Source organism: Numida meleagris, chromosome 19 (genome assembly GCF_002078875.1).
Source record: "Numida meleagris isolate 19003 breed g44 Domestic line chromosome 19, NumMel1.0, whole genome shotgun sequence".
Classification (NCBI taxonomy): Eukaryota; Metazoa; Chordata; class Aves; order Galliformes; family Numididae; genus Numida; species Numida meleagris.
In genome coordinates this window covers 11847534-11918728 of record NC_034427.1, presented here as the reverse complement: position 1 = coordinate 11918728, position 71195 = coordinate 11847534, and the positions used below count along the sequence as shown (strand labels likewise).

The 71195-nt window shown below is 45.8% G+C and overlaps 1 protein-coding gene and 1 long non-coding RNA gene across 2 annotated transcripts; both read left to right on the top strand.

The window, feature by feature from the left end:
• On the top strand, positions 13228-22213 carry TFAP2C (transcription factor AP-2 gamma). The gene is made up of 7 exons (XM_021416999.1): positions 13228-13457; positions 14566-15042; positions 15255-15306; positions 16602-16824; positions 17503-17621; positions 18960-19101; positions 20566-22213. Exons 1-7 carry the CDS (start codon positions 13410-13412, stop codon positions 20849-20851), a joined length of 1347 nt encoding a protein of 448 aa, XP_021272674.1. The 5' UTR covers positions 13228-13409; the 3' UTR covers positions 20852-22213.
• LOC110408415 lies at positions 26054-42134 on the top strand. The gene is made up of 3 exons (XR_002444316.1): positions 26054-26519; positions 34304-34379; positions 41382-42134. It is a non-coding gene; the product is annotated as an uncharacterized LOC110408415 (long non-coding RNA).

The following is a 71195-nucleotide window of genomic DNA, read 5'->3' as shown; positions in this document are numbered from 1 at the left end:
CTCGAGACTGCAGGCAAATAACGCCTCGCTGGTGTAGTTAAATTTCCCAAAGCAAGCCCGGATGATGCACCGAGCCGCAGTGGATTGTTATTAAGCTTCTCTGAAATGGTTTTCAAAGGACAAAAACCTCAGCTCAGTGCGGAGCTGCGTGGAGCCAAACTCTCACCTATGGACTCTAAGAACGTGCTGCAACCCCTTTGCTAAACCATCTGCCCTGCTGTTACCGAGTTTTACCCAATATTCAAATGAAACTTATTCCTTTTCAACCTTTGCCAAGCTGAGGTTATTAAGAAAGAGATACAAATTAAAAGGATTAAAAACGCAGCTCTAATTAAACACATATGAGCAGTTAAGAGTCGGCTCTGCCCTGGTTATCTGCGCGCACAGAAGTATCACACACAACTTACAAAACAGCCATAGACTCCATTAAGTGCTTGCTGAAGGCACCACCAAACGCCGTAATAACACGCTGTGTCTTTCTCTAGAGCTTTTCCTACCCAGCTCCTGAGATGTTCTGAAAAGCGAGGTGCCCCATGGCAGCCCCTGCACCCTGGGGAGGCCACGGTGGGGCCGGGAGAGGACACTTCGCTGACAGACCAGGCCAGAGCTGACCCACGGCTCTGGGCCTCCAACTTCCTTCCTTTCCGAAGGACGTCCCGCTGTCTCAGTTCTGGAGCTGTGCTGCCCAGAAGCTTTTTGCCCCTGCTCAGACCTGCGGCGTGCGGCCTGCTCCGCCGTGTGCTGCTGCTGCCCGTCCCCAGAGCCGCTGCGGGGGCATGGGACAGCACGGCCCCACAGTTGCCCTCCAGGAGAACGCAAAGTGCGACCAAAACGCATGGAGCCACGCTGCCTTTCTGTGACAAAAGCGACTCGGTGTCTCTTCATACGTATCCGAGCAAGACTGGAAGAGGCACGATCACAAAGCGGCATGTGCGATCACAGCTCGGTATTTTAAAGGATTAGAGGGGGATTAGGGCGTTTGTAAATTCCTCACCAACCTTTTGCAGAGACAGGACAGAATTTTTTTTTTTCAAGAATTCACAAGCAGGAGCTGTCTGCTAAAAGCCTTTATTCCCCTCTGATTTGCGCTGGGTGTGGATCGCTTTGTGATTCTTCTCTAAAAGGCGGCATAGCTCAGCTCATCAATCCGGGCTGCAGATAAACCCTGCTCCGTAGATTCCTAATGTGTTTCAAGGGCTTTATGCTCCTCACCAAGAATGGGAAAGCTTCCTGGCGACGGAGCATAACAGGTCCTTTCATTCCCCCGCTGGTGTTGCTGCTCTAACACACCCACCAGGGGGAACGATATCACCTGGGGGAAAAAGGGAGTGAATTCTGGTCCTTGGGAAGTGTTCAAGAACAGTCACTCATGTTCCAGTATTTCTGGGGCAAACAGCATGACTGGCTTCAAAAATCACAGTGAAGAACCAGGGCTCACCAGACAGGCTAACAGGACTTACCTGCTTTTTGTGGGAATGGGAGATGAAGCTGGACAGGAAAGGAGAGGAGCAGCCCGCCTCGCGCCTGCAGCCAGGTGCACCGATCTGACAGAACATTTGGATGCAGCGCGTATTAAACAGCGCTGCTCAGAGCATCCCTCGGGCGAAGACGAATAGGAAATGCTATGTAAAAGAATGCTCTTTGCTTGAATGGGTCCATTTTTCAATATTCTATCTCGCTACCGGTTGAACTTTGTAGGGAGAATTGTCCCACGGGCAGGGAGCTGCTGCAGCAGCCGGTGCCAACCCGCTTGCTTTGTAATGAAGGCGAGACTTCCCCCACGCTCATCTCTGTTTCTTTGTCCAAGATCATCACCTGGTTTGAGAGCATGGATTCAGCTCAGGACGCTGCAGGTGGTGCTCGAGGCCGAAGCTGACATGCTGCAGGATCTGGGGGTGTCATCTTCTCCCCACGGTGCTGGGAGGGCTGTTCCCATCTGCATGCAGCCCTGCCAGGGATGGGCAACCAAAGGCTGCGAGCGCTGGGCAGGAGTCTGCGGTTAATGGCTTCTCCCAGCAGAAGGAACATTCAAAGCTCCGAGCCTAACAATTCCCTCTCTACATATCTCATCGCTGTTTCTTTAGCCAAAAGCTAGTCTTGACCATGAAAATCACTTTGGGTTAATGTGAATTTAAAACACTCAGGACTCGTTACCGGCCTGTGTATGACCACTTCCTGCACTGTGACTTCCAGGGTTTGCCTGAAAAAACTCGAAGAAACATATCTGGAGGAGGGAGGCCCTGGGTCAGCAGCCCTAGCATTGGGCCTCCGGGCTGGTGGGGCCATGACTCAGTGACAGTAAAAGTGGCAGTGCCACCACGCGGGCAGCAGCAGGAGCCCCGTCGGGTGGGCAGCTTCCTCGCTCCCTTTTTGTTCTCTTTTAAAGCACGTTTGGAGTGGTGTTTATTTGCCAAATTCCACGCGGATAAGTAGGGCACAGGGATGTTAATTTTTGTTCCTGCTTGCCCTCTGGACGTGGCCTGCGAGCTGCAGCCCCAGGCAGGCATGGGGAGGACACCGGGCTGGAGCCGGGGGCAGCCAGTCATCCCTTGGGAAATACAGCAACTCATCTGCGTTTAATTAACCCGGGGAAGGCTCGTAGTGACACAGCCACCTGTAAGGGAGAGCAGGGCAAGCGAATGGGAGAGGGGCCCCGGATTTAAGGCACAGAGCAGGAGAATTACACCCTTCAGAAGCAGGGAGCAGTCGGTGCGTACAGGCCCGGCAGCTGCCCAGCTCATCGCTAATTGCGCGCTCGCATTTTAACCGTATAAAAGATAATACATAATCCTGAATATGTAATGGACTGCTGCTTCGTGAAACGAAAGTCAGTGGGGGGGCTGGAGGGGTGATCTCCAAAGGTGCGAGGTTGGCTCTTCTCGGGCTGCTCCGCTCCTCCGCCGTGTTTTAATAAATCCTGGGTGACTGAAACTGACCTTGAGGTCAGGAGCCTGCGGTTAACAGCCAGGAAATGCCCTTCCCATTGGTCATTATTGCCTAATTAACAACTTGAAATATTTCACAATAAATCTCAACGACACAAGATGGCCATTTCGAGGGTGGGGGCTGCAGAGCACTTGGCGACATTTGCATTTAAAAGCCCCCAGTGAGATGCAGAGGGCCGGTGCATGCCTCAGCTCTTGCTCACGTCTCCCTCCCCGTCTCGGCTCCAGACTCCCCGGCCCTCAGCACAAGGGTTTGGCGGAGACAATGGCGAGAAATGGCCGGCTGTAACGCCAGGTATTAGCGGCCATCGCCGCGACGTCGGAAAGGGCTTATGAAAGAAAGCCGGGAATGGCAAAGCAGGCTCAGGTCGGCCCGTTCCCTGCCTCAGACAGTGAATCCTTGCCTTGAATCCACACCTTGGGCTGGGCGAGCGCTCCGGGTGGCCTCGCAGGGCTGCGACACCTGGAGCAATTCCTGCTCCCCGGATCGCCTTCAGCCACCAGCCAGCACGGTCTGCCCAGCTGTAGGGGTCCCTAAATATCACGCTGAGCTTTCATGAGGGATGCTCGCAGCCCACGGTGTTGGTGGCACGGTGAGAGGTCCGCTGGAAGAGCAGCAGCCTCACTCTTGCTGAAGAGGCGGTGGCGGAGGGCATGCCCTGGGAGGCTGGCACAGAGAGCGATGCTGTGGGTGAGGGGCATAGAGGCAGGAGCTGGCTGCTGCGTGTCGGGGTGTCCTTTGTGCACCTTGAACCCCTAAACTGGCTGAAAAGCTGCAAGTATTGCATAGAGTGATCCAGCAAGTGCCAGGCACTGGGTGCTGCTGCTGCAGGCCTACAAAGGGAGGAGGAGGAGATAAAAAATCCCTTGGTCTTTTGGTGCTGATGGGCAGCATTGGTTTCAGCTCCCTGCAGAAGAGCAGCCTGAAGCCCGGTTTGCCATAAGCGACCCCAGCCATGATGACCAGCAGCACACATCTGATGAGCATCAGCAGTGCAAGGACACATCTCTGCTGAGATGGAGCATGTGGCGTAGCATGAACACAGCACGCTGCTTTCTCTGCTCTAGCATGAGTTTGGCCAACACCCCAGCTAATTCACCCTTAAAAAATGTACTAAAATTGAACCAACAGAGGGAATTTGCTTGTGAACATGTAATTGCTCATCTGGCACCTAGAAGCCTTCAGATTGTATTTGGCATCTTCTGGCAGCACACCTTTACACAGAGGATTAATGTGGAGCAGTTGACTCCATACATTAGCATTCCATCTGAATGTTGTGGTGACGTACGTCCAGCAGGAACAATGGATATCGTGTCAGTGTGGTGAACGCAGCTCATAGAGCTGCTCCTGGTGAAGCTGTGGTGGAGGGAGCCGAGCAGAGGAGCACACTGTAACCAACCCGTCCCTTTGGGAGAGGATCATGATGTGAGTAAATATTCTCCCATGTTACACTTCCAGATTAAATGGGTCGAGCCAAACACAAATGCAGCTGAAAGAGCATTTGCTGTTATAACGAATGCTGAAATGTATACGGATGGAAGGCAGGTGAATACCATTTTAATGCATTTTGTGACTTTATTTTGTTCTTGTGCATACTTGGGCAGCAGTCAGTGCTCTGCCCTGTCCATCCCTGTGCTAAGCCCTGAACAAAAATGCCTGGGTATTCCTGGGTCATGTTTGCTTTTTCTCAGACTAGTTTTCCAGCTAATGCTTTTCGAAACAGGTTTGGAATTAAGATTTCCATATTTATGTTCCTATTAACATAGATGCATTATAAAACCTAATGAGCTTATGTAACAAATTGCTACATTACGTTGTTAACAATTCAAGAGAGGATCTGTACTTAGGTAGATAAGGATGACATTTGCAATGGCACCAGCCCCAGTAAAATTACAAGGAGCATCAATTGCATGCTTCAGGTCGGAGACTGGAGCCAGGAGGTCTCCGGCAAGGTCCGATCCTGCCGACAGGTGTGTGCGTGCTGTGTGCCACACCAGAGCCTCAGCAGTGCCGTGCAGCCTGCACCTTGGCCTCGCTGTGCTGGGGCCATGCGGCCTGCAGCCGGTGGCCAGGCCTCGCCGTCAGGCGGCCGATGCTGACAGGGCCGAGGCGAGGAGGTGGCAGCAGACCCAGCATCACCTCTGCGCCATCACAGACTTCCTGTGTTGAGCAAGACCCTTTGGGCACGTCTGCAGAGAGCAGAGCTTTCTCTTTTCCTGCTCTGAGCTGGATGGATGTGTCAGAGGGTTTGGGAGGCCGCCAGCCACTGCTCTGCCGGAGCCGGTCAGCCTGCTCCAGTCAGGAATTGGTGTTTCGGGCACTGTGAGGGCTCCTGGAGCTGCCAGATCCCATCTGGCCAGCTCGGGGTAGGGGCAGGGCGAGCTGGAGGTGTTCGTAGCTTGTAGATATGCTTTACATTTCCGTGTTTCCTGCTGCCTGACTGTAAACAAGGAAATACTGCATCCCCAAACTTCGGGGACAGGAGCACAGCATGCTGCTGGCGTGCATGGGGTAGTGCAGATGTGGCGAAGACCACAGAGCGTGGCAGCCGTTCAGCCACTCTGAGCCTGCACCAGGACACGTGTGTTCTCTGCCTGCTGAAGGCATCCCCACTACTGACCACGTTTATGGGCACAGTACGTGCTCCGGAGAAAGTGGGTATGGCTTTTAGGAAGGGAAACCTCAGGGTTTGAACAAGTGACTCTTCCTCCCCAGTCAGCGCATGCAGTTTGGTATGGACAAACCCCTGCACTGCTGCTCTTTCACCGGGTCTGCAGGCAGCTGTGCAGCAGCAGGGAACTCACTGCTGCCTGCTATGGCCTGCAAGGACTCCCTGTCACCATTTACATGCCACCATAGCAGGGCCAGGTTTGGGCTCCAGAAGGCACTGCAGGGCTGGGAGGTTCAATTCTCCTCACTAGAAGAAGCCACAGGCATAACTGTCAGCTTGTCAGGTGCACTGGGCATGGACAGGTGCTGGGGACTCCGGCCTCATGGCTGTGTTTTGCTGGGTGCCGTGGTGGCTCTGCTGGCATTATGGGCTGGCTGGGAAAGGACAGATGACACCTGCCCTGCCAGAATGACACTTTCTTGGAAACCTGGGAGCAAAGTTGAACTGGTGCAGAGATCTGCACTGCTTGTGATGTTGCTCCGAGCTGCTCTTAACCACACTGCAATAGATTTACAGTCTGGCTGAAACACAAGCAAGAATTCCTTTGGCAAAACTGCGCTGGGATAAGCTATGCTGACAGAAGAGCACTTAGCTGGTGTATTCTGTGTTTACACAAGAGGAGTGCTTTATCGGTCTAGCTATACTGGCAAATCTCCCCTCGGGCTAGCTTGTCTTCTCTCTGCAGTTTTGCTGTGGAGCTGCACGGGCAGAGTCCCCGAGGAGCGGTGGGTTGGCGAGGGGCTGCGGGATCCCGGCGGTGCCTGGCGGGCGTTTTGCCAGCCCTGATGCACGGGCTGTGGCACAGCCAGCCTGGCAGCCCCTCGCCGTGGACACGGCGTGCTCCGGGAGAAGCCATCATTTGCGTGGGTGCAGCTTGACGTGGTTGGAGCCCGTGTCTGCCACTGGATTTGCATCCGTTCAGCTGAGCTGGTTTTGTTTTCCAGCCATTATTGTTTTCAATTCTAATGCAGCTGAGCACAAGGAAGTGGCGGCCCTGCTCTTCTCTCAACACTGGAGCTGGCTTTCCAGGGCAACCCGCTGTGCTGCGCCCATACGACCTGCAACTGCAAAAACTCTTCCTCGCCCTCAAAGTTTCCTCCCATTCCTCAACAGGCTCTTATCCCACAGCTCCCCACAGCAAAATTCCCTGTGCCCAGAGGGAGGAAGCAGCTCTCCTCACATCCCTTCCTCGCCTTCCTGTGGTCATATTCCAAGGCTGTGCTCCCTGGAGCTGATATCCCAGTGCTGGTCCACCACATCATCTCACAGGACATATTCAATCTGGACCAGGCGTGGGCCCAGGGCTGCCTTCCTGCTGTTAGTCAATGCACGTGCTTACGGGCAGCTTTGGTGTCACTGCTTTTGTAAGTTAGTTTTGGTGACAGCGTGATGGACCACATCTGAATGCAGTGATGTGGGCAAAAGTCATCTCATGCAGCATAAAGCTGCTGGTACCAAGTTAACATCAGCTTCTTTTTTAATTGTATTGGTAGAGTGAATTTGTACTGGCTCAGCGCCTTCCAGTGACAGATTTTTGTACTAGTGGTAAAAGATTTCAAGCTGGTTGAACTATTGCTCAGAGGCATCTGGACGCTGGCTCCTAAATCATCTGGGACAGGAACAAGCAGCTCTACCCCGAAACAATTATGGTACAGATTGGAAATCCAGCAAATACTTTCCTTACAGCATTGAAGCTTCTCAGGACTAATATGTGCCGGGCACCTTTCTCTATTCCAGCAAGCAGAAATTGAGCACAGGTGGAGAGAGCTGGGAATCAAACAGGAGAGCCACAGCTGCCTGACCACAGCACTACTCCTGTGTAAAACTCTAACGACAGCAGGCACGGGAAATCTTGGAGCAAGGCTGCAGGTAGATGGGAAAAGGGATGACAGAAAAAAAATTGCATTTCCAAAATGAAAGATGCCTGAAATGCTGCCTGAATTCAGACTTGAACAGAAGAACCTGCATAGTATTGGCTCCATTTTATTACTGAATAGTGAAGGCTTTTAATGCAAATGCAATCATTCAGGCACCCCAAATCTGTGTCCTTTTGTAATCTTACCTGTATTCAGTTAGGGAAACACAATTAAATGGTCCTAAGTGGTGTGAATTCTTACACCTTGGAGTATCTCCCTTGCCTCTTCGCAAGCAATAGTGCTGCATGAAGTTTTGCAAATCATTTTGCATAGAAAAAAAATAGAGCTACTAAAAAACAACAACAACAAAACAAACAAAACCCAACAAAACCCGGCATAGGTTTCCTGCAGGAACTGTGCAGTGTCATCCCAGAGCCCTGACTTTGCAGGTACATCAGCAACATCAGGTCCTTGAGAACGCAGCTCGGAGCAGGTTTGGAAGAGTTTGGAGCTCTTTTGCTGGCACCTGATGTTTTGTAATGCTGAGAGCCCCTCACTGCTGCCTTGTTAGTGTGATTATAAATGACGGAGTGCATTAGGGGTCGAGTTTTTGCCGGCAGATCAATGCTTTCTGCCCAGAGCTCTGCTCCCTTCACCGCGTGGCAGTGCTGCAGCTCACCCAGCAGCTGCCAGCACACCACCAAGGAGGAGACGTGGTGCCAGCAAAACCTCTGTATTTTTCAGTGCATCGCAATTAAGAAAACACCTGTGGTAATCTCTGAGCAGGGACGTGTAAGGGAAAAGAGTGGCCTTGTGCTATTCTTTGCTTTTCAGTGGTAAAAAAAAAAAAGAAAAAAAAAAAAGAAAAAAAGCCAAAGGGCCTGGGGGGGGGTTGTATTCGTCACTACATTATTTTTGTGTTGCTTTTCCCCTGAATGTGTTATCAGATATGTGTGTGATATCAGTGTACGTGATTTCAGATTTCCTCCACCCCAGTGCCAGTGGAAGACTCAGAGGAAGACTATTGAGAGGGATTACAGGTTTTCACAAATCTGGACTACAGAAGTAAAAGAGAAAGCAATTTTGTTTTCTTCTTTAAATTGCCCACGGGGAAAATCTTCAGCTTCAGCACACGTGACACACTGTCTCAACACAGAGGTCGTTCCTCCGATCTCATCGTTCCTTTAGGATGACTGAAGAGAGAAAGGTAAGTAGAAAAAAGGTAAATAGCTCCGTAAATTCCTTTTGTACCATGCTGGTACTGCCTGCATCTCTTCTAAACTCCCTTGGTTTGTGTTCTGAAGCACCTTTGAAAGCAAAAGTTTAATAAATGTATCTATTTGGATTTTAAACCTCATGTGTGTGTACGCACATATATGGAGAAGGGGGTATTTGGTGCATGCCCTGAAGGAACACAGCCTGCAGGACCCCCAGGGCTGGAGAAGAGCCCTTGTGCCCCATGCCCATTCTGTCAGAGGAGGGACTGTCCCCAGCCCATCCCCACGCTGCCTCAGCAGTTGGCTTCTGAAAGCGTGGAGCATCCTTTAAGGCATCAGACCGTCTGCACTGTGCCCTGAAAGCAGGGGAAAGGACAAGGAGAGCATCCAGTGCCACGTTTGACAGTGTAAGTACTGCACAGTGACGATGCCTGCTCCTTTTTCTGAAAGGCCAAAAGGAATGGAAGGCTCGCATTTTCACACTGAAGGATTTGTATTAGCTGCAGCCTGAATTGAGCTGAGCAATGTTTTTTCAGCTCATTTCTATGTCTGCATTTGAAATATTTGCTTTTCTGCTCTTTTGGCCTATGGGATTCTTTCTTTTTGTGGCACTGGCGCTTTTATTCCTATTGTAGTATAGGCAATTAGCTGCAGGAATGTATGACCCATCAAGGCTTTATTCTTTAAAGTATGAATTACACATATCATGCCAAAAGCTGTTTCTCTTTTTGCTTTCAGAAAGGAGCTAAATATACGTATTCTGATTTCCCGTTTAGCATTGTGGTGGTTTGAGTTGTATTTTTCTGATGTGGAGCCTGCTTGCTGCACTGACACGCGCAGCCTCCTCCTTCCTTTGGAGCAGTGCTGGCTCATGGCACCGAGGCTGATGCCATTGCTGCTGTCACCGGACATAAAACAGAGGGAATAAAAAAGAAAAACGAGAGCAGCTCTCCAGCATGGACAGACATGGGCAAAACGTCACAGCCCTGAGGAGGTACCTCAGGATCAAGGGGTAGTGGTGCAGGGGTCCTGGGGAGCATAACTCCCTTCTCCCTTGGTCCCACCTGCTGGAGCCCAGCGCTGCAACTGTTGCTTTCACTGAAAGGACGAGGAGAAATTAATGCAGCTGCAGTGACACTCATGGTCATCCCCTGCCCCTGAGGAAGGGCCAGGCTGGGAGCTGGGCTCTTGCTTGCCCTGCCGTGCCGTGGCTCAGCCCCATCTCCCACCACACACAAAACTTTGTGAGCGCAGCAGCTCAGTGCGGGAGCCCCAGGCAGCTGTGCCTCACTGCTGAGCCTCTGTGTCTCACTGCTGAGCCTCTGCCACATGCCATGCCACGTCTAACCTAGGGCCCCGAAGTGCCGGGTGTCAAAGTCTGTCACTTCTGCCCATGCATTGCTAAGCACAGCCTCCTGGCGGGCAGCACGCTATGGCTGGGGGACTCTGCTCCTCGGGGAGGGAGCGGGGAGGAAGCAGAGCTGGCTTCGCGTTTATTAAGCAAATTAATAGGTCGGGAAAAAAAGCAGCTGCGATCCGGGCACGCTTTTCTCTCGCCTCCTGCATTAGTGAGGGCTGGCAGAGAGGCAGGAAAAGGGCACCGATCACACGTCCTCAGCCCACAGCTCTGCGCTGGGGGCAAAGGATGCTCCCAGTTGCCTGTTCCGCCGCACCTCCGGCGCCGCAGCGGTGCTGGTAGCTGGGGGGTAAACCCTCTGCCACCTCCCGGGCTGCAGGAGGGATCCCGGAGCGCCGCTGGGGCCGTGCGCCAGAGCCAAACCTCCCGGGCCGCCGCTGCCCCCGCGGGCGCGGAGAGAGGCTCCTGGCGGTCAGGGATGCTCCCGGTGCCGGCAGCCACGGGGAAATCCCCCCCCACGCCTCCAGGGCGAGTGGTTTTGTTTGTTTGGTATTTTTTTCTTTTGGGGGGTGGGGGGGGTGGGATGCGCAGGCGCGTTGCCCCGCGTCCAGGTGCCCGTGACTCCGCAGCTCCATAGCCCTGCAGGACAGGACCGAGCGGCAACGACGTGCCCGGAGCTTATCCGGACCCCCAGCCTGGGAAGCCTCCCAGGAGCCCGGCCGGGCTGGGGTTCTGCTCCCCACACGCGGAACGGCTGCGCGGCCGCGGAGCTGAGGGGCCCTTTGTGAGGCTCTGCGGGAGCCGAGGCGAAAAGCCGGACAGGTTTCTGTGGCGTTAACGACAGAGATACGTTTGTGCGCAGTGTGCGTTTAAATATTTTTTTTTTTTTGAGAAAGAGGGATGTAACCAATTAGCATCCCCACGCTCTCCTGTAATTGCTGCCAAATAGGAAAACTACCGAGTGGGACAGCGGCACGGCAGCGGGCTCTGCTCCCCTCCCGAGAGTGCGGGCACCTGGGGGTGCTTTACGGCTCCCTCGGGAAGCTGCAGCCTCATAAAAAGAGCGGAGCGGGGAAGCCGAGCCCGCAGGCAGCCAGCAGCCCGTCCTCCTTTGCAGCCCGTCCTCCCCGCAAATAGGCGACGTCGGCAAAGGAGGGCACTTTTTTTTTTTAATAAGTCAGGAAAGCTGCCACCTGCCAAGAGCCACCTCCCCGCTGCTCCATCGACTCCCGCGCAGTCCGCTTCTCTCCGGGTTAAGTGTGAACGTGGGGGGGGGGGGCTGCAGAAAGCCGCACTTCGCAGCGTTCCCTCCCGCAACCTTCGGAAGAGGCCCGAGGTGCCTCGATAGCAGCAGCCGGGCCGGGCTCGGCAGCGCCGCGGGGGGGCCGGGGATCCCCCCGGGTGGGGGGCGGCCGCGAGGGCTGCGCTCCGCACTCCGTGCTCAGCCTCCTCTGCTTTCTTGGTTGGTTTTCTAGGAAGCCAAGGAGTTCTTTTGTTTTGGTAATTTCTTCTAAATCCCTCTTCCACGCCTCTATTTATCTGTATTTATATATATATATATATATATGTGTGAACAAACAGTGAGCTGAATTCGTCTGCGTTCTTTGGTCCACCGAAGTAAACAAAACGAAGGTGTTCAAATCTTGAAAACACCAAAAAAAAAAAAAAAGAAGAAGAAAGAAAGAAAAGAAAAAGTGCGTCGCCCCTCAGTGTGACGTTTGTGAGCAGAAGGGAAATTGTGGTAAAAACGCCCACGTTGCGGCACCGCAGGATGCCCTCGGGAGGAAGGAGGGCGATCTTCCCAAACCTGGGGAGCTCGGCGGTTCCCCTCCTCGTTTCTCTTTAAATCCATCTTGTCCCTTTAATACAAATGAACTTTAAGCTCCCCCTGCCTTTTATTATTTAGATTCCTAGTCTTAATGACGCCAGGAGCCGCGCGAGCACACTCGCTAATAATCGTCGCGAACTGCATTTCAAAGAAACATCCTTGGAAGAAAAACACCGTCGTTAAAAAAATAAATAGAGACTCCACCAAAAATGATAATGCGGAGTCCCGGCTGCTGCTGGGCTTAGCGCGACGCTGCAAATCAGCACCTGCGTGCCAGGTCGGGCTGATAACGCCGCCGACGTTTACCTGCAGCAGCCCCGTCCTCCTCGGATTTATTTTTGGATCGTTCATTTAATCAGAGCGAGGTGCTGAGGGTTTTTGGTTTTCGTTGTTATTGGTGGCGGTGGTGGTTTTTTTTTTTTTTTTTTTTTTCATCCCCGATCTTCAGGAAAAAAAAGCGGCGAAGGTGCGATGAGGTCGGAATCTCGGCGTGGCTCCGCCGCGGCCTTTGGGAGCAGCTCCCGGGCCGAGAGCTCCGCGCTGCCCGGGCTCGGCTTTGTCCCGAGCTCGGCAAACCCGCACCCGCCGCTCTCGTGTAAACGAGCGCCGATCCGGATGCGCCTTCTAACACTGCGAGATTCGCTGCTTTTGAGCACGATGTTCGTTTTGTCCGAGGCGCGGCACCGCGCGGATGGGACGGCTGCGGGGCCAGCGCTCTGTGCCCTCGGATGGAAACGCGCTCGGTGCGGGCTGCGTAAAATCCGCGGCACCGCCCGCACCGCCGCGCATCGGGGACGCTCCATCAGCGCTGCTTTACCTAGGAGGGATTGAGCCCGGCTGCAATAACCTTGTCGGATAATTAAGCAAATTATACCTTAACCATCGGTAGCTTACAAGTTGTAATCAGTAATTCAAACTCCCGACAATTATGCAAATCGCGCTCGGGCTCCTCTCGGACTTTTTCTCACTTTCGCGGCGAGGGCTTTGCCGGCATTCCGCGCGGCAGCCGCCGTGTTTGGGAGTCCGGGCGCACTTCCACGCGGGGGGCGGCCGAGCAAACAGCACACCACCCCCCAAAAAAAACACAGCCACGGAGGGGGAACACGGCACCTCGGGGTCTGCCCTCCTCGCAGCGCGCCCGCGGGCAGTGCCCACGCGTGACCCCTTCCCGCGGGCCGGGGCCGTTCCGAGGGTGGGTGGGGGAGTCCGGCCCCGCGCAGCCTCCGCGGGCGCGCAAGGAGTGGCTTAGGGCCACGCTGCCTCCTGAGTGGCTGCCGGCCGCGGCTCCCGAGCCATCCCTGGGGAGGAGTTATGATAATCCTATTGCCATTAAGGGCGTCTGGGCAGGGAAAAAAACCCGAGTGACCATTAGCGCGGGGGTTTAGTCCGCCAGCAGCCTTCATGCCTGCCAACTGAGCTCCGTCCGGGGGGCAGCTCCTCTTCCCCAGCGCCGACGTGGATTTACCGCCCGTGGGGGGGGGCTGAGCTCTCGTCTGCTTTCGGTACCGCACACCTGGGTTGGACGCTGGACGCCATGTTGTGGAAACTGGCAGATAACGTCAAGTACGAGGAGGACTGCGAGGTGAGAGGCGCGGGGAGGGGGCGGCGTGGGGCAGCGCCGCGTGGTGCGGCCGCGGGGCTCTCCCCGGCGGTGGCGGCTGCACGCGTTTCTCCGCCGGACAGGGTCCCTCCGTTCCCCGAACCCGCTCCTTTCGCTTTTTGCTTGGGTTAGGATTTCTGATTTTATTTGTATTTTTTTTCCTCCACCAAAACTTCTGGACCTTAAAATTAAAAAGGGGCATCCGCAGTTGTAAGGAGCCGGAGGCAGCGCCTTATGGCACAGGGTTTTGCCCCGTATAGCGAATCGGAGCAGTAAAAGTGGAGAGGACGGAACGCGCAGCCCCGAGCGCCCCAGCTGTGGGAGCGCTCCGGGGAAACGGCCGCGGGGAGAGCCGCACTGCGCCCTTCCCGCACCCCCGCGGGGTGCTCCCGGGCTGGGGTCTCAGTCCGTCTTTTCCCGGTTCTGCTGGTCGCCGTCTGCCTGCTCGACTGCGGCAGATTTGCTGCAGCCTCCGCTTCACGCTCCACTGGGACCCTATTCACTTCCCATTAACCGGTGCTGTTATTTTAACGACCGTGAAGCCTGAAACTGCTAAATCTCAGGATCAGCTTCATGTAGACGTTTAGGCTTTGACTGCTGAGATTTGAAGTGGGGGGGAGAACCGCGTCCCATCCCGACCGCGCGTTGCGGAGCCGTCGGGGAGCGCCGTGCGGTGCCGCCTATGGGGCCCTTCCCGCGGGGCGCGGAGCCGCCTCTGGTGCGGACACCGCGGGTCTGGGTGGAAGCGGGCCGCTGCCTTTCAGTTTTATTATTTTTTTTTGTGTGTGTGGTTGTTCTAAGGTGTTAATAGCTTCTTGGACGTGTAGGGGTTAGTGCATTGTATTTGTGATGAAACTGGTGGGAGTTGGTTCTTGAGGTCTTCCCTCCAAGCTGGGCTGATTTCCTACGAAATGCCCGAAAATAGAGAAGGGTGGCTTTTGCCTCCCCCTCTCCTCGCCGCCGCCACCACCCTCCTCCCAGATTGTCCCCTATTGCTGTGCCCTGAGTGTCCGGCGCCTGTTGCCAGCGGCCCGGCAGCCCCTGATCGCCGCCTCCCTTCTCCTCCCTCTCCCTTCCGTGTGATTTCCAGGACCGCCACGATGGGAGCAGCAACGGGAACCCGCGGCTCCCGCACCTCTCGGCGGTCAGTCAGCACCTGTACAGCCCGGCCCCGCCGCTCTCCCACTCCGGAGCCTCCGACTTCCAGCCTCCTTACTTCCCCCCCCCTTACCAGCCGCTGCCTTACTCCCAATCCAGCGACCCCTACTCGCACCTCGGGGACCCGTTCTCCATCAACCCGCTGCACCAGCCGCCGCCGCCGCCCCCCAGCCAGCAGCAGAGCGCTTGGCCCAACCGCCAGAGCCAGGAGCCCGCCGGCCTCCCCCCGCACGGCCGCCCCGGCCTCGTCCCGCACCTCTCGGCGCTGGAGAGCGGCTCGGCCGGCGGCCGTCGGGAAACGTTCCGGCGCTCCGACCTCTTGTTGCCCCACGGGCACGGCCTGGATGCCTCGGCGCTGGCCGACAACCTGGGGCTCCACGACATGGCCCATCAGATAGAGGATGTACAGGTAACCACCCCCGGACCCCGCGGCTTGCGGATGTCCGAGCGCTCAGCCCAGCTTCACCGCCCCGCTCTCGGACCAAAAGTCGTTTTTTCTGTCCTCCCAGCTCTAAATGGCTGCACGGGGCGGGGTGGGCTTCGCGACCCCCCCCCCTTCCCCCTCAGTTCATTCCTCCTCCCATCTCGAGATGCAAAACTTTCTCCCGTTTCTCTTTGCAGAACGTGGAAGACCAACATTTGTTAATGCACGACCAGACGGTCATTAGAAAAGGTCAGTACGGAGGCATGCCACTCACTTTCCCGTGTCAATAGAGCTGAGTGATGCAGCAGGGCACGGACGCCCCATTATCTCCTGCTGGGGGTGGTTCTCTGTGCGCTGCGTTCGCCGCTGTCCCCGGAGCGGAGGTGGCGATGGGGACAGACCCGGGACTGCCCGTCCCCTCCTATCGGTGATCGTGCCTCGGCCGTGATCCCCCAAAGCCCCCTCCCCCCCCACCCTGTGTGCGCAGTGGGACCGTGCGTGGTGCTGCCGGTGCGGGGCTGCCTTAGTCCTGCAGCCGCCACCAGAGAGCCCAACTCGGTGGCGGCCCTTTTTTTTTTCTTTACCTTTTCTTTTTTAATACATAAATTTCCTCCTTTTTCTTACTCGCAATCAGCTCGGTGCCATGAGCCTCCTCAGGTTTGCCTTAATCGAAGTGGTTTTGCAGCTGGGGAGTGAAAGCAGCAGTGACTCAGTGCAGGAGTTTGGTGTAGGGCTTTGCGCAGTTTTTTTGTTTTTTTTTTTCCTCCTTTTGTTTTTAAACAAATTCGTGTTCAAAAAAAAAAAATTTCGGTGGAGGTTTTGCTTTGAAGACTTCAAACAAACAGCGAACTGAGGAAAAGCAGAAGTGCTGGGCAGGGCGCTGATTGCTGCCTTCAGCTCATGCGAGAGCGATTTCGCTGTCAGATGGAGCGCGGCCGAATCCTTCCCATCGGGAACCGCGGCCCTTTAACCCGTTCTGTGCGGCAGTGGGGCAGCATGGGGCGGCGGGGCAGCACGGGAGCATTGAGCTGCGTTGTGTTGGCCCCGTTCACTGGAACGTTTCAGCCACGCACACAGCAGTGTCTTGCATTCAGTTCTCCTTCAGGCTTGATCCTTTCAGTGCTCCCCGCTGTGAATTTGGGGGGGGGGTTCAATTCCAGAGGCGTTTTCTCGTGCGTGTGGGGTGGAGGATGAGCCCGGCTGGAGTTTTCTCCCTGCCCAGGCTGCAGCTGAAGGACGCTGGCACAGCCTGCAGCCAGATCGGCTTCTTGGAAGAAAGGATTTGCTAACTCACACGCTGCTGCATAGATTTTTGGGATAGGACCGGGGGATGACTTCACGTGCCTTTTATTTATTTCACTTTTTGAAGACGTATTCTCTCAGCAGCTCCTTGCAGCGGAGCGTGGCAGACCACAGCTCTGTTCAGCAGTTTAATGCAAAACGAAATCGCTCTCCCGCCCTTCCCCTGCACAAAGCAGACCCGCTTGCCGCTTCTCGCTTCTTTCTCCGGTTCTAAAATACCTGCTGCCCTCCTCCTCCCGCAGGTCCCATTTCCTTAACGAAGAACAGCGCTCTGAGCCTCCCCTGCCAGAAGGACGGGCTAATCGGGGTGGTCATAAACCCCAACGAAGTGTTCTGCTCCGTCCCGGGGCGCCTGTCCCTCCTCAGCTCCACGTCCAAGTACAAAGTGACGGTGGCGGAGGTGCAGAGGCGGCTCTCCCCCCCGGAGTGTCTCAACGCCTCTCTGCTGGGAGGTGTGCTCCGAAGGTATGCTGCAGCCCGACCCGTGCTGGTCACCTCTTAAAAGTATTCTTATTTTCCCCCATGTGCGTGTCGGTGAGATTGCAGCCAGATGAGGACAATGAGGAGCTCAGAGCCCTTTATCAAACTTCAGCTTTTTAAGAAGCCCAGCAGCGCTGCATCCTAATGGGCTTTGGAAATCCAACTGCTTTGCACTTGTGCCTCTTACAGGGAGCGGTGCCATTCACAGCCCTGACAGCAGCGCTCCTCTGTGTAACAGCAAATTTTTGTCTCTAAAACTGCTCAGGGAGCTTTCCTGTTCCTGTAACAAACTAGCTCCCACGGAATGATTTTTGGATTAAATCTCATGATCTCGTTTTGTCTTTACAAAGATGCTCTATATGTCTGGGATTTTTTTTTTAAACACAATTTGGCTTCTGATCGTTGTACAGCTGTTGGTTTGTTGGTTTCAGCAGTGCAGTTTGACACATTTTGATTTTGACCTCTGCTGTGTTTCATCCTGGCTGGTTTGTAGCAAAGCATTTAAAAGTAGGTCACTGGGAAAGAGAGCCTGCTTTTTATCTTACCCCCCAGTAGAACCCTATTGAATGTCAGTAACTGGGATTTCTCATCTTTATGTATTTATTATTATTTTTTAAAGTTTCTTGAAGATAAATAAGGCTTTTTTTTTTTTTCTGATTACAGAGCCAAATCTAAAAATGGTGGCAGATCATTAAGGGAAAAGCTGGATAAAATTGGCCTGAACCTTCCAGCTGGAAGAAGGAAAGCTGCAAATGTGACACTGTTGACATCTTTGGTGGAAGGTCAGTTCTGAACATGTCTTAAAAATAAACATTCTTTCCCTCGTGCACGGCTTTTATCCTCCTAGACAAAGCATGGGAAGGCCAACAAGTCGATGGACTTCTGGGGGGAGTTGTTTATTTTGAAGTAAGCGTGTTGAAGGCGCTGCAGCAACCACTGCGCTGCCTTGGGCTGCGCTCCCCTCTGCCCCCAGCCCACCCACCAGCACGGAGCTGTGTGCCCCCACCGTGGGGCAGGATGCTGCAGGGAGATGCTGTTCCTCCCGTGTACGTGCCAGGCTCTGCAGAACGCCCAGTCTGTCCAGTCCGTGCTCCCTGTTCGGGGTTCTGTATGAGGGTGTGTGCAGGGAGAGCAAAACGGATGAAACTGGGTTTGGTTCCCCACTGGAAAATTGAGAGAGACGTGGGGCAGCCGCTCCGGTGCCCGGCCCTCCCTCAGCGGTGTCCTCAGAAGCTTTGCTAATAAATGCAGGCACATAAAGTGAGATTTATAGCTTCTGGCTTCCTGATGGGAAACTGGAGCCCCTTTAATCTGCAGCACATGATGTGGACCCTCTCGGTTAAGCTGAGTTGAAGGGTGTGTATATATGGATGCGTGTGGCTGTGGGTTGTGTTTGTTGAAAGCAGCTCCTGGTAGTGGTACAACTTAATGGGAGTGGAAGCAGTGACTGAAACATGAAGAATGGTCCAGCAGTACCTCACTGCTGTTTCACTGCTGCACAAGCTCAAGTAATATAAAAGCTTGCATTGAAAACACTTGGAAGTTGGATTTGAGAGCTTCTGTATGTGCGAGCACACACACATGTGCATTACATGGAGCACTGGTCTGTGCCAATCCATTTTTCTAAGCCTGATGAAATTACCCTAATAGGAAAAAAAAAACTGCTCTGAGTTATCCACCTTCCAAAGGTGGTTATTATAAAGCAGAACTAGAGATGCACCAAAGGGAAAAATCTGTTTTCTACGTCAGCGGAATTTAGTTGCATGTTTTCTTACATATCAGTGGGAAATTTGTTGTAGAAGAAATTCCAGTCTTTGCTCTGCAGTGAATCTGCATAGAGACAAAAGCAAAGCTTTTCTTTCCAGTAAGAAGGCAAGGGAGTTCTATTTTGTAGCTGTCATCACGTCGGTTTTTCTTACTTGACGGAAATTTACAAAGAAACACTGATAATTGCTCATCAGAGGATGGTAATGAATGGTATGGTGAAAAAAAAATAGAAGCGTCTCTTTCTAAATGAGAATAACGCTTCAGGAGTTCACCCTGCTTGAATTTTCCCAATCTCCCAACAATAAACAGACGTTGCAACATATGTAATGAGCGCTCCCTTCTGCCCGCCGCAGGTGAAGCTGTGCACCTTGCTCGTGACTTCGGGTACGTGTGTGAGACGGAGTTCCCCTCTAAGGCCGTGGCCGAGTACCTGACCCGGCCACACATGGGCCGCAACGAGATGGCCAACAGGAAGAACATGCTGCTTGCTGCCAAGTGAGTGCGGGGCTGGGGGGTGTTTGAGGAAAACATGTCCCGAGGTGTGACCGAGCTGAGCGCCTGGGGGCAGGTGTGGCCGGGGAAGCTGGGAGCAGAGGGCTGACCTGCCTATGGGTGTATGTGCAGTGCAGCTCCACTGAGCTGCTGCTGGGGGCAGGGGGCTGCGGGCAGCTCGGCCACTGGTCCTGGCTGCTGTCGGCAGTAGAAGTGGGCAGATTTCCCCCACGAGGCTTCAGGAATCAAAAGCTGTGGACTGTCTCATTTTACTATCAGATCTGAGGATGTTCAGTGAAAGGCAGCCTTCAGCGGATAGGAAAGGTCCCTGTTGTTTACTAAATTCTTAGAAATCTTGGGGAACAGTGGAGGGAAGGGTGAAGGAGAAGCTCTGTTTAGAGTTCTGCTGCAAGACACCTGTATCTGAATTAACCACGTGCGGAACGGGGCCCTGGCAGGCAGCATCTGTTACTCTTGTTTTAAAGCAGGGGCTGGAGTGCTTGCTGTCCCCTTCCCGTGCTGAGGTTTAACCAAGCCCTCTGCTCTGGTCTGAGATGTTTTCTGGGTGGGGTTGGTGCAATTCCTTGCTTTTGAAAGCAGCGTTTCCCTGCAGAGGATCTGAGAAAAGCTTGTTTAACTGATGAGAAGAGTTGCCCTGGTTGTGTGCTTGGGTTAAGCAAGGAAAATCCTGTGCAGAGGTTCCACACTCCACCTGTTCCTGATTTAATCTGGCTTTCCCTGAAAAAGGGACTGCTTTTACAAGACTGTATTTCTTAGAAATAGATTATCTCTTTCCTATAGCTTGAACTTTATGCTTTCCATGGAGCGCTAATCCTTTGGCTCCTCAGTATTATTACTGGTATTGCTATTAACACCAGTAACAGTCATCTTTTGGAAGATGTTTGTGATTGGGAAATTGTGATAAAGCGATGATTCTGTGAAGATTGCTCATCTCATGTGAAATCACATCAAGGGGACAGATTTACAAGCAGCAAACAACATATGTTGGAGCGTTATTAACCATTCATGTTTTGCCAGGCATATGTGTTCGTGTTTGCAGGATCAGGGCCTGGGTCCCTATTAAACAGGGCATATACACATAATGTGCACAACTAGATTGAATCTCTTGTTCAGCTGCTTCAGTCTTCCTAAATCACCGGGCTGCAGCTGTGGAAATTCTCATAGAAACTGGCCCTAAATCTGTGCTCTGCCTTAAATCCAGAGCAAGTGCTGCACAGCTTGGCCAGCAGCAGTGGGGCGAGCGTTCTGCAGAGTGAAATAAGAAATAAGAAATAAGCTTTACGTTTAGGTTCTGAAGAACACCGCTATCTTGCTGTAATGAGTTTCTGAAACTCAATTCCTACGTTGCTGCCAAAGAGTTGACACGGACTTGGTTGTTTTGATTTATTTGCTTTTGCATAAATTCGCACCGTGGTGTAAAGCGCGTGCTCGCTTTGTGTCTTGCAGGCAGATCTGTAAGGAATTCACAGACCTCCTCACTCAGGACAGAACTCCGCTGGGAAACACGAGACCCAGTCCCATCCTGGACCCTGGCATCCAGGGCTGTTTGACTCATTTTAGCCTGATCACACATGGCTTTGGGAGCGCTGCCATCTGTGCTGCCATGACATCCGTCCAGAACTACCTAAATGAAGCATTAAAAATAGCAGACAAAACATACATGAACGCTGGCGACCAGAGCCCCGCAGAAACCAACAAAACCATGGATAAAATGGACAAGCACAGGAAGTAAAGGAGAAAAAACAGACTTTAGACTCTTCCTCCTTAACGCAGACTGGGATCTTCTTGCCGGGGGGAACGTAGCAATTTGGGTACTTTTTTTTTTCTTCTTTTTTTAAGAAAGGAGGGAAAAGGAAACGAGAACAACAAAATTATTCGGGATCTTCACTCCTCCTGGATCCGGGAGACAAGTCTTTCCAAAAGCTGCAGTGTCCCTTCTCTGTGGAAGCAGTGACCTGAAGATAAGTACTTGGTACACGTGTGTTGACATCCTTTGCTGTAAAAGTGGTGCTATAAGGGTTTCTGATGGAAATATACGAGGAGATGGAATACGTAGATTTCTTTCCCACATCTCGGTATCCCTAGTGGCACCCAGCTTCGTGTGTAGTTCTTAAGATACAGATTTTACATGGGAGGTTATTTGTTATCAGATGAATTTTCAGGGTTTTATTCTCTCTTAATACAACCGCAACAGTAAAGCAGTATTAAACAATGCTATATAGATTTATGTACATTAAAATTTTTTATAAACACCTGAAAATAGTAAGGTTATTCTTTTTTTGTTTTTTTCCCCCTTATTTTCAGATTACCATAAGAGAGTGCTAAAATCCTGGTGGATAAAGTTATCTGATGGCATTTGTCATGCTTATTTTTATGGAAACGTTCAGGCTTTTAAATGCTGCAGTAACGTTGGCTGCAGCAGAAATTATCTTGGTATTTTTTTAACGAGGAACAGTACAAAATGAAAACGCTTTTAGAAAATTCACTTTCTGTGTTTGAGGATATTGCAGCTTTATTCGCATATTTATATTGTCTTTTTTTTTTTTTTAATTGGGGGGAAACTTGGAAAAAATAGGCACATAACTTTTTTTTTTTGAATTTTTTTTTGCCTAGTAAGGCCAAAAAATAATTTCCAGGGAGGCTTTATGTGTATTAAGGGAAGCAGTGTGTTGAATGTAAATAGTAATTTATGTGTAATTTAATCGGATTTGTAAATAATGGTGAACTTTTTAATACTTTTTTTTTTATAAATGGGTTTTCAGATTTTAATTTTGGTAAGTATTTCAAAGGTAATGGGTATGCTAAACATATCTTTAGGTTTCTGCACAGGTATGTTATACAGGGTATTTAAGACTTGGTTTTTTAAAATATCGCGATTCTTGCCACTGAAGATAGCATCTAATCTGAGGTGTGTGCTCACAAAGCAATAACTTTGTGCATCATTCACCCGACCACTGACTAGACATGCAAAATGAGTGTGTGAGTTCGTGTGTATGTGAATAATGGAGGTTCTGAATTATCTTTACATATTTGTAAATGTTCCCGCTATAATTCTGATGTATATGATAACCATATAATAAAAAAATATTCTGGATAGAAGCATGGAACGTTTGTTAACTGAAAACAGTTTGGTTTTCTTTCTATACTTCGGGAATGTGGGGCGAGTAGCACTAGAGGACATTATGTATTGAGTCATAATTGCAGCACTTTGTTCGGATTAACAGAACAGAAATACGGAGCTGTTTGCCAGTAAAACTAATGGCTTCAATTAAACATGCTATGTATCTCCAAGAATCTTTTTTTTTTTTTTTTTTTCCCCCCTTCCTAAGATGTCATGATCATGGTAGCTGCCTATTTAAATAGAACACAAACAGAAATCTAAACACAAACTGCAAGGCTTCCTCTAAATAAAAATCAATCTTGGCAGCTTTGCCTTCCAGTGAATCTGACTTTATTGGAATAATTTGTCTCTCTAATGATAAATATTTGCAAAATCCTGGCCTGTGAAATGTGATAGATGTGCCATCTGGTTTCAGTGCTGTAAGGAATTTTGCAGAAAAGTCCTCAAAGTGGTGAGGCAGCATCTGAGGCTCTCGCCGTTGCAGATGCAGTGCAGCCAAATAAAGCTTCCTGAAGGGGAACTTGTACGGCACTGCTTCCTAAAACAGGAGCAATGCCAGCTTCGCCTTTGTGCTACCTTGGAGTTACAACACCTGATGGACGCAGCTGTTGTAGGGCTGGGGCAAGCATTACAAATGATGGCACTGCACAAAACGGTGAGAGAATGTGATTCAGATCGTGGCAGTGTGGTGTGTCTTTCACAGGCGTGGAGAATAAGCAACAGATACAACCGAATGATTCAGAAGGTGTAAATTCCTTTTTGCTCTAAAATGTAAATGCAAACCCCTGAAGGTGTACAGGGAGAAGGAAGGAGGGGGAAGCGCAAAGAAAAAAAAAATTGCTGTTGGTGAGCTGAGGCGAACCTGCGTTGTGGTTTCAGTTGCAACTCAGCCCCTTCCTCCAGAGCTGTGAAACTCCTGTCCGTGTTGCTTGGGCCTATTGTAACACTGGAAAAATGAGCATTTTGGTCAATCTGTAAATAAGTATAGCCAATTACTTCTACCTGTATATTTCACCAGTTCTCCATATTGTATATCCACACACAAATAAGCTAGGTATGGTGAGAGGTAAAGGACAATTGCTCTTCAGAGAGTGGGACGCTAGTTGATTCCCCCCCCTTGTACTGTTTGACTGCTTACACAGTGTATACACAGTAAGATTTTAGCTACCAGACAATGGAATCTTGCTTTCTATTAGTGCACAAAACCAGGCTCTGAAAATAATTGCCCCTTGGGATAGGAAATAAGGATCTTTCCATTTATTCCTGCATGCATTCAAACAAAGCCAGTCAATTGTCTAATGTACTGACTTGGGTTCTATTTATATGTTTGGAACACTAGAAACGTTGAGTTTCCATTACCTTAATGCTTTTCCTCTACTGTATGTTTTAGATGGTACATTATTTTGAGGCTCAGCTACCTCATCTGCTCTGCCAGTCACATGAAAGAACAGTGTCTTCTGCTCCGTTCGCTGAGGAGAACAGTTAAACTGACCTGAACTCTGTCTGTCAGCTGAAATGATTTAAGGAAAATGCGATAGGTTAGTAACGTCTGGGGGAAGCTGGAAAGTAGTTAGCTGAACGCAGGGGTTGGTTTGTTTCTTCTTCCCTCCTCTTCAAACTTTCACACTTGGTACTGCTTTTACACTACAGCGCTCTTCTGAGATGGGAAGTCAAAATGGACCATTTTCAGTACTAACTTACTGCCATCATAGGTGCTAATGTCAGCCTCGGCTCCTGAAATCATTTGACTTCATGGCTGTCTCACTTTCATTTGAAGATTTTTTGCATGGCCTCAGAGAGAAAATAATGATGTGAAGCTACTAATATGTAAGAAGACAAGGGAAGAGTGGCTCTGACTTGCTGCAATAACCTGCTGTGTAGATTTGTTGCAGCCTTTTTTTTTACTTCCCCTGCATGTGATGTTAATGCATGTTGCAGATGGGACCTTGCAAATGAGAATTTTCTCCTAATCCCTGGCTGCAGCTAGCTGCGCTGTGCCTTTGCAAACTGCAATATCTAAACCAGTTGTGGTCTCATAACATTTCTGTGATATGTGGCTATTGCTGCTGTTCCCTAACATCACGTTATCCACAGAGCTGTGTGGATGCCCATCTCTACGCTGGAACTATGCTGGAACCATTTGCTGCATTCTCTTTCATTTTCACTTTCACAGAGTTATATAAATAAGCTTTCCCCTGGTTTCTCATGCCATTTTTATTGGACGTTGTTGCTCGTCTTAATGTGGGTATTCCTGCTTGTTTCCATGGGCCATTATTGTGTAAGGTCTGCCCACAATAGCCTATTTTGCTGGCTGAACAACCCTCTTTAACCCTCTGCTGAAGCCCTGGCTCCCGGCTGCTACTAGTGCATGGCGCGTTCTCTGAATATTCCCCTTGATTTATATTTTTACCCATGATTTTTAATTCAAACTATGTACCAACACTCACTTTCTATGCCGTGAAACTCAGAATTCCTGCTAATAGTGCAGAAAGTTCAGAGATCTACAATGAACAAAACAATAGAATTAATCTTTTAGCTGAACTTTAGAGCTGAAGTTTAGAGCTTATATTTCCAGGTCAAACTGATGCTGACTAGAGAAAAGTAGCAGCGTAAGGTGTCTTTATACAGCAGGTCTGTCACTGAGCAGTGGAGTTCTTCAGCTGATCACTGCAATCCAAAACCCCAAAATCCAATCCAAGTTCTTCAGCTGATCACTGCAATCCAAAACAATCAGTTCTTCAGCTGATCACTGCAATCCAAAAAAACCCAAATTTGCAATCCAGAAAATCACTGCAATTCCTAGTTAACTGAAAGAGTTTATCAGTAGAAACAGAAAGCAATTTAAAATGATGCCAGCATCTCTGTTATAGACAGGGTTGCTAAACAGAGAAAGAATAGGTTCCTATCAACCTCAAAGAGAAGGAAAGGAAACAAATGAAAACCACGAGCCGTGCAAGGCTTTGAGGCATACTGAGGGAAATGCATTACTTTGCCTCTTGTAAGGTAATAAGATGCTCTTTCCGTAGTGTCTGGATGTTACACCTCTGCTTGTGGCTGGATGACCTGAAACAGCCGAAAGGGGAGAAGGAAGAGACCTGCACCCATCAGCCTTGCTGCCAGGATTGCAGCTGTGGGCTGGCCTTCAGCCTTTGCTCCCTTCTCTGCTGGAGGACAGTGGGGCAGAGGCTGAGCGAAGCCTTGGTGCAGCCTGGCAGCTGGGTGCTGCTGGAGCTGAGCTGTGTGCTGGACAGGGAGCTGGAGCAGCTGGGATGGAGGCGCGCGTGGTTTTGGCTGTGCAAGAGAAACTGTAATTAACCTCCAGCACAGGGGCAGGGCAGGTAACTGGGGCCAGTAATTTTCTCCAGCCTGTGCTGCAAAATTTACCTGAGCTCATTTGTCAAGCTTTGAATCCTTAAATCTATAACTCTAATTAATTAGGAATCTCTAATTACCCCAAAATGGCACTCTGTATTTAAGGCTAAGGTGTGGTGAAATCCAGAGAAAGAAAACATGAGAGAAGCTGGAGGATATTCAGAGCTGGAGATGCCAGAAAATGTGCATTTTCAGAGCTCAAGGTGCACGTAGGTGCAAAGGAAGCCCTGTGGCTCCATGTGTCAGTGGGACTGGGAGCAGGTCCTGAGCTGCTAGAAGCCACTGTCTGATGTTTGGACATCTATCCTTGAGTGTCTTACAAGTTCCCTTTTTTCAGAAAGTAACGACCATCAAACCTCCCAGTAGGAGGTTCCTGCATCGGAGAGGTATAACCAAGCAACCTTTAGGACTTAAGCCCAACTCTGTATTTTCTATTCCAGAAGCACACTGGATGAGGCTCTAGCTCTTTACAACTTTGATCCAGAAACCCCAGTGGGGATATTATTGAAAACATCAGTGCAGACAGGTTCTGGCCCTGCCCTCATAAGAGGAAAAAGCCCTTTCGCAGTTGAGGTCTTATTATATTAAGTTAAAAATTTATAGCATTTAACTAGGCTGTAACCAGTTAATGTGACTCAGGAAAGGCTGTAATGTGGATGGAGGCATTACCACTTTGCCTCACTGCAGAAGTTACTGTTTTTCCAGACCTCACATGTGAGAGGAGCCCAGTTAAAGCACGTCTAGCAATTAGGCTGTGAGGTCACCTGATTAAGTGAGGGGCATCAGCAGGGTTTCAGGCTGACTGACTTCAGCTGGGCTGTGGCTAACAGCCTGAAACATTTCTTTACCAGTGCTGTTGGGCTGAGCTCCTTCCCTACGACTTATCAGCACCAGCATTTCAGTAAAGGTAATACTTCTCAGTCTGCCGTGTGTGCCTGGTGACAGGGTGTTGTACAGCTGTATGTGTATGAGGTTGTTGTGATGACGCTAAGGGAGGAGAAAAATTATGTGTTTCTATACAAATGGGAGGGTCTCCTCTTCAGAGCCTCAAGTCCTATTTTCTAGCTCCAATAGTATAAAATCTTTTGTGTTGCCCTGGCAAATAAAAGCTGTAGTTAGTGGCTTTGTCTGGTGGAAGATAGAAGTTGATAAGGTCCAGGTAAGGCTGTTCTGAGGTGCTCTACTGTAGAGAGTTTCCAGGGATTCATTGCAGAAAAACTGCTGGTCCAGAGGAGAAAACTACAGTAAGCTTTGTTAATGTTTATAGTAAAGTTGATCCTTGCCTGAGATTTCTGAGGACTTGAATGCTTGATGCTGGCATTAAGGAGCAATAGCACTGCAGCTAAAATGCTCTTTGCTGGAAAGGTATGGGGTAATCAGTTGCACCTGAAAGGCAAAGATGAGAATGAGTTGCTGGGTGCTGGTTAAAAGGAGGGTTCGAAGGTGGTAGAAATGTATTAAATCCATTATGAGACTTGCTTTCCATTCATTTATCTCATGTAACTTAAGTTGTGAGGGGGAAAAAAAAAAAAGAAGAGAAGACAACCACGATCAGCTGTTTGGGTTGCTTCAAACAGTGCTGTTTGCCTGGGTTGTTCCAGGCATGGCAAATACTCTCCCTCACCATTTTCCTGTGAACCTGAACGTTTTCACCCTGGAAGTGCCTTGTCCCTGCCTTGCAGTGTGCAGGGATGTTCTGAACCTCTGGTAGGGAGCTGAGCTTTACCTTGTGCTCGCGGCCAGGCCGTGCTCAGGCACCCATGGGTGCTGACTCATGGCAGCAGGGCCACCTACCGGAGCACCACCGGGCCCGCGGCAGCACCTGGCTCACTCTGGAGGTCTCGCAGCCAGCGCCGAGCAGGCCCCGGCCTGTTTGGGCTGGGAGATCTAACGAGATCACAGCCGGGGCCGGGGGTGATATGGCCGCAGGCCATCATCTTACATAAAACCATAAATTTGCATAATGTGTTTTACAAGATTAAAACTGAGGAAACTTTTTTTTTCCCTTTTTGCATGAAAGGGAAGAAAATAGGTGAAAGAGCTCTACAGAATGGGATATCGGAAGCCTGGGGCTTCCAAAATGACAGTGTCGGTATCTGGGTTTGAAATGATTTTGGGGTGACAGTCTAAAGGAGGAATCTGTTGTAATATGTGCGCTTGGACAAAAGAAAAACCCAGAGGGAGAGGGGTACTCACAAAGTGAGTATCAGACCAGTGACCTGGGAACATGTCTCTCAGAATGAGCACTTTCTCCAAACCTGTTGGCTGCTGCGTGTTGGAAGAAACCCTCCTGCAGTGGGGCTGTTGTGTGGAGAGAGCTGCCAAAGCTTGTTGAGTCACAAACCCAAGGCGTTCTTACTTTGCCTAATTACTGTGGGTGACTTGGATGCTAATGCAGAGGTCAATAAATGTTGTATGTTCCCCAGAAATGCACCTTACTTGCAGGCTTGGCCAGTGCTGGCTTGCTGTGAGTGAGTGGATTTCAGGCAAAGGCTGCCCCACGCAGCAGGCTGCCGAAGACTTGTTGCAGGGCTGAACGTGTCTCCTGTGCTGGGTTTACTCCTGCGCATAGGGGTTAATCCTGCAAGAGTTCTTAAGTGAAAAAATATATGGAAGTGAAGGGGAAAATTCCCAGGAAACTATAAAGCTTGATGCATTAGGAAACATTAGCTCACGCTTGTGAAAGTCTGATAAATATCCCAGAGCGTAGCTATGGCCACGCGCATTGTTAGCGATAGCTGCAGCATTCAAAGGGAGTGCAGCAGGCAAATTTGTACTTCAGAATGTCCCTCCTGGATGGCAGCGTACATGCTTCCCTACAAGCATGGAGCATGGGTGGGTGAGCTCTTGGGCAATGCTGGCGCAGGTGTCCAGCTCCCTCACTGGGAATGGGGATGGCCAGCAGGTATGGTTGGAAGTTATTTTTTAGCTGTTGCTTAACTGAAAACCAACCAAACTGCTTCCAGTACAGCTCTGTATTTGTAGGTGATGAAGAGGCTTCAATGAGAAGCAGTATTGAATTTCCTGTGATGTTTGTTTCAGCGGGGATTAACTAATCCCTCATTCAACCACTCTCTGCAGGACTCCCAAAGTTGTGGTCTTCTGCTTTTCTCCAGGATTTGGCAGTGGTGGTCATGGCTATGTCCGTGTACAGGAGCGTATCCATTTGTTTGTACAGCATCAAAGGCAGGGCCAGCTGCTTGCACTTGATACAAGAGATGTAAATTTGCGACTTGTCACAATGAGTTACATCCCAAGTCATCTATGGTCGGCTCAGGCATATACTTAGGCCTCTAAGAGTCACCTAAATAAAAAGCAGTGAATTATCTATGCGCTCTTGCAGATCAAGAGAACTTATTTTTTTCTGTCTTAAGCACATATATCTAAACAGGTAAATGGCTTCTCACCATAGGAAAGCTGTGAGGGGTGTGAATGATCCTGGGGTGCAAAGTGCCATGGATAGGAAATCTACACTGTGAGCCTAGAATGCCCAGTATAAAGGGGTTGTGTAAGGAACTGGGCTTAGGTCTGGTGAGGAAATAAAGGATTCTGCATTTTTGTTATATCTCTTCCCTTTCTCCCTCTCCATTCCTTCACATCTCTTATAAAATAAACGCCATAGTTTGTGAATTTGGGGGAAATCTGCTGCCTTGTACTGGTGTACAAATTTGAAAATAGGGGAGAAAAACACAAACACATTGAAAGAGAGGACTGCGTGCTCCATATCTGTGCTAAATATGGCTTATTTAATTTGCAAAAGTATATGCTTTCTGCTTCTTTCTTCCTCAGGGTTTCTATCCCTGTCTTTTATAGCGTATGCCTGCACAGATCCAGAGTGAGTTTTATGATCATGCTGCTATTTTCAGGAAGACACAAGAAAAGCTGAATCCTCTTGTGGTTCTTACAGTTCCCTCAACCTTAAATACAGCCTGGATCGGTGTGTGTTTAGGGGGTGTCAACAAGCCGCCCGCTCTGGAGAAAACATGGAAATTCTTATGTGATGTGCTGGTGCCAGGATGTTATGGAATATTCTCTCTCAGGACTTTAATAAGCCACATTACAATAACGAGTCAAGCAAACCAGTCTGTGCTGCTGCTGGGTGTGAGAGCTGAGTGCTGCAGCTGGTGACTTGATGTCTGGCTGCTGAAAATCTCTCAGGTGATTCTTGTGTTCTGCAATTTTTTTTTGAGACTTTAAAGACTATTATATGCAGGCAGCTTTGGCACTGTGTTTCAAGTACTTTGTTTACAACAAAATTTTTGATTTCCAGTTTATCCAAAAGAGCAGTTTGAAGAGGAGAAGGTAATTGTGTTTAAGGAAGAAACCTGAAAACAAATGAAGCCTGAACTGGGCAACTAATGGAAAGAGCCAAACCCTTCTCTCTCTCAAAGGAGCATTTTCACATTGGCATGTGTTTGTTAACCTTGATAGAAGGGAAGGGTGTCAAAGAATGCACATCCTCACAAAAACATAACAAAAAAAAAAAAAGGAGGGGTGGGGGAGGGAAGCAACCATCTAAACCCCAGACTCCTTCCATCAGGGTTAAAATCTACAGTTACCAGAGCAGGTAGGAAATTGCATCCATGGGGAGGGAAGAAGCTGATGGTAAAATGCACAACTGCTCTTGGCTGTGGCAATCTGCAGTGCAGCCCCAGTGGGGCCGTTGTAAGACTCGCTGAGGGGAGACTTCCATGGTGTTTCCAGCACACAAGGAGTATGTGAGCATTTACGGTGAGTCACTGCTGAGCTAAAACAGTGCCTAGCAATGCCGCTGGGTTGAACCATTTTGTAAGCCTGCATAGTACAGACGTTATTCTTCCTGTTACTTCTCTTGGCAGCACTAACATGTTGTGACAGTGATGTTGCTGGCTCCTGCTATTAATCCAGCCTTCTTGGAGATGTAAAAATCACACTGTATCTGGGGCGAGATGGGCAGCCAGATTAATCCTTGTGTTGTAGTTAGCTTTTCTGAGTCATGTCATAATATGATAGCTCTTGTGTGCAAGGGTTACAAACTGGGTGTGTCGTGACTGAGAGCTCCTTTTCCACTGCAGTCCAGTGCTGGACCACATCACCTTCTTACACAAGAGGGTCATTTGTCTCAGTACCCCTCTGATTTTTCTTTGCAGTCATGCATTTCTGATCCATTTTTCAACTTCCTGCATCATCAGTGCAGCCCTTATCCTACCCTTAGCACCTCTGCAGTTACTGAAGCACAGCTGCTCATCCTGAGAGATGTGCACTGGGTGAAATGCTGGCTGTCTTGGGGCACGTGTGCTAAGTTAGGGTGGAAGGATGCAGCTGGGAGCTCTGCCTCATTCTTTCTCCCCAGCACTGATGGAGCCAGGACACCATGCTCTCTAAACCATGCTGTCCTGAGCTCAGTTTAATCCCCCACTTTTGCTGGGAGGAAGTGGCCATATGTGAAGCAGGCAGGTGTCTTGCCTCCTCTCTCTCCTTGAAGCACCTGTGAAGGTTCTCATGTGCCACAACTGCAAGCTCGTTAACAAAGGCCCCCCATGAGATCTGTGGACGAGGGGTGCCTTGCACAGATTGCTCTGCATATGATTATTTCCACCCCCCTCTCCATCAGAACAGCCACGCTGTCTGTGAGCTCCTCTTCCAGTGCTGAGATCAGAGGCATTCGAGGTGGGGCTTTGCTGCAGGCCTACACGTGTGTACCTGTGTGTGTGTGCAGCCTGATCCTCACAGAGAAAAGAGGTGGTTTTAATAGGTTTCAGCTTTTCATATACCAACATTTCCCTTTCAGTTTGAGAGATTCCTTCATTGGAGAGACCCTCGCTTCATTTGTGGCTTCTCAAAATCTGTCTTTTGCTCCTGTTATAGGCAGGCCTCCCACCAGCTCCAGTGGCTGCAGCTCATCTCAGGGCACTGCGGGCCTGTCAGAGAGCTGAGGGTGCTTCTCAGAGACGGTGGGCCCAAATGTGATGTAAAAAGCCAATTGAAACAGCCACAGAGGTGCCAAGGTCAGAGGGGAGGAGGTGCTCTGGGTGCTGCAGCAGGTATTGCCCTGTGGCCTGTGGATGCCATGCCGGAGTGTGTGGGCATGAGAGGAGGCCCCACTCTCCTGTGCCCCTTGGGTAGTGGCTAGAGGTCGGGGAGTTGAGGATGAAGCAGTGGGGTCAGGCCTGGAAAGCAGGTGAGAGCATGAGATGTGCTGGTTTGGTGTTTTTGCTTTGCTTTTTCACCATCTGAACCTCTTTTAATCCATTCAGGAAAAACTAATATATTGCAGAGTCCATTTGGCCTGTAATGGTAACTGATGCAGGATTTCTCTGTCCTTATCCTGACCCCTGAGCTTCTTCATTCTATTTTTCCTCCCTGCCCTGTGGGAGAGGGGAGGTGAGAGTGTGGCTGGTGGGCTGCAGCCTGCGTGAGCTGCGCACCTCTCCCGGTGCTGCTCTCACCCATCCCTCACGCCATGTCCTTGGTTCTTTTCTTCCATCACAAACCTGGTCTTCACAGATCTCTGACTGAGCAGGACGTCACCAGCTCAATTCTTGTCAGTCAGCTGAGAATGCTGCAGCTGCAGTGGGCCTGGTTTGGGGCTCTGGATTCTCTGGGCTGCAAGGCCTACAAAGCCTGTGTAACTACAGATTTTTCTTTATACCATAAGCAACATACTTAAACATTTTTCAGTAGTGAAAACGGTAAGATCAAAAATACTAATGCTATGTAGAAGCCATGTGTGAGCTTATGATGGCTTCATATGCAGCTGCAAAATCTATGCAGCTGATGCATGCTGCACCCCCAGCTCTGTGTGCACAGGTCTGAATGCTTGGATACATGGTTAGGATGTGCATAAAACTCCTTCCCCAGTGCTTGGTTTTACTGTAACTGCCAAAGCCTCTTGACTCAAGCAGTTGTGAGAGGCATTTCAGAAATCTAATGCTTAAGATTTCACTGTGGATTTTTGGCTTCAAAGTGATTTTGTTATGTCCCTAGAGCCTGGTTAAATCCTTAGTTATAATGATTGCACACTGAAGGGTGCTGTTACATAGAAATGCTGTCCCATAATGGCTTCGTTGCTGTGGAAAATCCGATGTTATTTGGTCATTCGCTATGAGTTCCCTAAGCCATCAAGACATTTGCCTCAAGGCTACAAACACAAAGCTACAGGCAAAACCCTCTGGACATAATGAGTGGGCATTTATGCAGAACTAAAAACTGGAACAGCTGAGCAGTAGATCTATGAATAGCAAGCATGCCTCGAAGCACAAAAGACATCATTCTGGAATAAAGGGGTTTATAATGGTTCTGACATCTTGTATGTCAAGATCATGCTACGTTGTTGTAACTTTTTTTTTATGTTTGTTTGTTTGAACCACGTTCCTTAAGTAAGGTTTGAGTAATTAAAGGGTGTGAAGGAAACCCTATAGCTTTACTAAGAATAAAAATTGGGCAACTGACACTTCTGGCAAGATCCATCATTTTGATCATGCTTGCTAGGGAACAAGCTTATTGCTCCTGTGCTGTTTGTATCCCCAGTTCCACCCTTCAGGACTTAGAGTTTTTCTTGTTTTAGCAGCTCTAAAAGACTTGATTCTCAGCTAATATTAGAATCATCTTCTGATGGAAACGGAAGGGTTGGGCTAACTGTAAACTACAGGGTCAGGGAGTCAGGCAATACAAAGGAGGGTAATAAAATTCAGAGTGATTGGGATCAACAGGGTGCTGGAGGAGCTTAATGTTGGGAAATGTACTGCAGCGAGGTTGCAAGCATTTGCAATCATTTATATGCACTTCTAACTACATGGCAAGAACAAGATGGAAAGCGATATATGGCAATTACACCAGAAGCGTAAAGAAAACCCAAACAGAGTAGAAATTAGAATGGGAGCTGGAACGTGGAATTAGTCTAGAGGGAAAAAGACAGGGGAAAAGGAACATAAGAGTTCACCAAAATGATAAATTCACGTTCTGTGTGTCTGTATCCATATGTGTCAGTTCAGTTTCTGAGAAACTATTGACATCCATGGCAGTTTCAATATTTATTTATTTTTGCTGTTTTCAGCCCTAATGCTAACATGTTGTTGGACTGGGGGAAGGATGAGCAGCTCTTTGAGACTGGGAAAACGTACAAGTTCAAACAAGTTTTGCAATCCTTGCAAAGTAGCTTGGACCTTGCAAAACCATAGGTCATAGAGATGAGCAAAGCCCAAATACTGTGAAGTTCCTACAGGGAAACATGGCCAAGGGATTAGACGCTAATCTCTGACCTGAGAAGATATGATGAATGTCTACACTGCAGACTGTACTGCAGCGCAGAGATACCTGAGCTGGTTGTGACTGGTTTATTTGGCAGAATAACCTAGCTCTACTATTTGGGGTATGGAAAGCAAGCGTCCTTTCCACCAGCGAAGTAAGTTAAACCATGCAGAGATTGATGCTAGAGAGTCCAGAAAGCAGAATGTATCTTGGCAAAAAATGATAAGACTCTGATGTAGCTGCACTCTTCATTTCCTTGTGTCCAAAATTCTTGGCCACAAGCAAATCATTTGTCTTTTTGACATGTACACTTACCAGTTGAAAGCATGGTATCATGCCCACTTTGCATGCTTACCCCAAAGAGAGGCACCACAAGATGTTCAGATATGGAAGGATATGGCTTAGGTTGCTTAGAAAGGCAAAGGGATTAATTTCATTATCCCTCCATCTTCTTCCACACAGCTATGAGCGGCAGCTCTTACTGCCTGGGAACAAACTCATGCGGCCCAGTCAGGAGGATGGCAGCTCTACACAACCGGTAAGTGACAGCTCTGCAGCCACTCTCTAGAGACTAATTGATAGAGCAGAATGGAAGAACAGGGATGGAACTGTTCCCTTTGTTACAAGCTAAATTGAAGACAAGGATTTATTCTGGTCAAAGTGTTATCTGCTGCTGTTGTACGTGGTGTCAGAAATGCGTCCATGTAATCCATTGCATTTAATATTCCCGCTGCAATGAGTATGTCACTGTGGCCATGGAGTTGAATTTTGTTCTGCTGTATGTGTGCCAATTGTATTTCAAGTAAAGTTTTCTTCTTTTTTTTTTTCCCTCCCTTCCCCCAAGCATCTTTTATTGCTACATATTTTACCAGTATTTCTCATTCTCTCTTTCTCTCCCCATCCCCACTACCAATTCTGCTTACTTTTCTCTCTCCAGTGCTAGAACAGCACCTGTGCTGCTGCATGGCCCTCTGTGCTGCCTTTCACTCCTCCTTGGGAAGGAGTCTGGCTTGGACAGAGTCCAGGAGTTTTGTGTGTGTGGTGGGTTTTTTTTCTTTTATTGAGTGAGGAATGTATGACTGAGGGTTTGGTGGAGAAGATGTGATCTGGCAAAGGGGGATCTTGGCTGATGGGGGACTGAAGTCTACTTCAGTTACTTGAATCTTCTTTTTGTTTGACTGGGGATGTATATTCTTGGCTGTTAAATCTACATCTGGCTACAAAGGGAAAAATGGAGCATTAAAATACCTGTATTTTTGTGTACCATGAAGTAAATGCTAAAACACAATATGTATAGCAATAACAGAACGAGAAGGATTGAGATTCACGTGTGCCAGGGGCTCTTCCTCTTTCCCCATCGATCTCTTAGCGCAGAGAAAAGAGGGAGGCTGGTAGGCATCTCCTGCTCCATCACTAGAGGCCTCTTAAGAGCAACTGAAGAAAATGCCTGAGTACGAGGAAATCCTTTCGTGTTTGTGTACGGAGAAGGGAGACTGTGGTCTGATTTCCAATCCCACATTTATACCTGGTTTATCTTGACTTCCTGAGACCTGACCCTGCTCTTGCTCCTTCATGTGAGTTTGCCCGTAAGTGCCCCTAGAAGTTGCTGTCTTAATTTCTTGGAAAGGTAGGAGAGCTGCTGCTTTCTAGTGAAAGGAAACTCTTCCAAGTAGTCAAAGATTACTCCTGCTCACAAAACAATTCCCTTATCGACTCTCTCGTGTACAAACTGCATAATAACAACACAGCCTGCACAGCGCTGCAAGCTTATTTGCTTTGTGATTTGTGGTCGGATCATTGCATTTCAGCATTTACCGATGAAAGGAAATTACTAACAAGACGCTGGTATTTACATTAATTGTGGCTTTGGGGAGATAGTCCAAAGAAAATTATGTTAAAGCCAGTTATTATGTGTCTCTTTAACAATTAGAATGGAACCCAAAGTTTATAAAACAAAAGTTGATTTTGATTGGATTTTAGCTGCTCCTTGATATTCTCCCTTTCTGGGGGCTGGGAGGGGGGAAAGGGTTTTCAACAGCAACCCCTCTTTTTTTTTTTTTTAATTCACCTTCAAAAACAATGTAAAGCACATGGCTTGAAGGAGCATGTATGCTAGCACAAGAAAAAACTCCTTATTTCCTTCCACTGAGCAGGATCGATCTCTGCATCCATGGAGGCCTTGTGGCACGAGTGTGTCAGCTTTCAAAAAACACATACTAAGTTGCAGGGTTTCCAACATTAAAGACAACAGTTTTCATTGTTTTTATTTCACCTCAATGCAGTCTTGTGCAGCTCTGTAGGTTAAACAGATTTGGCACCCAAAACTTAAAAGTATTCCAAGCACTTTTCATATGTGTCCCACTGGATAGTCTTGCAAGAGTCCTGAAAGCAAACTTCAACTTCAGTTTGAACTATTTCTGGACACAGATTCAGTGCCTTTTATAATGTTTGATGTATGATGAAAAGTAATTTAAGGTTTCATAAGATGACTCATGTGCCAGCATAGCAGATCCAAGAAGCAAACACAGATGTGAGATTTAAATTCTCCTTTGGCATAAAATACTGCCAGGACTCTTCATGCTGTAAACCACAAACTATACCCAGTTTTTTTTTTTTGAAGTGTCATCTGATTGGGTAGCTTCAGACTTCACAGATGATTGGGGATATAAATATAAATACACCTTGTTCTTTCACTAGATGTTGGTGTTGTTTGTATGTCCCCACTAATGGTGGGATTTGTCTCATCAAAACACTCCATGTCCACCCGAAGCTTCTTGTAGAAGTTCCCTTCATAGGGGAAAAATACAGGCATTTCTGAAGTATGATTCATCTGACCTCCTGTCAGTATCTATTTTAGGAATGTGTCTGAAGAGAGGCAAAATTAAATCCTTCCCCCAAAATTCTTCTGTAAGAAGGGGGATTTTGGATGCTGTGGGGAGGAGTTCTCAACTCTCTTTCCTTGGATGACCCCATTACCAGACATTACCTTTACGTCACTGCATAAGTCATGAGCAGATCCAGGCACAGGAATGTGTGTTCTGGCACGGGGCGGGCATGTAGATGTGCTCGTGTTGGTCTTGCTTTGGGGTTATTCCGCTCAGTCCTCTACTTGTCCAAGTCCAAGTGGACAGCACTGTTTGATATGTGTCTGACCATCAAAAGGCTGAAAGACTCAAAAGTATAACTGGTTTTAATTATTAAGGTGTAATTTAAATCTTCATGTTTATAGGATAATTGTTTCTTTTTAAATATAATTTAAATTTTGCAATACAAGAAACAGGCCTGAACCTGTGGATGGAGTCTTGGAAACTGTCTAAGAAGATTAAGGTCTCTTAATTGATTTCACATAAACAGGTGTGACTGAATTCATCAGAAGAAAGTTAAGACTAAACGTATTCTTCTAATTATGCAAAAATTGCCACAGTGGGTGCTCAGTTGAGCAATTGCCTTCCCTTTCCAAGTGGGATGAGTTCTCAACTGTACATCAAATAGGAAAATTGTCATTTCCGAAGCAAATGAACCAACATGTCATATGCTTTTATTTTGACAGTCTGCTTTGCTCATAGATACATTTGCAGTTGTGGATTGGGCAAGAGGACATGGGAATGTCGCTTGTGAGCTGTGCTGTGTCTAATGGTGTGGGAGGACAGGTGTCAAGGCAGGACTGTGTCATCTTCTAGACTTCAGGAATCGGCATTTATGAAAATCTCATTTAGAGAGCTGAAGGACTAACTCTGAAACGCTTGCCATTTGCTCTTAATGTTTTCTTATATGACCTAAGTTGTTATTTTCTTGTTTAAACTTAACTGTAGGTTTGGAGATGCATAACATGGTTACAGGACATCCTTTGTGTTGTTTCAAAATAGCAAGTGGAGTATATAACTCTTTATGCAGCCAACAAACATGCTTATTTGTTCTGCTTACGCTGCACAATTTACCACTTGTCTTTCCTAATCTTACATCTTGAGAGAATGAGAAAGATTTGATGTGTTGACCATAGTTCTAGACATGCTAAAAGCTCTGTTTTTGAGATGTTCATCTCAAAGACCACCTGGGTGTGACAGTAAATTGCGTGACAAGACACAAGTATCAAGCGCAGCATCATGAAGGCCCTGCAATTACTCAGTGGTGCTCCTAACAAAACCATTTGCTGATGAAACAGTTCTTTGAGTCTCTAAATTGAAGGATGACTAGTACCTAAGGTGTGTTTTCAGAGACAAATTTGCACACAGATGGTGATCTAAAATTAGTTTAGCTACTTAAACCACTGTTTTGTAATAGTGAAGATACTGTCTGTAACACTGCAAATTAATTTAGAAAATCGTACCCAACTTGTATTAGGTTTCCTTTGAGAGCTAAATGCAGACTTAAAACAACCAGCAGTGACCAGTGGTGACTTAGCACCATGATCATGTGTTTTACTCAAGTTAAAGGGAACAACTACAGAGTAGTAAGGAACATGATGTTAACAGTTGTGCTATACTTAAAACGAAAACCTGATTGAATCTCCGCAGAATATTTGGAAGTAATCTTCCGAGTGCAGATATGCAGTTTTATATTTATTAGTAAAGATATTTACCGGCCATCCAGGCTTTCAGCTTAATATCTGAAGACAAAATTCTCTAAAATGTGAGTCTTATTCTCAAGGGATCCCAGCACGAAAATCTGTGTCGGAGTTCTGAAAAGATGCAATGGCTGCACTGGTTCACTTGTTGAAGGCGAGCTGATGTTACGCTGCTGCCAAAAGAAAAAGCTAAAGATTGTAAATGGACTAAACTATGCAGGAGAGATCAGAAGTAATCTTCCATTGTGCTTAGCGTTGGTAAAGCGTCAGCTGAAATCTATATCTAGATGAAGGCCCTGCACTTGGGGAGGGTCTGGACCAGATGTGGAGCTTCTTGGAGAGGAAGGAGGAAAGTAAGAAATCTGGGAAGTGGAGTGTACAAAGAAAGGCCAAACCTGAGGTGGTCTTGCTCACAGACAAGGCCTGGAAAGCATTATAAAGCCTTTAGAAAGAAGGAAGGTAATTTGTTCTTGGTATCCACGCAGCCACAAGAACCAATTTATTGCATATGAAGCAGACATAAGGAAAATGTGTTTAGTAACAAGGAGATACTTGTAGTAAATTGTGAGCATCAGCTGAGGAAGAAGTTGACAAACATCAGTCTGGAATTAGAAAGGAAAGAGAAGGTTGCCCGAGATCCATACCAGCCATTCTTCTACTGATTTTGATTTGTGTGTGGGTTTTTTTTTTTCCTGCTTAATAACTGCTGCAATCAGTCCTACACTGTGAGTTGGAATAAATAATTTTAAATTTAAGGATTGTCACTTCAGCTACTGAAAAATCATTCATTTTTCCAAGCGCTCCTCTCAGCTTAGTTCTCCTGTCCTGAATCCCAAGCTTTCCTTTTAAAGAAGCACCTTCCTTTAAATGAAATATAGTCCAAAATTTCTTCATCAGTTCCCTGTCAACTTATCCAAAAAACTGCCTGTTGGTGAAATAAAAACATGGAACAGAACATACTGTTCAGGAGGAAAGGAGGGCTTAAATAATAAAAATCTGAAACTGTACTGATACAGAAAAGAATGACTCTTCCCTTAAAAACAAACAAACAGAAAACAACAAAATGAAACCAACAACAAAGAAACCCACAAAAACAAACAACCTGTTCCTGGCCATCTCTCTTTCAGACATCTCCTTCAGGCTGATTTTTGGCTGTTCTTTACAGAAACTGCTGTCTCCATCCATCCATCCATCCAGGCTTCGTTTCATCTCTGGAGGATACGAACGCCCCGATTCCTTTGCTGCTTTGAAAACTCAAGCTATGCATTAATCAAGACAGTCAAAAGCTGCCTGAAAAGGCATTGGGACTGATAGGATTTAAGCATGTGCTTTCAAATATTTAGATAGCGTATATTTAGATAAATTAAGTACTTCATATTTATCTGCTGCCTAGCGTGAAACTCATTTGATTTGATCAAAACAAGATCACTTAGGTTCCCAACTCCCTGATTTTATGCTGACAGTTAATGAAACACTAAAATTAGAAGCTGCTATGTGATAGTTCTAAGCAGGAAAGCAGCTGTATGAAGCTTTAACTGGTAGGCATCTTTTGTCAAATTCAAGCATGCTGCTGCATGGCTTGTGTATGCAAAAGGAATACATCCTTACTCATTTGAATGCAAACCAGTTGTAGGGAAAACATCTTCAGGGCATGGCTAAAAAGGGGGAAATGATTGATTGAAATTGGATTAGATAAATCACTTGGAAACTGAGGTTATTTTCCACATCCTCTTCAATTGATTAAAAAGCAACGCACTAAAAACTGAAATCATTTTGAAATCGTTTTGGTCTCAAAGGTGTGAGGTTATGCAGGAATTACTGGTACTTTTCAGTGCTTGGAAGTGCTTAGCTCCTGGCCCCCTGCTCCATGATACAGCCCAGGCTGGTACAAGCAGTTTTGCAAAAGGTACAATTTTGTTTCACTTGTTTTAATGATCAGGAGTCCTATAGTTTTAAAGTGATGTGTGCTGTACAATTATGTGTGTTACGGTGGAAATACTTTTTTTTAAACTGGTTTCATTCTCATAATGACGCTAGCTAGACTGCTGTGTTAGTAAGCAACAGCATTGCATTCTTTCATCAGACTGGTTAGCTTTCAAAATCCTACTTTGTTTCTATTAAGAAACTGAATCAGAAATCATTATACGAAAACAATGTTCCTCAACTTTGGAGAAATTAGATCCATAACGAAGCCCCGTTTTAAGGTTAGTTACCACTTGCTGGATAAATATATTCAAATGTTCCTTTAAAACAGAAAGAATAGATGTCTGAATCTGGACTCTGTGTCTTCCTATTTGTGTTGTGCCAGTGTGGCAGCGGCGAATGGAACTGCAATCTCTTCTCCATGTGTGTGGCAGATGAGACTAGAAATAATAGCTTAAAATTTGAGGTGAGATAAGATATTCAAGTTACCTTAAAAAAGACAAGCAACAAAAACCACAGAAACAAACAGCAACAAAACCACACACAAAAAAAAACCTCCACCTTGATCAATTTCAAGGAGCCCGGGAGAGTGAGATAAACCAGGCTGTGCTTTGGAACTTTAGGATCATGAGTATTACTACAGACTCTTACTTTTTGCTGGAAGGAATAGGAAAACTATTGAGGTGGTGTTGGGTTTTTTTTGGTGGGGTTTTTTTTTGGTGGGTTTTTTTTTTTTTTTTTTGAGGGGGGAGGAGGGGAGCGTGTAAAATAGCAGGAATTCCAGGGTTGGGTACATGTTAGTTGTTCCGTGGGAATGTTGCTGGCTGTCTCTGGAACTGCAGATTGAGATATTATTGTGTAAATGAAACATCAGGTATTCATTTTCCACTCAGGAGATTCAGTAATTACTGCACTCACACAGTAGATGACAGCTGTTATCATTCTGATGAAAAGAGCCCTAAATTAAAACCCTGTCCCTTTGCATAGATTCCTGTCAGAAACAAATGTTAATTTTCTTGGTTGGTCAGCCTCATTCCTTGGGTCCTCTGACAGGTACAAATAAGGACCAGGCCTTTGTTTCTGCTCTTGCTGGCGTTCCCTGGCACGCTGAGAGTTTTGCAGTGGAGGGGAACAGACGCGCAGCGAATTCCTCCCGGCCGTGTGAATGCCCTCGGTGTTCAGGCTTCAACTAGCACCAGGGCGTTCTGCCTGTGTGGGTGTTTGGAGGAGTCCTACTGATGGCCGAAAACGACCTAGATTTTGTTTGTATAACGTGGTGCATTTGGAAGAGAAAAAAAGATCAGATGAAGAGGATCCCCTTCTAGCACAGATGCCCGCTCCCCAGCTGACCTACCCAGACAACTCTGCCCTCCTTTCTGGTGGAGAATGGAGCGGCTCCCACGGATTAACTTGGTGACATCTGTTTGGGTAACACACGGACAAGATGGGGAGTTGCAATTCGTACACCTCTGTTTTCTTTTGAAACCCTTCCCAATTATAGGAGATTAAAACCTTTAATGTGTCATTATTTTGGGCTAGATATCAACTGCCAAGCACAACCATGCTCTTCAGATTACGAATCAAGAAAAGAATGAGTTTGTTAAAATGGCATGCTTGCCATACAGAGTAACTGCTCCCCTTTAGCTTTACGCAGGAAGGTTTTCAGATTTATGGCAAAGCCAAGTGTTGGTCTTTGTAAAGGGGAAAGCAGGGCTGGAAGAAAGCCCTGACACACATCTGTGCTGCAGGGAGTCAAGCAGCAAAACCCAGGGCTTTTCTGCTGCTCTAACCAGGGGTTTGTGTACCTCCTACCCCTGGCTGAGACCCCGGAGCTCCCTGTAACTCGCTCAGTGCTTCGTAACTTTTCTTGTAGTATCCTAGTAGTCATTCCTGATTTCTGTTACAATTAATATCCCAGTGGTATGACTTAGAGCAGAAGCTGCCTCTTTCTGTTACTTTAACTTGGAATAATCTGTTTTTAAAGAACCAAAATCTATGTCCAAGAGCACTATTCTGCAGACTACTATTAAACAATACATTGTAGTCACTGCTGGGTGCTGAGTTCCATCAAAAGATATAGGATAAAAAGAACTCGAAGGGGGAAGAAAATATAGATGAAGCCCTGGGATTTGAGGGCTCTTAGTCTATGCAAACTAAGTAGAACACAGCTTGAAGGTCAGAAGAGACGGCTCAGGGGCTTCCTGGAGAAAATTTGGATCTGCTTTGGGTTCAGAACTTCATTCTTTTACTGGAAATTGTCCCTAAAGCAAGCAAAAAAATCACTGGATTATCCCCAGAAACAAAGCAATCAAATCAATTTAAGAACAACGTTGAAGGCAATGTTAAATCATTTATTTAGTAAAACACAACACATGTCCCAAAGCAGAACAGCAACAATAAAAACTCTCTTGAGCAAATATTGCAAAAGAAACTTTAAATGTGGCCAAACCCTCTATCTGTGTAAGATGCTCTGCTGCAAATGTTAACTTTCCTGCAGTCTTCCAGCAGCCTGCTAATAAGTGAACCAGACCTCTGGTTTTCTGAGGCACAGAAATGTCTCCCACAGATTTTACAGATGAGAACGTTTTGGTGCTTAACAGCATTCTGGTTTTTTTTCATCCAACTGAAACTGCAAGGATGGTGTGAATGTTGGCTGTGGATGTCATTATTATGAGCTATGGGAATCTCACGCATCTCTCCAGAGAGGGAGACATGATGGCATGCTGATATGCCAATGCCCTTCAACTCCGGTCTGAGGCTAACTTAGGTGTCTAAGACAGAAAATTGCCAGAAGCCCTTTTTTGGGGAGGAGGGGTTGGGGGTGGGAGGTGTTCTCTTTTGAGCGTATGAAACTCGTTAGGGCTCTCTCCGCACAGACACGTGTACAACTTTTCAGGCGGCTGTCTTGATGTTCTTTAGTTTCTGTTAATGGCTGTGCAGCTTGCTGCTTCTCCAGGGGGTGCTGGGGGCAGGAGGTGGGGAGGCCTGTGCTCGCCCAGGGCAGCGTGCTCCTGGCCTGGCTGCGGCGGGAGCTGGTGGGAGAGGCAGGATGCGCTGCTGCAGCTCCTTGTGCTCCGGTGCCTCAGGCCCTGGTGCAAGCAGCTGCAATTTTGGGTTTAGGGAATATTCTAACTTCACAATTTCCTGACTGTTCCTACCGTTTATTTATCCCTGCCTTTTATTTACGTTAGTAGAAGTGCAGGCAGATGCAGAATTGAGGCTTAAAAAAAAAGTTCAAGCCAATACTTGCAGTTTTTTTTTTTTTTTCTGAGATATTTTCACAGCTTTAATATTCAAACGCTGCTTTTGCTAATTAAGTTTTCTTAATTATATGATTTGCAAGATTAAAAGGCCACTGCCAATATAAACCGCATATTGCCCCTAAACTGTTAGATTATTAAATTGAATTTTTTAAATTAATTTTTACTTGCCATGATTTGTATTCTGTTTGTTCTGTGCTATTTTAGGCTTGGATAATAAATATCATGTCAGTCTCATATTCGTTTGTGGACAATTCCAAGTTTTCAGTGCTACAGGGTAAGGGTTTGAAAGGCAACAGCACCATTTTTTGTTTTGTTTTACAGAATTGTTTTCTTAATTCTATTCATTTTATGCTTTACAGAAGACTTTTATTTTTAAACAAAATAGAAGACTGCGCTAAATATAATTTGACAGCATCTCTTGAAATGATATTCTTGTTTATGACAGTGTAGAGCAGAGGCACAAAAAGTCAGAGGTCGCTTTTTATATGCAGTAGATTCTCATATATTCAAGAATGTCTGGACGTGTAAAGTGTCTGTACAAGACTGAGTCATCTCTTCTGTGATGGGATTTCTCAGGGCTATTGCTGTAAGAACTGCTTGTGATAAGAGCCTCTCTCTGGCAACGTGTTCTGCCATCCCACGCGTCCTATCTGAACCACCTAGCTACCTGGCAGTGGCCGTGCCCATCACAGAGACTGCAGCTGGGTGAGTGGACACAGCAAATGAGCAAAAGCAAGAGCCAAGCCAGCACTGAGGGTTAGAGTGGGAGCTCATTAGACTGAGCCGGCAGAATCGTACCAGCATCAGCTCAGGCCTGCCCGTCCCTGCTCGCAGTGGCAGCACCTCGTTGGTGTAATGGGGAAGGGAGAGCCCCAGTGGGCTGCAAAAATAAGGGAAAAGCCAAGCATGATCCTCAGATGTGCAGCAGTTTCACAGATAATAATAAATCCTTGTCAAAAGCACTGGTAATCCGTACTAGGAGCTCAGCCTTTAGGTTAAGAGCACAAGGAATTAATATCGTTTCAGTTTTGGCTCCTCTGTGCTTGCTGTCTTAGGCAAACGGTAAGCAGTGCACGGTGCTTCATGGTGAGCAGGAGCTTGCATAACTGCTCATTGTCACTTTCTTCTGTCATGGAGGAAGGCTGAAACTCTGTAGCAAAATTCCTTATTATATTTTTTTTTGTTTAAAATGAAGCTGCGTTCTGAGGAGAGAGGAGAACTGAAGTGTGTTTAAACAGTTTTCCTGTGGAAAAAAAAAGATAATTCCTAGTAGCTGTTGATCTGGGGTGTGAGAGGAAGAGATATGCGGCATGGCCACATATCTATCTTCTGGAATGCAGTGTTGATTCTTTTTCTGTATAGAGTAAAATCGAATGTTTCAAACAGAATGTGTTGAGCATATGAATGTAGTCTTAAATATTAGGAAGGAAGATTTTTCCTTGGAAGAAAATAGTCAATTGTTTTGGCATCTGACAGAAACATGATGTATTTAACAAAGCATGAGATAGTGGGTTTGGGGGGCATGGAGAGAAGCTTTGTGTCAGTTCATGACTTCCTGAAAAATCACATTGAAAGCACACACCATGTGTGAGCACATGCAGAGGGATGACGGTGCAGACATGCCATTGGCTTTAGACACTGTCTTGATAAGGACTTTTCTCAGAGCCAAGACTGAGCCCCTTTCAGAAGACTGCCTTCGTTATGCTGCTGTCCCAGTTTATGAGGATTTTTTTTTCCACTGCAAAAGATCTTGGATTGAGGGATTGTCCTGATGATCTGTTCAGTGTTCCAAAGGGGCTGATTAATCTGAAAAACCCAACAAGACAGCTGAAACCACTGCCAAAAACTGTCATCCGTTCTGCTTCCTCAACTGCCAGCTTTCTGTGCTTTTGCTGCAGAGACAGGTCAGCTCTTAAAGATGCAGCCTGACATCTAATGCAGAAACAACAGGATAACTGATTGGGGGAGTGATTAAGGGGTCTCTTTTTTTTGCCCTCTTTTCTGTCACGTCTGAGTAGTGGTGTGTATCTCCTGAGATAACACAAAGCTCAGAACTACTACTAATCCTTGAATGTTGAATGCAATTAATCCAGCAATAGAGAGGATGGAAACCTTGAGGAGGGGATGATGGCCCTCAAAGGTCAACGTGATGGAGTTTTACATGGCTTGTTGTCTGTGCATCTCATGGCATCACTGGTTCCTGGCAATAACAAAAGTGAATTACTCCTGAACTGGGTTTTTCATATGCACATTCCCTTAAGGCAGTGAACAATTTATTTCTTTATTACTGAGAGTACATGGGAGTGTGAATGTTGATGCTAAGCAAGAGATGAGGAGGCTCCTTGGCCTTTGAAGGGAGAGATTTTGGAGCTCTGGAAAGAATAGTGTGACCTTGCCATTCCTTGCCAGACCCAGAGCATGTTTCTGCAGGGCAGGGTAGCCTTTGACCCCCTCTTGGAGCTGGTGCATGGGGATCAAGGGGCAGGGGGCAGCTGCCAGCCCTACAGCGGAGGTGGGCACCTTGGCACACAGAGCCTGGGCTTGGGGCTTTTGTGGGGGCTGACCTGAGTGCCTGGCTGTTATTCCCTAAGTATACTCTCTAGCTATCAAAAGGAGGGGGAAGGGAGGGGGGGAGGGGGGGGAAGAGAAAACTGGATAACTGCAATCGAAAGCTTGAGGGAGTGTTTAATGGGGCCATTAATAAATGACTCAGGCAGCCAATGGGGCATAGCCTTTGGTCTCATGCCTTGCAATACTCCAGAGGCACACTGTAATGAACCCATAAAACCTGCCCCATCAAGTCTTAGTGCTTTAGCACAAAACACTCCTGAATTTAATGCGTGGTGGATGGCCAAGTGGTGCCTAGGTAAACACCTAGGATGGACGGTGCTGAGTAAACCTTACTAATTTTTTTTATAGGGAAACCTTCAACTATTTTTAGAATTTTAAAGAATACCGAAGTATTCTGTGTAAAGAAGAGGAACAACCTTCTGAATCTCAATTTGCTGGGAAACCTCTGTGTTAACCCCAAACACATATGCAAATGGTGAAAGGTCTAAATGTCTCCAAGAGTGTTTTGCTGTGTTAGCAATAGTTTTGATCCTGAATGCAGCTAGGGAAAGCAGAAAGCAGCACATTATAATAGCGATCTTTACTGTTCTAGATCCTCAGATAGTATAGTGCAGGGTGCTAAAGAAGCCCCTAGATAAAGATAAAGTTTGATTAAATTAACTCCCAGCAACCTGGCTCGGTTGTGCCAATTAACTTGGAAATGCAGCAGTGTTTTATTGCTTTAGGAATGAATGGTACTTATTGGCTTCTTATATAACAGTTTGACTTCCTCATCCAGTCAGAAAATTGAGCATCTGTCAGACCATCAACCCATAAATGTCTTCATTAGATCTGATAAACAGACCATGGCAAGCCTGAAAGTTGGAAGGTACCACCCTTCTGCCTGGGGAGCTGGACTCACTTAACAAGCTGAAAACGAGGGAGCAATGTAAAACAGGGAGAGCGCTCAGGGTGAGCGATACGGAAGGGCTGCTCTGAGACATGCCAAGGTGCAGCACTGAAATAACTGCTCTTAGGGCCGGAAGGGATTCTGCTCTGTCCCTGTTACAGACAAAACCTTGGCAAGTGACAGATTCGGGAAGCTGTCCCCAGACAAGAATTGTTGGATAGAATCCCAGTGTGGTTGGGCTTGAGTCTGCTGACAACTGAGAACTCAGGTTGTCTTGGATTTGAAGGAGCTCTGTGACCCAAAGAATGATTTTTGTCTCTGCCTGAGTGGTGCTTGCTGGAGGATCTCTTTCTGAACTCTCCTGTTGCCTTGCCTCTGAGCATGCTGCTCCTGCCTTTGGGACAGCACAAAGAATTTGAAAGACAAGCCAAAAGCATTGTCCACAGAAGGCTGCTTCTCCTGGCTGAGTTTTGAGGCTATATCAGAGCAGCCCTCACCCAGAGTGGTGGTGTAGTTCTTCTGCCTGACCTCAGTGCAATTAAGTCCATGGCACTGGCAACAGACATGTTGACAATGCTACAGTAGAAGATGGAAGTCCTTATTCCCACAGGAATGTGTGGATGTTTTATTATTTCCCCTGATGAGCTTTTACATGCTGTACCACTGAGTCTTCCTTCAAAGTGAGAAATTCTTTTTCATCTTCCAAAAATTCCTACCTGGCTTTGGTCTCTGATAAATCTTTCCCCTTAAATGAAGCTGCTGCTGTTGCACAACCTTTGGTCTTGCAAAATGCAAAGCCATCTGTTACAACCTCAATTACAGGTTAGAGAAGACAGAAACTTACTTGATGGTCTGTAACAGCAGGATTTACCTCAGCTGTATGTCTGAGTGGAAAGAGCCAGCCTTTATGACAGAGGCCAGGTCAAGAACGAAGGATTTTGTCTACTAATGAAAACTGAAGAGTAGGAAAATCCTAAAAGACATAAAATCAGACACATGTATAAGTTTGTTTGCTTGTTTGCAGACATTGGTGGTTAAAAACAAATACTTGAAGTGCTGCTCTGCATCTTAAGAATCCATACTGTTGTAGAGCAAAACTTCAGAGCTGTTACAACCCCTCCAGTAACTACGTATGTGTTGCCATTGAGACAAAAGCATTTAGATTCTGCTGAGTCCATTTTTTGCAAACACAGCCTAAGCAAAATAATCTCTGTGTTGTGTGAGATGGAATCAGTAGCTTGTCAACTTCTTTGACTTTTACTGGGAGACTGATACTTCGTAGACTTTCACCTTTAAGGCTGGAGTTATATGATTAGGGAGAAAAGTTTTAATTAAATTCTTAAATGCAGGAAAAAAAAAAAAGTGAACCAAGTATACAGAAAAAGACTCAAGTAACCCCTAAGTGTAGCTTAAAAAATGCTAGTTTTTGTTTTGCTATGGACAGTCCATGGGATCTTCAGAATGCGCAACCAAGATTAGTTTTGACACTAGGGGTTGGCATTCGTGAGGCAGTCATGCTACCAGTTAAACCAAAGCAGGCTGATTAGCTGCTGCTATCTTAAAAAGAAAAATTACTTTAAACTTAGTTACTAGCAGTTCCCTTGGTGAGATTGAACCCGCATACCTGCACTGGCTGTTCCAGAGGTGAGCACTTGGCTCTGAGGCCTCTTGCTTGCAGGGAGCGTGTTGGCTGGGCTCTGGCTATCCTTGGAAACCTATGGGTAGTGTGTCCTAGCTGGAGCACTGCAGTCGTGGCTGGGATCCTACCCCTGTCAAAGTGAGAGGAAAATCCTAGGCCGGATCATTAGTAGCATACATATCCCTTTCCCCATCCTGTCCAGCAGACTCATGCAGGTTTGTTTTCTTGCCGCCCACTTCTTTTAGAACGGAGCAAAGTTATTGCTTTGTACGCAGAAAAAATCTCTGACAAACATGAATGTGCTCAGGTTGTTTTTCTTCATCTATCTTAATATATAAAGAATGAAGTGCGAGCAGTAAATGTGGTAACTACGCCAATCTCCCCTAGTCCACTCTTCTGTTACATTCTTGTTATACAATAGCGAGAGGCACTGCAGTGAGCACTGTTGAAAGATGGGGGATTTAAGAGAGAGCTGTGATGGTTGGGTTGGATTGCTGCCTATATTTGGACTGTATTTATTATTCCACTTCTATTAAGGTGCTTAAGTTATTCAGAGTTGGGTTTAGACAAGAAATAAATATCTAGTCAGTTGTGAGTACATGTCTGTTAGTGATTAGTCATCACTACAACTCTAAAGAATTGGATTTAGCGGCAAATTGTTAAAATTCCCACAAACGGAGGACAGCATAGTGAAAAAGTTGAGTTTTGTTTTGTTGCTTTTGGCTGGCAGTGTAACCTGAAGCTATTCAACAGGAGAAGAGAGATGCTCGTGTGACACATGGGAATGAGCCTTTTAGGACTTTCCTTTCTCGCAGGTGCTATTTCCTGTAGCTCACCTGTCAGGATCCAGGGAAAAATGCACAGATAAAAATGCAGAAAATATATATCAATGGTACTCGTTAGCAAGAGAAAACAGAGCTGCTGAAGTCTTAGGAAGGGGGATTCCAGCTGCACTGCAGGCACTGGCTCTAATTGTTCAGCTTGTTTGGGGTTTGGCTGGCTGGCTGCGGAGGCAAGGAAGGATAGAACACCAATTTCAGCTCTGGGCCACTACTGCAAAGGAGACTTCTCTGTATGTGCCCATTTCTTTTTTCTCATAACATTAACAAAGAGGATCTCAGTACATGGTGTGTTTCTGACCGATGCAATATATTATAGTGCAAATGCAACTTCGGTCATTCTCTTCGATTTTTTTTTTTTTTTAAAGCATAAAACATCACAGTTTTTTCCCTCTTCAAAAACATTCTAAAGAATTTTTACAGAGCTATGGAGGAAGAAATGCCTGCATTTTTTCCCCAAAAGTTTCAGTATAAAACAAAAAAAACTGTTAAAGTAGCTTCTGCTCACCCTCAGTGAAGAGGATTATTTTTCCGTTTAAATAAATCCTGCAGCAGCTTTTTTCTTTTTCTTTTTTTTTCTTTTTTATTTCTTTTTACTCTAGCTCAGGATGGGAAAGGGAGAAAACGCTGTAGCAAACTGTGGTTCTTTTATGTCCCTGCCTGCTGGTGGAGTAAAGAAAGCCTTCTCCCCAAGCACTTCAGCCAGGGAAGGCCCATCCAGTGAGTAGGTGCTAATTGGGAGTGTGGGGAAATCAGGGTTCCCTGCCCTGCCACAAGCACTCCGGGTAACCTGGGGCATTCTGCTTGCAGGTGGGGTGCCTGCTGGCCTGTCCCTCTGATATCCAGGCTGGGGGCTATCAATTATGTTCCTGAGGAGCCTCTGTACCACCTGTTGCTCCAGTGTCACTGAAATTAGATGCCTGGAGCTCTTGATGGAGCTTTCCCTTCCCATTTCTCCTCCTCAGGCTCTCTTGTGCTGCGTTTTCAGGAGCATTTAAATATATCACATATAGAAAACCACCAGGGACTTTACAAGACTTTAAAATTGATGTGGGCAGCATCCAGGTATTTGTGTGAGCGGTACTCACTGCACAATGAGAAGTTCTTCTTTGGGAGAATCTGCCCTCGTTAGAAGTGCAGGGCCTGTTAGCCTGGAGGATTAGTGATTGGGAGAGATGTTTGTAGGGTACTTTTCTTGCTCGTTATTCTGCTGTTTCTAGTGGTGCTGTGTGAAGGGGAGGAAACAACCTACCTGACAACCCCATGGCCCATAATTTTGGCAGGCTTGAATTGACAGGATGAATTTCCTGCTGCTGCCCTTCTGAATTAACCCCTAAGCATGTTTCCGACCTTCTGACTGCCTCACTTGAGGATCTTGGCTTCTCATTTGGGAACTGTTGTGTAGCCATAGCTCTGAGTGCAGCCTGGAGAGTTGCTCACTGGATATACTATAGTGCATATAATTCCCGAATGCTCTTTTAAGTAAACTAACTAGGTTTTGGATATTTCATCTGGGGCAACCAAAAGTTGCTTATCCTTGAGAATCCAAGTCTTTCTTGGATTCAGCTTCTTAACAGACTTCAGCTGTTTAAACAGACAACCCCTGCTGCCCATCTGTCCCACATGAACAAACAAAAAAATCATCAGAGTCTTGTAAAGATAAAATTATTGAGGCCTAGGAGCCGGTCTGGTGAAACCATATTTAGGGCCATTTAAAAGCTTAGAAAGAAACATCTCCATTTTGCCAATTTTCTAACTATGACAGGTGTTAAATTAGTCTTGGGGCATCCCAGGCATGGAGAGGATTCCTGTTCCACCTGCACTGTCTGTCCCCTGCACTGAGCAGTGAGGGCCCACGGGGACAAAATAACAATATTTAAGTGGACATGGATGAATTGCATCACTCAAGCTTCTTAAAATGAAAAAGCATGATAATTCAGGCATCTCCAAGCTTCTGAAGTCCTGATTATGCAACTGGAGAACATCATTTTCTTCCTCTTTGGTGAGTAACTAAATATTTGCACTGTGGTAGTACTGAGGAGGCACAGGCGTTCCAAACGCAAAGCAAGGTGCAGTTCTTGCCCTGACTTGTAGGAGATTTTCTGATGAAATCCTTCGCTAACGATAAGACTTGTGTATTCACTTGGTTATTTTTGTTCTTCTGATCCTTCTTACTATAACTACTCTAATTAATAAAAGAAAAAGTATATTTGAACCCTTGCGATGGAGCATTTCACCGGCCCAGGGACAAGCATCTTGGGTTTGCCTGTGTCCTTCTGCCAGTGCTGAACAGGGTGCAGATGAATTCACTGCCCCCCGCAGCAGACCAGCCCAGCCTTTCTGCAGAGAAAAATGTGGCTGGACTGTATTGGCACTCAGCTGAGCTGGTATGTCACTGTGTAGTACTGAATGAATGTGGCTTGTGACCAACCTCTCCAAAGGCAGAAAATGCTGCTCAAGATGGAAACGCCATCTCTAAATACCTCGTATTCCTTTAAGAGTTGCTTTGCTGGTTGAAACATACTTTCTCCAGCCCACACAATGGGATGTCCCACATTTGTTTGTTTTCCTTTTCTGCTATGCTTGGAGCTAACTGGGTGCAGCGTGAGCGGCTGTGGGTAAGCTGCAGTCCCGTGACACCTCTCAGGGTGCAGCACACACTGGCAAAGCAGTGGCCATGTGCAGCTTCCCTTGTGTCTTGATGAGTTCTTCCAAACTAAGCAACGCCGTACCTTGAAAACTTGTGCAATCCTGCTCCTAATCCATGCATGAAGACATCCTTGGTGTTTATATAACATTTACTGTGCAGCACGGAAAAGGCATGGTTCAGTTCCTGCTGTCGTACTGATGAGTCACCTTTGAGTGACAGCCTTGCTGGATGTGCAGTTTGATTTGAGCTGAGAAATCTTAACACAGGAGATCTCCATCACTGATTGCATCTCCAGGTCTCTGTTTTCCCCCTTCTCCTGCCCTGGCCTAAACTAAATTTCATAGGAAAAAAACATGAGCAAAGGACTCTTAGGGTATGGAGCACCCTTCTTTCAGCTTTACAGACCTGAAAATGAGGTGGTGGATTCAGATGACTCTTACTGACTGTGAATCTTTCCATTCATACTTTCAGGGCGCTGTAATAAGCTCTGACTGCTGGAATATTACCTACCTTGATAGTTCTCATTCCCCCTCTGTTGAGATGCAAAGCACTTGCAGTTTCCTGAAGAAGTCTGAGAGTAAATAGATTAAAGATGTTTAGTGATGAATGCTTTTCTTGAATCTAAAATTAGAATCTCTCTTTTAGCAAAATATGCAGGATATTTTTGTAATTAATGGAAAATAATGAGAGAGCTTGGATTTTTTTCTTTTCCCTTTATATAAAATTATACCATAGTTTGCACTTGTATGCAACTATACAAGTATTAAAAGTTACCGTGAAATTGGTTGGAAAACCATGGGCTCAAATACAGCATAGAGCAACTTTGGAAGCTGTAATATGAAAAAAAAAAACACAAACCATGGAACCCTCAAGCACAGAGCATTTAAGGCCTCGCTTCCTTTGTTTGCATTCACAGGAAGAGGTCTTTCTTGCTTCCCTGCAGAAGTGCTGTGCTGGAGCTGGACAAATGCTCAGAAACTCAATGCCTACCAAAGCCCTGAAACTGAGCCCTCTGTCAGGGAGGTGCATCCCAGCACGCCGTCCATGACAGAAACTGCAAATACACTGGCTCTCCAAGGAAGCGACTGAATCACCATTGAGCTGCCTTTGTACACTCCTGTTTTGGGCTTGCTGGGCTTTTTTTTTCCTTCTTTTTTTTGAACAAGGATATGGTTCTTTGGTTGTTTTGCATCCTAGTACCTGAACAGATTCTCAGCTCTGAAGTATTGAGAGAGACAAATTTCCAATTTCTCCCTTGCTTAAAACTGTTTGAAGTAGCTTCCTGACAACGCGGTGCAAAACTGAATGAGCAGGAAGGGGCTCTTTGACAAGATGTTCTAATACATGGGTGTTGTTTCTGGCTGTGCAAGTTTTTGTTTTGTATCTATTTATGACAGTTTGGCATGCAAAATTTTAGCAAGTTCAGTAATTTGGGTAACTAGCAGCTTCTGACTCTGCAGACATTCACTATTGGAAATGTCCTTTTCATTTCCCTTACTCGTTCACAAGACTTATGAAGTCAGTAGTGATGGCAGGAGCTGACTCTGCTAAATACATGTGAAATAAGCCTTGTAAGATCATAAAGGAAACTTTGTGCAAGCCAGAGGATTGCCAGTATTCTTTGATCCTGAAGTCTACAGTGGTCCTCTGGATAATGTAAGCGTTCAAATTTGTTACACTGAAAATCAACAGAAAAAAAGAGAACCTCCCTCTAACAAAGGTTTTGTGGAGGGATGTAAATGTTCCTGCTTCAGGACAGAAGTAATGCTCTCCTTACACGATGAATGACAGAGATTTTTATTTTTCCTTCCAGTGTGGAGAAGTAATTCTATGGTGAAATACTGCACGGTGTCTGTCTGCATGTGGCCAGAATGGGGCTTTGTAGGAATCAGGATGCAGGACTATGTCAGCTGACTTTGTCCAGCAGTTTCTGTGTTGGCCAAGCTTCATGGTGAAATCGCTAAACATTGAGAAGGGAAAATTCTGGGTTTTTTTTTTGTTGTTGTTTTTTTTTTTAAGTCTCACCAGTTAAATACAGAGCTTGGTAGAGCATGAGCACTTAACGCTCAAATTAAGACTCAAGTCTAGCAAGCAAAAATGTTTTTCCAGCATCCTCTAGAAAGCAAATGAACTTTCACAAGACTGCATGACTTCAGGCTATGCAGAAGGTATAGAAGATACAGCCCTGGAATTTGTGGACGTTGTGGCAAATGGATGCAAAATCTGATAGACGTTGGGCATCACGTATGATTGTGGCAAAGCAATGGCAGAGTGGTTGGGTTTGACAACTAACAACATTATAAAGCTTTGACAGAACAAGAACTTACATGAGGTGTCAATCATCCTTCCCATGCCACTTCCAATTTATCTTGCTGTTGGAGGACGTCCGTCCCTGTTGGCATCTGCAAAACAGCTATCAATGTCACTGAGCCAAGGACATACAGCACCAAAGGAGCAGAGCGCGGTGGTGCACACAGTTGTTCTGATGGTGCCTATGGAAGGTGCAAGGATGAAATGGGGGATAAGTGCTCCAAGATGTCCTCTGCTCTGAAGGAAAACCTTCAGAGAAGTGGATTGAGGTGCAGAGCTGTAGGTGGGCACATAACTGGAGCTGTGACTTTCTTGGATTGGATATGCCAAACCTTTTGGCTGGCATATCTCCCTAACAGCTTCTAAAATGAAAATCCAAGGGCACTTCTAAAGTATTGTGGTCCCTGATTTCTTGGTCATGCTAAACTAATTAACAAATTATGGGCAATTTGATTTCTTGGTTCACATGTGCAGAGGTTGTGAGGGAGACCTGATGCCCTATTTAGGAGGGAGGAAAGTGACGTTGTCAAACCTGCCTGAGATATCAGCGAAACTCTAGAACTCAACTCCCCAGTCTGAGGCTGCTGTGACTGTGTCCCCTCCAGTTGCAGTGACTCCATGGCCTCATTTGTTTGCACAATTGTCTTCAGTGTATGCAAAGTCCTACCTTGCAAAGCTAACCGCATATGATGGCTTCAGTAATGGCAGTGGTGAGATGGGTGCTTGCACTGTCTGCACGTATTTGCTCTTAGCAGCATCTTACTGAAAAGGCTGCAGAGGGAAGGAACGCTATTTTTTGCAAGTCTGCATAGGTTATAATTCAATTTCATCAATTTTAGTTCTCTTAAGAAGCAAATATACCAATATCTGACTGCCACTGCAGTCCAGACTAATTCTTCACCTTCCTCCTTTCCTCCACAATCCACTGCTGTGGGTGTTGTTTGCCACATTTGTACTGGGGGGAACACAAGTTGTTGTGTGTCTGTCAGAGATAAGACAGCTACACTATCTGTGTCCTGGAGCAGTGTCTGAGTGTGTGTAGCAGTGACAGTCGGCAGTGGAAAGAGTGGCTGTGCCCATGGACACGGGGCTGATGCGTCACGATGCAGGAAGCTGAGCTCCTGTATGACTCTCAGAAGTGCAGCAAGTGATCAGAGAAATGAGGGAGGAATGCACTGGCCAGATTTGTAAGTAAATTCAGCATAGTTTTGGAGTGCTGTGAAAGACCTTGACATGCACTCATGCTAATCCATCCCCTTTATAAAAAAATTTTCTATTACAAATTCACTGCTCATCTATGATCCTGTTCTGCTGAGAGGAATGAATTAGATGAGGACATCTAGGGTGCCAGCACATACAAAGCTGCAGCTTTATTTGACATGCTCTTAATGTCAAATTACTTGAGAGGCAGATTGGTGGGTGCAAGCTGTGTGAGACAACCAAATGCATGTGCCATTGAATCCCCTTAGTTGTTTGCTTGTCACTGTATGCTCAGTTATGCTCTGTAAAAAACAACAGTAAGAATTTGTGCAAGCTGTGTCATCTTCAAGCGTGTATGTGCACAACTGCAAATACGCAGCTGTGGAGATTTGATATTTTGACTCTTTTTACTTTGTTTTGAATACTTAGTGATGCAACCAAAACCCTCTTGCTGCGCAGGCAAAGCTCCGAAGAGCGATCGTCTTGCCTGCTGTTTTCATTTGGAGTTTTACAAACGATAATAAAAGAGCTCCCAGACAATGCTCTGGGCACTGTGGATGATCTTACTTAAAAAAATACACCAGTAAACAAATGTCTTCATCAACTACCTTAGATCAGATCAAGCTATATTTATGGTGTTGCTAAGTTAAGAGCCATCTGTTGCTATTTACAGACTATTTACATACATACAGATCCTAAATACTCTGGTACCAGGAATTGTCTTCTCTGTCAGAATCCTTCATTGTTCATTTCCACTCCCAGATCCACACAGTGAAAGGTGAAAAGAAGCTCTGTGGTGAGCTAGGAGGGCTAAACCCCTGGGTTGTGTTGACTCAGTGGGCAGATACGCCAGAGGTTGAAGCTTTAAGGGAGTTTGTTATGAAAGTATGGTTTCCAGGGAGAGAGCCATGTGCTGGGCCAGGGTAGACTGTGTTAAATCTATGAAGATAACAATTTTTTTTTTTTTTAACTGAATTATGGAAGTGGGCATGAAGACTTCCAAGGAGTAGAACTTGGAAGTTCTGGACTGTTTCTAGGCCATGATTTCTATCCAGTCAGCTAGGGCAACAGTAACTTCTGATTGCATTAAGTAGCTAGAGAGCTCTTGGGACTGTTCAGCCAGGAGGTCACTGCATCCTTTTGCTCACACAGGTAAAGCAGAGCCTGGAAATGTGGCTAGTGCTGGTTCCAGCCCAAGGAGCGGCATTGCCTTGCAGGATCCTGGCCTCTGAGCAGGTGTGTGAGCATGGAGCTCAGCCCCAGCACCCACGTGCTGCACCCTGACGGGTTACAGTAGCTGCCGTTGCTTTTATTCTTTTTTTCTAAAGTGTTTGCAAAATGTGGAAAAATGCAGTAGGTCCAGAAAAACTGGAAGAGTGCAGTGCAGTTATTCAGGGCACCCGCTTAGCACAGCAAAACCTACCGTAGTAAGCCTCTGCCTAGAAAGTGCTGCAAATTGAGCAATAGAATTGTAAGAAACATCGAGCTTTTTCATCATTGTAATCCACTTTTAAGAGAAACCAGAGCTCAAATGTAAGTCCTATTTAAGATAAATGTGGCACACAGTTTGCAAAAACTGGAGACCCATAGAGAACGTTGTTCTATGGAATGCAGAGAAAACAGGAGACAGTCTAAGCAAGGTGCTCCCTCTGGATCACCTGTGTTGTCTGGAAGAATTATAATCACGCCCTGTAAAGCAGAGTTAGATGTTTGTGTTCTTGTAGTTCATCTCAGGGCAGTGCAGCACAATTATGTGCAACAGGCCAACTGTACAATGCTCCATTCTGAAATATTCTAAATGACTAATGCAGTTTCCAGCTTTTCAGTTACTTTCGGTTTGGTGACTTGTGCATGCTTTCTATGTCTAACACACCAGGCTGATATTGAAAGGGCTGGTCAGGCAATAGCCCATACAGACAGCAGAAAAGTGCACAGAGATACTATTGCTGTTGTGGAGGAGCACTGACACCACATGAAAATCCTCTATTTGCATGTGTAGATGATCAGTCAGAAGCACAAGTGCCTCTCGCACTTGGAAGCCACTTTGTTTGACTTTCTGCAAATTCAGAATTTCCTGTCTCCTCCTCAGCCGGACAGATTGCCTCCTGTATCCTCCTCACATCAATCCCATGTGCAGAATTGGGGGAACCAGCTGTAATCCGTCAGCCTATCGTAGAAAATTGTGTGCATGTGTGTGCGCACTTTATTAACAATCATCATAATGTCTTTCAAGGTTCTTCTTAGCAAGGGCAACTGCCTCTGGCGTTTTGGCTCTCCTTCAAACCAGTCTTGTCAGCAAGAAAAACCATATGAACTTGGAGATTGAAATCAGTTGCCCCAGGGTACCAGGTCCGGTTTCATTTTAACAATAAAAGAATCTGATGCCTTTTAGCAGGCAGGTAGTTATTGCCTAGATGAAGGAAGAGTTGTAATAGTAAATCTAGAATTGCATTCATATGTGACATCAGCTGATACACAAATACTTTGTGTCTTGCCATATCCACCTACTCTTTCTATATGCAGGGAAATCTGAACCAAGGGAAAAGCCAAATACTGGGCTGGCTCCCCCAACTCCACAATTACGTGCTGGTAATCCTGAATTTCCTCTACATTTGCAGGTAGCTAGAGGGGCCTGAATCCTAATGCTGTGCTCAATTTCATACGCTGTTTACATTAATCTACAAAAGCTTGTGTGTGTCTGTGTTTCCAGACACAGAAGACTTGAGGACAAAATAAATATTTGAAAGTTCCTGGGAAATTACTGTCATAGCAGCGCTGTCCTTTGTAGACTGCGTTGCAGTTATGCCCTGATCTCCCATGGTCAAAGCATTCATTCAGCCAGCTGGTTCCTGCTGAAGCTGAGATGGGAGGTGGAACTAAGTAGTGATGAATGGGTGTGCGTTACCTCCTACTTCTACGTGTACAGCGTAAGCTAACTTTGTCCCCAGCCCGTGCATGAACCGTGGATTATTTAGTATGTGAACATCTTACTACCTGTTAGTTATACCACCACCAGGGCAATGACTTCATGACTTTTATCCAGATAGTTCCTTAATGTTGTCACCCCTGATAGATATATGTGAACCATCATGGGGGACACATGAAAGCAATTCTTTGTGAAATACACTGTTGTTTGCGCTCGCAGCAAGTTATCTTTGTGACTGTGAAAATGAACCTGTCCAGCATTGTTTTCTGAGCGCGCTCATAGCGCGTCAGTCTGGAAGAGAGCTGTTAGAGGTGTGTTAATTGCGATCCCGAAGCCGTGTTTCAGAGCCCCTGCAGGATGGAAGCTTCTCAATGGTACGGGAGCAGCTGTTTGATGGTGACTCTAATTGCTGCCCTGTGCTCTTGATTAGAGCTGGGGGTTGGGGAAGGGGAAGCCCTGCTGGGCTACAGCTTAACAGCTCACCATATGAATAATCTTCCCAAAGGTGCCGCTCATTCTTCTAGTCGAGCACAGTGGAATTATTCTCACCCATGCAGGTTAATCAGCAAGAAGTGCATTCGGCATATTGTTTGGGAGAAAACTGCTCTCTGCCACTGAGAGCTGGCTGAGGTGTAAGCTGTCAAGATAACCTAATAAGCAGTTAGGTTTGCGGACTTAGACATCTCGTTGGATTGCTGTCTGTGTCCAGGATTTAGTGCCCAAAAGCACAAGAGTTCTTACTTACTTGGTCCTCACCGCCTCCAAGAACATAAAGTCCCATTTTTCAACCAAGTAGGCTTGTCTAAAAACTCTGGGCACCAACTCATGAGGTTGCTGAGAGGTTGCACTCAGAATCATGGGAATGCTTTCTGCTTTCCTGGCAGGTTGCTTAGAGGTGCACATGGCTCTCCTCCGTGGGCACAGAGGTAAGATGGTGATGCTCGTGCCTGCCTGCGCTGTCTGTGCATTAGTGCAGGCTGTGGAGGACAACTAAATAAGGTTGTGGGTTTTTTTTTATTTTTTGTTTTCAACTGGAGGAAAAGTGGGCAGTCATTTTGACAGAATTGAAATTGTTTCAATTTAAACTCTTGCAAACTCAATTTAAAAAACTTCAGAAAGAAAATCTACTACAAACCAAAAAGCTGTAAAAGTTTGGGTCTGGGAACTGCAAATGGTACACTTTAATATGGAAATGTTTTCACCGGGATAAAAAGTTGTCCAAATTCACTCTGAGATTTCATTATATAGGCAATTTACCTCTTTGGTGGAACAGTATTATCAGTATATCTTGAAACAGTTTCGCCATTTCTCTCTTATCTATGTGAGTTAATTTTTCTTGATGAAATGGCTTTGTCTGTCTTCTGTCTTCAAATTGATAGCGAGTTTCTCCTTTATTCAGCCTACTCCCTTTTGATCTGATGTTCCATTTGTCTCAGTCATAGAAAATGTTGCTCAGCGGGATGTCAGTCCCTTTGACCTTTTCCTGGGATCCACAGTCCCATGCGATGCGATACCACGCGTGCCTTAAAGTAGGAGTCTGCAGTCTTGAGCAAGGTAGAACTGTGCTGCTTTAATCTTTGTACAGCTTTAAGCAATCTAGAGATGGCATTACTTCAGCACTGCATTGCATCTGCTTGCTTCATTGCGGTTGGTAGGATCGATTCAAAAATGGCAAGTATTTGTTCAGTGGAAAATCTTCACATGGAAAAATCGGTCTTAAAAAAAGTGTTTTCTCCATGACAGAAGAACCTTTGATTTGTGTCCAAATAAGAAAAAACAAATCCTCTAACATTTTCTGATAGCAAAATAGGTAAAAGGAAGAGTGGGGACAGAACCAAAATGGGACAGTTCTATTTTCATTTTTTCTTAATAATCTATTTTGACATACATTATTTTGACTGCTTGCTCAGCTAGTTTTCATCTCCTTTGGGAACTTTCTTTTGAACAGGATATCAAAGTTTTTGTTCAGTTTGCTTGAGGAATCAGGAGAACGCCCAGCCAGAAATTTGCTGAGGATTGGAGCCACCAGATCTTCCTGGTGTTTGTGACAGGCTCTTGGAAAGAAACAGAGCCCCAGAGCTTGTAGGGAGGGAACAGTTTGTCCGCTTCTCAGTGTGGAAGTAATTTCATGCGGCGAATACTTTTAATTTCTGTGATAACCAAGCATTCAGCAATGGATATTTATAATGTTTTCAGCTTTTATCATGTGGTTTAAGTAAAACTGCTGCCTCTTCAGCTGATGTTAAACTGCATTGACAAGCGGGATCTTCCCATCTGACCAATGGTGTGCTTAAGTCTGGACTCAAAACGCATTAAATTCAGTGGGTGACACTGCCTTTGTAGGTTTTGAGGGTATTTTTTCAGAGGCACTTCAAATTTTCCCCTCAGAACAGTTTCAGCTGTAGGCTGCAGGAAGTAATTTAGTACTGGATAGGTAAAAGTCCAGGGTGAGAATGTGACTGAATATACCTGACAGTTTTTTTTTTTTTTTTAACTTGTTTATCAACCTAAAAGCTAAAGCAAATACGGATGCAACCTGTAAAGTTGTTGAATAATTTTAGTGAGCTTAACCACATGTTTAGCCTGAGGAAGAAAAAGTAGTTAATTTTATATCTTTTTTTTTTTTTTTTTTTGCATCCAAATCAAAGGACCCTCCTTTTTCCTGAAGGCAATTTCAAGCTGTTATCCAAGAATGAAAATTGATAATTGTTATAGCTGTACTCAGTTGATCTTAATTTTAGTGAAGCTCCAGGCTAGCAAATATGAAAATATCATCTTCCTGGCTGATAAACTGGGTAATGCATTGGTGCAGGATTTTGATGAAGTAGCAATAGTTAATATTTGTTGCCTAGTGAAGAGTGGTTATAATCCTAGCCTTGGAAGTAACCCAAATAGGGAGGGGGAGAAAAGTCATTCAGCAGCAGTATGAAGTGTTTTAATATACACAGACACTCACAAACATTGTTAGACTGCATAAAATGTTCCCTTTCCAAATTGTTTGCTCTTCCTGCTGATTAGATGAACACAAGGAGATTTCAGCACCCATGCCCTGTTTAAACACAGGGTGACTGACTTTCCCACCCAATAGACTTTTCAACACATGTCAATATAACGCTTGCAGAAATCTGTGTAGAAAATACCTTTTTCTCACCTGTAACAGGAGCAGGTAGCTATATGGAAAAAGCTCTTAATATAGATGAGTTGCCCTATTCTTGAAACAAATACAGACCCACTGCCTTGAGGTCCGTGCTCAGTAGAGGTTGTGAAGAAAAAGGCTCCATCTATGAAATCAGGGTCATGTTGCCTACCTGCACACCAGAGTTTTACAAATCTCTAGTTATGTTTGCAAAAGTTGGTATATTCTTCCCCCTGGATATAGCTATAACAGTGCAGGGTTGCGGTGCTGGTTTGGACAACTGATTTCTCCTAGTCCAAGTATTAAAACTTATTTTTTGATTGTTGGTGTCTCATTTTCAGAAAGGCACTTATCTTTTGCTTTCTCTTTCCCGTACTTTCAATGGACAGAATGATGTTATCTGGGATATCTCAGAAGCATTGGGTTTCTATGATGTGAAGGCAGTTTTGATAAGAATCTGGGCTTTGGACATCCAAAAGACACTTTCCTGATTTTCATGAATTGTCATTTCTGGTACTCAGCGCCATCTGCACTCCAGTGCTTGGAGTAAATAGAGCAAGGAGTTACACGTTGCTAGGAAGTTGGAGGCTGCTGTAGGGGGCTTAGTTCAGGTGAAGACAGAGAATTTGGCTACATCTTCATATTTCTGATTGTACAGTTCTGGTACAGTTCTACATTTTCCTGTGGTGTTGGGTTTTGCTGCGTGTAAAGTTAGAGCAATTAGTAATATGCAGATCCAACCAAATAGATGCTGTCTTGTTGGACAGGAAAGGCATCATGGATCACTGTGTTCAGTTCTCTGATCTTGAACATGATATGACATCTGGGTCTTCCCTGGAAAATGTCACTTTAAAATGAATTAGGACACTTTTCCCCCTCCACATAACCACTCCCATCAGAAATGTTGCAAAGATATTAGCAATTCTGCTTGATCACAGGATTGGCCACATGGAGGCTGAAGTTTACAATTAATATCCTGCAATTTAATCAAGCAGAGTAAGGGTTCCTTTGCAGGAGCATTTAACTTTAAAAGCTACTTCTCCGGTATTTCTGCTTCCGAGATGTCCAAGTATTACTAAGATGAGAGGAAAATGTAAGAAACAAGGCGACTATTTTATCAACTAGAATACTGCTATGATGGAAGAAACCAGGTATTATGGATTCGTTCTAGGGCATGAAAATATTTATGAAGTATGAATTTACTGAATGGATTAAGTTAAGTATTTAAAACATCTGCTGTGCAGGCTATACATGCAAGTTTTACTTGAATATATTGTAACACTATTGCTAACAAAGACTGCAATCAAAAATGAACCTGAAAATTCAGCACAATGTTCTCCAGAATGACAATATTCAGATGCTAAGCAGAGAGAGATCCATTTATAACACATACAGTCCATGCTCCCAGCTCAGCCTGCAGGAAGCTAAAGAAGAAAATTAAGGACACGTTGAGATAATATGGTGATAACTGGATAGAGAGGCAAAGGTGCCAGTTCAGCAGAGTCACACTTCGATTGCAATTATGCACAATTATGCAAGCTCATGGGACTGGAAGTTATACTCATAGAAGAGGAGCAGGTGAGAAGATAAAATAAGGCCCTCTGAGGCAAAGCAATACAGGTTTCTTCTGATGACATTGTGATACAGGAGCAAAATCAAATGCTAGAAGCAAGAGCTGATACTTCATTCATTTAATGTCAATCCAAGCTTTATCATTCCATTCCTCAGTTTTCTTTCTTCTAAACTGTAATCCAGAGATGCTTTTACTACGCTTAGTGCTGGTCCCTATTTAACTTCTAAAACTGTCTCATCATTATATCTCTTTCCTTAATGTTTTTAAATACTCAGAGAGACAGGAAAGATAAGGAACTTGCCAAAGGCCAAACAGAGCACCTGAGGTGGAGTCAGGCACAGCACCCTGCTCTCCAGCCTCCTTTGTTTAACTGGTTTTCCTATTTCCACCTCTTTTCTGTTCCCTGTCAATCCCTCTATTCTTGTTTGAAGTGCAGGGGACTTTATAACCCTGTATTTCTTGCAACTGTTTGAAAGCTCTACAAGAGTGCAACGCTCCGGATTGTTTTTGTTCAAGGATGGGGGCGTTTCGAGACGTGTCATATCTGAGAAGTGAATGACTTTTGGCATGTAGTCCATAGTTTTCAGACACAGGGGACACATGCAAGGAATATCAAACACATTGCTGAAGCCAGACTGCACGTCTCTAAGCACACAATGTTTTATTCTATACCGAAGGCCTAAAATGGGATTTTTCTTTGCCTATGTAGACAAGGGAGCCTCCTTTTAGGTATTATCTGCTATACAAATATTGGCCTACTCCTTAAAGCTAGTTTCATAGAAAGTTGAAGACCGTCTAAGAAGGAGAACATATCCTTTTATATGCATTGGATAAGGTAAATGATATCAAATAAAATGAAGGATTAAGGCATGCTTGAGCTTGAGTTAATAGATATAAAAAGGACAGGAATTACTGTTTACTTACATTTTTCAGCTGGGCGTGTGCAATCACTTTTGCTGGGGATTTATGTATCACACTGGTTGATTTACAGACTGTGCCAACTCCTGTAACGTGCTCTGCACCAACAGCCTCCATCACGAGCCACCCTGCAGCCACGTGCCTGTCCAGGCTCCTGCCCACCCCATGCCACCTTCTCTCTGTACACATTCCTTCTTACACTCTTCCCATCCCTTGGTGTCCCCTTCCTCCTTCTCACCACTTCCCCTGATTACCCTACTTGATCTCTACGATTCTACAGTCCCACACATTCAGTAAGGAGCAACCCTTGGAGAAGGTCAGCTTTCTGCTGCACAAAATCCTATAGAGTGTACCCCCCAGTCCTGCAGTTCTAGGCATGCATCAGCCCTGCCTTGTGGTTAATGTCCACCTGGATATGTTTTCTTTGTTATCTTTTCTTTTGATTTAGAAGCTTTATTTTCTGTTTATTATGGTGTTTCGAAGCATAGTAGTGCTAAGGCCTCTTCTAGAAATCACACTGAAAGAGCTAAGCTGAAGTGTGGTTTACATCTTCAGTGAAAACTCAAGTACATATTGCAGTGATTTAATATACGCAACACATTTTGTACTCCACATTGCTTATGAGCACTGTGGCAGGGTCAAAAACAGTCTTAGCAGTATAACAACAAAAGGAATGGAAAAAAATTAAGAGGTGTTTCGGACAGTTATTATGTTTTATGTATGTAGAGAAAAAAAGCAAAAAAAACCCCCCAACAAGCCGACCCTAACACATAACGCGTACCCAAAACATTGGAGGAGCAGTAGAACATTGATACTAACACAGTTGGAAATGCACATGTATTTACAACAGTTTAACCACAAGTATTTGAAACTGTGTAAGAATTTCTATAAAGAGTTTAAACAAACAGGAAAGATTTCAATTTATACGTACACTCTGCTATGAAGTAAGCTGACTCAACAATAGAGTTGTTCACCTGCAATAAATCAAACCCTTGTGAAGTAATTTGTGTACAACAGTTTATTTCTAGTGGCCTATAGACAGGAATAACTCTACCAGGTCAGATTTCCCTCTTTTATCAATGAAGTCAGTAGTCACGTTTGGCTCTTTGTGTTTTGTATGTGATGGTTGGAAACTTTAGGTTAGTTGCTGACATAATGGGGATGACATTCAGGTTTCCATAGAGAAATCAGACCTCGGTGCTTTGTTTTTCAGACTCCTTTTCAATTCTGACAGCAGCTGCTGAGCAGAGGTTGGGCTGGGGTAGGATTAAGGGTACGGCTGGGGTGCAGGCAAGGGTCCAGATCAACCAGGCCAGAGAATGGAGATCTCTGGGAACGCTTGCCTAGTCTCAGTATGGATTTGCTTGCCATTAGCTAATAGTAGTAGTATGGCAGCCTGAGCGTGCGGAGGCTAATGAGCAATTATTAACACTAGAATTGAGGCTTTCTGAGACATCACAATACAAGTTTTTGCTTTTGAAATCGTTTCTGGTGTTCCCTAGAGTATCAACTGGCCTTACAAAAATAAGCATCCTTGTTCTACGTTGATATTCCTAGAAAAGCAAGCTCAGCTCATGACAGCCAGTAAGTACCTGCAGATGAGCTCACGGAACCTTTGTATTGCCCATGCAAGCAGCTGACGTGGTCCTTCTGTCCCACACTGGGGTTGTGCCTAGTGGCTGCAGCACTTGGTGGTGGGAGCTTGGCCTGGCTGGAAGAGCCACAACATAAAGTCCTGAAGTAAAGGCACGCTTCAAACATTCATTTTGTTTTGTTTCACAAACACCATTCTTCTTCTGAATGAGATCAAACTTTAGCAAGCATTATGCAGAGGGTTGATGCACAGAAAAATTCTTTCAGAATGATAAATCTATTTGCTGGTAGGAAGAGGGTAACATAGCAACTCTTGTGTACTTTGGTTTAAAAAAAAAAAAAAAGCAATGTATTAAAAAGTTGACTCTCTTTATGTTTCTCTGGGTGATTCAGGCTGGCAGGGTGTGGCAGCTAGGGAAATTTGATCCACCAGCTATTTACATAAACCAAAAAGTGTTTGTCTAAGCACTGGGAAACAAGAGCCTAGCTGGATAAAGTGCTGTAAAGAATTCTTTTTGTAGAAGGATCCCCATTTGCCATCAGGAAGGCGGCGGCGTGGTTATATAGCAGGATATACATTTGTGAGGACTGGTTAAAGCCCTTTACCTGCAGCATGGTCTTTCCATCTTCCTCTGCTCCCTGGTTGCTGCGGGACTGGCTGGATAGAAAGAGGAGGCACAGTGCCTACTGTCCTTCCCAGATGGTCTCGTTAGGTGCTCCAAAAATAAGAGAATACAAATATGCGACAAGGTGAAAAAAGAAATCGCTTGTAAAAGTGGCTTCCATTTCTGTAGCATGTTTACAAGGGCAACTGCAGAAATTTCGTAATTACATAATTAACTATTCTGCCTGTCAAGTGTGCCTAGTCTCAGCTAATACTAGCCATGGAATGCTCTAATATGTAAATGAACTGACAGAAAAGCATTCAGAATTTAACATTAGGTGCTGATTTCAGTACTGATAAATTGCTATGATCCATTGAGTCATGCGTTGTTGTCTTTCCAAATGAATGTGAGTACCTCGTGGATGTGAGTCACCCCGGGAGATGGGGCCAGCCCGGCTTCGCTCTTGTCCGTGTACAAGATGAACAGACACAATACATAACTGCCATGCTGGAGTGGTCTACCACTTACGAGTTATTGAGTCCCATGATGCTTCCACGTGGTAGAGAAGTACTCTTGGTTCCATTTCATAGCAACAGAGTTGAGGCTTACACAGCTTCAGCCTGACATTTTGAAATGTGAAACAGTGAAGTCTTGAAATTAATGGAAGCTGGGATACCTGAGCCCAGTGCAGATACCCATCTTACATTGATTTCATCGGGAGTTTGATGTCCAAGATTATAAAGAAAGACTTAGATACAGAGCAGAGTTAATCCCAGATAAGTATCCTAGGCAGTAACACTTCTTGCTTTAGATGGAATTGAATTTTCAGTTGTCATTTGTTGTTTTAGAAGCTTTACATTTTACTGGGCATGTATTTATATTACTGAGTTTATGCTTGCTGCAAATGAATTTAGAGCATTTGCAAGGAGTTCAGCGTAGAAGTCTATTTCTGAAGTTCCTGGTACAGGAAAGAGAACCTGGCAGCAAGTGTAAACTCTTTTCGTATTCACCTTGCACATGGAAATCAGCTCCCCCTCAGCGCTCACCTGCTCTTTGGCTTGTACTTTTGAGTGAGTGGGAACAAGACTGAGGATGATTATTCACAGTGAAAACAGGTTATTTTTAGCAAGGGAGGATCCACCTCTGCAAGTCAGAGTAGTGATGTAGGTACTTCAAGTCTTCTGCTGTGACTGTAATGGTAGATCTTAGGCTGTAGTGTCTCATGGACTGGTGTATGTCTCAGTTTGTGCTTGACCTCCAGAACAGACACAGGACAAAGGCAAATCTAACCGTACAGCTTCTCTGTGAGAGGCTTCTTCTCATTAATGGCTTATTATGTTCAAATGTCTACGAGAAATACTTTAAAGGTAGTGATGGGGCAGAGGCCTGCATGTGAGGGGCCTGGTATGCAAGGTCAGTGCGCTCAGGACAGCCGTACATGGCTTCCCACAGGTGAGTCTGGGAAAGGATAGAGCACATTTTCCCTAGGACAGCTCCATGCATTTTCTATTCCTGATCAAGATCTATTCATTGGGCAAGTGCTGTTTAATCAAGCAGCAGGAAAAGGGTGTGTGCTGTCTTCAGAAGTACAAAGAAATCTCATTCAAACACCGTCCCGTTCTTAAAAGGCTGGTGTTTAAATTAGACCTGCCCAGACAGGTCTGGCATGTTTCGTGTGACCCCCTTTTACTGTGGATGTTCCGGTTATAACTATCTTACTGCTTCCATTTAAAATCAAAACACAACTGCCATAGAAAACAGATCAAACCAAGCTCCAAACAGTTGTCAGCCTCTGCTGTGAGCAGTGTTTCACAATAAACCTCTGCTGAAATTTAGCTACAACCAAGATGTTAGGAAAGTACATAAAAAATCAAATTCAGCAGGGAAATCAAATTTAAGTGATGGTGTACTAATTACCAAGAGCAACATGGGAAAAATCACAGTTTTCTTTCTGTATTTTTCTATCATTGGGCTTTGTTATTTTGGATGCAGTTCGAACCTAAATGTGTAAAGGCTCTGTGACTGTCTTTGGCCCTGCAAACCAAGTGGACCATGTGTTTTTAGCTGTGCTGAAACATAGTTTTAACAGGAGAAGCAGTGCACCGTCTTTGATGGTCAGAGGAGTTGTGTCCTTGGCTTCTCAAGATGTGCAGCCTTTCATTTCTAGTGTAAGGGCAGACCTCTCTGGTAGCTGGTAGCACCTGTACAGTTTTTGCCTGGAAAAACTCTTGGTGGGTTACAGTCTGCCTGTCTTCTTCAATCTACAGGCAGAGGTAGCTGATGCTTAGCACAGATCCTGCCGTGAGTCATCTGTGGAGAATGAGCAATCCATCTGCACACAGATGGATGCATGCTGGGAGAGGTGTGCTCACGCTGAGGCTCCCTAGAAGCCACTCCCAGGCTGTGTAAGGTCCAATTCTTGAGGATTTGGCAGTCCAGCACTCCCTAATTTTACCTGGGATTCACTGTTCCACTCCAGTGCTGCAGTGAAAAGGTGTTTGTGGCATGGTGATACTGCAGGGGCTCCCTTCTGGAGGCAAGCTTGCAAAGCTTAAGACTTATCTTTCGGCTGAGGAAGTCTAGGAAGATGCACTATACACAAAAGCACCTTACCTATCCTTACAAAGCATGGGAGAGAAGGTGAATTTTCTTTTGATTTCATGTGTGAGGTGGGATGGGGCAGAAATACAGGTGCATCATGCTTTCCAATGAAACATCATGGGCCAACATAATAAAATAGAAGGCATTACTTTCAGAGCAGCCCTCATACATTGCTTCAGGAGAAATCAGGGACTGCTCCAAAATAGCAATCTCTCACGGGCACAAAATGGTAGATCCTGCAAAATTTATTGCTCAAGAAAGTACATAGCTTTTGCTCAACTGCTGAGGAAATGAACCCTGATGAGATGAACAGTGGGTGAAGTGATAAGGGTTTATTCTTCACACTTTCCTATGGTCTTTAAGAACTAACCAACAAACAAAAAACACTGTCTGCTGTATGTGGGATACAAATCCCGTATTTATAAAAGGCAGTCTGGGTTTACATCTAGAAACTTCAGTACAGAACCACGGTGGAGGAGGCCACAGATTTATCTTTCCTTACTTACGTGAACTTGATGTTGAAATCTTTTGTCAAGCGTAGAAATCGTTGCCTTGTGGTTAGATCTTTCCAGGCCAATGCATTGCATTTGATTTATGGGCCGTATGCACGTGTCCAAGGGCACCTGATTGCTGGGGAATGTCTTTGTAGCCATTTTTAATTTGTGCCTGTTCCTGCCAGCTTTGAGAGCAAGGAAGGAGCTGGGAGGTCTGCAGGACAGGTGAAGCTTTCTGGAGTTGTGTTGGCTCCAGCAGGAACACCAAAAGAAGCAATTTAGGAAGAATTGCTTAGTCTACAGTAACTTGAAGTTTTGCCACTGTAATTCCTTCTACTTAATCCTCTTCAAAAGCTGTATTTGGCACAGATCAGGCCCAAGACCAGGCAGTTTCTGTGGCTATTGTAACTTGCTTCCTGGTGTGCATAAAAATGTCATGTAAAAATCACCACCTTCTGTTTGACAAACTCAACTAGCAAAAGCTTTTACTGTAATCGTGACATTATGCGCAGGACCATGCAGATTCTTAATGGATTTTGGCAAACTGATGCATAGCATTTCTTCCCCCAAGCGCTGTGTTCGGAGTTGGGGTCCTGCAGTCAGCTCTCAATCAGATCAGAGTCTTTTGAATCCAGCAGTGGTACTGCTCGGAGATCAAACGTGACTCTAAGAACTAAGTTACACCTTGGTGTACAGTTCCTTAATTGCTGCAATTTGTGTGTGTGTGAATGTAGATTTTTATTTGGCCGTCTTTTATGATTTGTAAAAGATGGAAAGGGATTGCAGCATAGCACAGCTCGGGGGTGGGGGAGGAGGGAGGTTGTTTGTTTGCTAAGTGGGAGTCCCAGCTGTGAAGTGCAGCAGTGCCTCCTCCCTCCTCAGAAGTCTGAGGCCATTTGTGTCTTCCCACTACAGTACTGCTGTTAGCAGCAGAGGTTGTGAGTCTTCCAGTGAAAAGTTGTGAAGAGAGCTTATTATACCTGTGTGGGGAATCTAAGACATTGCATAAGTATTACATACGACTGCAAGCCTTTGCGAAGCATGGATGACTTCCTTGGTACAGTGGAATGGCTAGTAGTTGTCTTGTGTTGCCTAAAAATGTGTCAAGAATGTTTCTTGATGCTAAGACTTGTTCATTTCTGAGGGAGCTGTAAAGCAGATACATTTACAAGTATGAGTAATGGAAAACAGCGAATTTCCGCACAATGCAGACAATCCTTTCATGTTACATCATTCAAAGCAGTGTATTCACATGGGGATGTATTCACGCAAAACTCTTTGGCCAGAAGACCAGGCTCCTCCACTTGGCTCTGCTTTTAAAGTAGGAAACTTTTGGTTAAGATCTGTGGGTATCTTTCACACAATGCATCAAAGAGCTGAAAAGTTGAGGATAATCATTCCCACACTTGAATCTACGTGGGCTAAACTACAAGCCCTTCTGCGACTGCAGTTTAAGCATTATCCCTTGTGTTTGCTCTTGAACCAATGTAGACAGTTCAACAGAGACAGTTCTGAGATTACTGAGCTATCAAGCCAAGGGAGAACTCTGACATCCTACAATTTGTAGAAATAAATGTAGTAGAGAAGTTTGTTAAGCACTAAATTTATTTCCACTAGATAAATCTCTTTGAACCACGGAAATGAAAACATTCCTTTCTAA

What these genes read in the sequence shown, in the direction of transcription:
- TFAP2C (XM_021416999.1), top strand. Translation starts at nt 13,410, where the DNA reads ATGTTGTGGAAACTGGCAGATAACGTCAAGTACGAGGAGGACTGCGAG. An exon ending in CCAGACGGTCATTAGAAAAG is followed by an intron (nt 15,307 to 16,601) that starts GTCAGTACGGAG and finishes CTCCTCCCGCAG; the next exon opens with GTCCCATTTCCTTAACGAAG. An exon ending in GTTGACATCTTTGGTGGAAG is followed by an intron (nt 17,622 to 18,959) that starts GTCAGTTCTGAA and finishes TGCCCGCCGCAG; the next exon opens with GTGAAGCTGTGCACCTTGCT.